Source organism: Miscanthus floridulus, chromosome 8 (assembly GCF_019320115.1).
Source record: "Miscanthus floridulus cultivar M001 chromosome 8, ASM1932011v1, whole genome shotgun sequence".
Classification (NCBI taxonomy): domain Eukaryota; kingdom Viridiplantae; phylum Streptophyta; class Magnoliopsida; order Poales; family Poaceae; genus Miscanthus; species Miscanthus floridulus.
The window spans coordinates 221,911,687-221,972,202 of NC_089587.1; the positions used below are offsets into that span (position 1 = coordinate 221,911,687).

Consider the following 60,516-nt stretch of genomic DNA (forward strand, 5'->3'; position numbering starts at 1 on the left):
ATGACCTTTAAGAAGAAGAAGGGTGGTTCATATGTGGTCACTTAGAATAGTGATGCTTCCTCTAGTGATGATGATGATAGTGATGATGATAAGACCACCAAGAAGAAGGCACTTGCAAGCATTGCTATCAATGAGAAGCCTTCTCTCTTCGACACTCCATCATGCTTCATGGCTAAGGCCACTAAGGTACAAATTTATGATGATGGAAGTGATGAAGAACATGATAATGAAAATGAAAATAATAGTGATAGTGATGATGATGAACCTACTAAGGATGAACTATTTGACATGCTAGAAAATGCTAAAGAATACTTTAACATTAAGAGAAGGGAATACAAAAGCTTGCGTAAGAAACTAAAAGCCCTTAAGTAAGCCTTTGATGAGCTCAATGTAACTCATAAGAGGCCAGAGGAAACCCATGAGAAGCTTGGCAAGGCTCATAAAAAGCTTGAAAAGGCTCATTCCTCTTTGCTTAATGAACATAATGAGAAGAAGCATGTTGAGACTTGTGATGTAGGCTTAACTTGTGATATAATTGATGAATCATTATCTATACCTATCATTGTTCCTCTAGCTAACCCTTCTTGTAGTACTTCTACTTCCACCTCATCTAGTAGTGATGGTCTCACTTGTGATGCCTCACTAATGGTTGAGAATGAGAACCTCAAGAAGGAGGTTAATAAGCTCACTCACACCTTGGCTAAGGCCTATGGTGATGAGGATCGCTTGCTTATGTATTTAGGTAGCCAAAGAGCTTCTCTCTATAAAGAGGAATTAGGCTATACCCCCAAGAAAGGCAAGGCGGCCTTTACTCCTCATAAGATTAGTTTTGTGAAGAACAATAGTTGGTTTTGCACTAGTTGCAAGCAAGTTGGTCATAAAGAGCATGAGTGCAAGAACAAGAGCAAAAATGTTAATGTATCCTCTATTAAGCTTGATTCTTTCTATGTGCTTACTAATGGTACAAATGGTGTGAAGGCTAAGTTCATTGGTAAATCATGGATGGGCTCAAAGAAGAAAGCCATTTGAGTGCCAAAGAGCTTGATCACTAACCTTTAAGGACCCAAGCAAGTTTGGGTACCTAGAAGGAATTGATCTTCTTTTGTAGGTCAATTACAAAGCCAGAGGAAGACATTGGGTTCTTGATAGTGGGTGCACTCAACACATGACCGGTGATATAAGAATGTTCAACTCAATCAACACCAATAGCAATGATAGTTATGATAGTATCATATTTGGTGACAATGGCAAAGATAAGGTCAAAGGGCTTGGTAAGATTACAATATCCAATGACATGAGCATTTCCAATATATTGCTAGTAGAGAGCTTGAATTTCAATTTACTATTCGTGGCTTAATTGTGTGATCTTGGATTCAAATGCATATTTGGGGTAGATGATGTAGAGATCATAAGTGTAGATGACTCTAATTTGATCTTCAAAGGCTTTAGATATGAGAATCTATACTTGGTTGATTTCTATGCTAGTGAAGCCAAATTATCTACATGCTTGTTCACTAAGTCAGCATGGGTTGGTTATGGCATAGAAGGCTTGGTCATATTGGAATGAAACAATTAAATAGATTGGTTAAGCATGACTTGGTTAGAAGCTTGAAAGATATTGTGTTTGAGAAAGATAAGCTTTGTAGCTCTTGTCAAGCCAAAAACAAGTTGGAAACACCCATCCTAAGAAAAGCATGATGAGCACTAGTAAAGCATTTGAGTTATTGCACATGGATTTGTTTGGGCCAACTCAATACACTAGCATTGGTGGTAACAAATATGGCTTTGTGATAGTGGATAATTACACTAGATACACTTATGTATTCTTTCTAGTGAACAAAAGTGATGCATTTGCAATATTCAAATCATTTATCAAGGGCATTCACAATGAGTTTGAAATAACTATCAAAAGAGTTAGAAGTGACAATGGTAGTGAGTTTAAAAACACTAGAATTGATGAGTTGTGTGATGAATTTAGAATTAGACATCAATTCTCGGCTAAGTACACTCTATAATCAAATGGCCTTATTGAGAGGAAGAATAGAACACTTATTGATATGACAAGGTCTATGCTTAGTGAGTATAATGTGAGTAATTTTTTTGGGCCAAAGCTATCAACACGGCTTGCTATTATAGCAACCGTCTTTATTATCATCCATTGAAAGAGAAGACACCATATGAGCTCTTGAATGGTAGAAAGCCCAATATTTCATATTTTTGGATCTTTGGTTGCAAATGCTATATCTCGAAGAAAGGCACTTGATTGGGCAAGTTTGACAAGAAATGTGATGAAGGATTTTTACTTGGTTACTCCACTACAAGCAAAGCATATAGAGTTTAGAATTTAGATAGTGGTACTCTTGAGGAAGTTCATGATGTTGAATTTGATGAAACCAAGGGTTCATAAGAAGAGAATGAGAACTTGGAAGATGTTAGAGGCATTCAACTTTTAAATGCCATGAATTGAGGCCTAGGCAAGTGAATGATGATGAAGATAATCAAGTGCAAGTGTTCTCTAACTCAAATGCGCAAGATGATACAAATCAAGCTAGCACAAGTGGATCTCATAATAATAAACAAGATCAAGTGGCTAGTACATCATCTCAACCTAATGATTAAGTAAGTGCAAGCAATCAAGTTTCAATGCTTCAACCAACAAATATTACAAGGGATTATCTATTGGACACTATAATTGGAGATATTTCTAGAGGTGTACAAACAAGATCAAGATTGGCTTTATTTTATGAGTACTTCTCATTTGTGTCATCTATTGAACCAAAGAAGATAGATAAAGCATTAAAGGATGTTGATTGGGTGAATGTTATGCATGAAGAACTGAATAACTTTACAAGAAATCAAGTGTGGAAATTAGTAGAGAGACCAAAGGGACACAATGTAATTGGAGCCAAATGGGTCTTTAGAAATAAGCAAGATTAAGATGGGATAGTAGTAAGGAACAAAGCAAGATTGGTAGCACAAGGCTATACACAAGTCGAAGATCTTGACTTTGGAGAAACATATGCCTTGGTTGCTAGATTGGAAGCAATTAGAATCTTGCTAGCTTATGCTTGTGCCCACAACATCAAACTCTATCAAATGGATGTTAAGAGTGCATTTCTCAATGTTTATATCAATGAAGAAGTATATGTTGAGCAACCTCCTGGTTTTGAAGATGACAAAAAGCCTGACCATGTGTACAAGTTGAAGAAGGCATTGTATGACTTGAAACAAGCACCTAGAGTATGGTATGAGAGATTAAGGGACTTGCTACTCTCTAAAGGGTTCATGATGGGCAAAGTTGACACCACTCTTTTCATCAAGAAGATTAAAAAAGATTTATTTGTGTTGCAAATCTATGTTGATGACATCATATTTGGATCAACCAATTAAGATTTTTGTGAAGAATTTGGAAAGATGATGGCTAATGAGTCTAAGATGTCCATGATTGGAGAGTTAAGTTACTTCCTTTGTCTTCAAATCAAGCAATTGAAGAATGATATATTTGTAAGTCAAAGCAAATATATCAAAGACATGATCAAGAAGTTTGGCATGAGTGATAGTAAAGCCATTAGCACATCAATAGAAACAAATGACAACTTGGATAGGGATGCAAGTGGCAACATGATAGATCAAAAATTATATCGGTCTATGATTGGAAGCCTACTCTATGTGACCGCATCAAGGCCGGATGTTATGTTTAGTGTATGCATGTGTGCAAGATTTCAAGCCTCACCAAGAGAAAGTCATTTGAAGGCTACAAAGATAATACTGAGGTACTTGAAGCATATACAAAATGTTGGTTTGTGGTATCCCAAAGAAGTAAAGTTTAAGCTAGTTGGTTACTCCGACTCAGATTATGCGGGATGCAAGGTTGAAAGAAAGAGCATCTTGGGCATATATCAATTATTGGGAAGATCACTTGTTTTATGGTCATCAAAGAAGCAAAATAGTGTTGCATTATCAACCGCCGAAGCCGAATACATATCCGTCAGTAGTTGTTGTGTATAAATACTTTGGATGAAGGCCACTTTGAATGATTTTGGAATAAAGTTCAAGAAACTACCATTGCTATGTGACAATGAGAGTGCAATCAAGTTGACCAACAATCCGGTTCAACATGCAAGAATAAAACACATTGATGTCCGCCACCATTTCATAAGAGATCACCAACAAAAAGAGGACATTTGCATTGAGAGTGTAGGCACCGAAGATTAACTTGCCGATATATTCACCAAGCCATTGGATGAGAAAAGGTTTTACAAGCTAAGAAATGAGTTGAACATATTGGATTTCTCAAATACGTGTTGATGCACCTCCACTTATATGACATGCCTCTCATTCAAGCAATCCAAGGTAAAAGTTGATTAGCGTGGCATACATCCTTGCTAAGGACATGTTTAGTGCATCTAGACATCTTTCACATTTAATAGACTCATTCATAAAAATCAAATAAATTTGATGATTATATGATACCACTATTACCTCTATGCTTATTTTGATCTAGTGGTAGCATATGATATGTTTATGGGCTTGTAAACCTAGTGTTTAATCTAGAAAATGAGCTTACAAGATAACCCTTATTCAGAGGTGTGAAGAAGCATGTCCTTGGATCAAACCGAGTTAAATATCTTTGGCAAATGATCTAGATTGGACTAAATTTAGAAAGTTGATCCTCACCCCATTGATTAACATTGATAATCTTAACCTATCTACATTTTGAACCTTTATGGTCATTGATGACAAAGGAGAAGAAAAACAAAGATATTAGTACATGGGGAGAAAAACAAAGATATTAGTGTACTAAGATAATAAAAAGACAACAAAGGGGAAGAACTTGACATAGGGGGAGAGATATGACAAAGGAAAGTGATAAATTAAAATTTTGAGCACATAAGTAGGGGGAACAAGCTTATGAACTTGTATGGTGAATTGGAATGTGCATTTCATATGTTTTCTTGTATGGCACAAATTTTAAATTTCAATATCCATGCTTGTGTGGTGTATGCTAGTTGTAGGTTTGAATGATGAAATGAAAATCTAGCATGCATAGGTTATCTAGTGATTTCATTTCCAAGTGGTATAGAACTAACCATGGTGCTAAGGATGGTATATTAGTGCACTCCGATTGATATCATGCTTCAAAGGTCCATCTTTTATACCTTAGCATCATTTGGTAGATATTGTCTCCTATATTTCCTATCTAAACATATGTGCAAGCTACAATCCAAACTCTTAGCACATATGTAGGGGGAGCAATTGCTACCATATGGAGTTTATGAAACTTGTCCATATCCTTTACACATAGTAAATATGCTTAGGCAAGCAACATGGATTCAATTGAATTTTAATTCATATCTTTGTGAAAGGGTTGTCATCAATTACCAAAAAGAGGGAGATTGAAAGCTCTAGTTTGGTTTTGATGAATTGATGAAACCCTAAGTGCTAATCTAGTTTATCAAGTGATCATGAAATATGTAGCACATTTCAAGTGGTGAAGCAAATAAAGATCATGACATGATGATGGCGATGCCATGGTGATGATCAAGTGCTTGGACTTAAAAAGAAGAAAGAGAAAAATAAAAGGCTCGAGGCGAAGATATAAATGGTAGGAGGCATTTTGTTTTGATGATCAAGACACTTAGTGAGTATGATCACATTTAGGTTCGATAGCCGTACTATTAAGAGGGGTGAAACTCGTATCGAAATGCGGTTATAAAAGTGCCACTAGATGCTCTAAGTCATTGCATATGCATGTAGGATCTAGTGGAGTGCTAACACCCTTGAAAATGTTTATGAAAATATGCTAACACATGTGCACAAGGTGATACACTTGGTGGTTGGCACATTTGAGCAAGGGTGAAGAAGATAGAGTTAAAAAAGAGTTAGTCACGCTGGTCACGCAGTGATCGGACGCTGGGGTCCTGCGTCTGGTCAGTGGAAGCAGTGAAGACGCTAGTGTCGATCTTCAATCGGACGCTGGGTCACTTAGTGACCGGACGTTGATGGGGTGCGTCCGGTCCTACTGATGTGGCAGCACACAGTGAAGAAGGTGACTGACCGGACGCTGGGTGAGTCTAGTCGGGCATGACTGAACGCGTTTGGTCGTGATTTTTCGCTTCTGGATGCTTACTGGAAATGACCGGACGCTGAGGTCCTACGTCCGATCACTTCGAAGCAGCGCGTCCGGTCACAACTTAAATGTACTGATGACCGTTGAGATCGGGCGATCAACGTTTGAAGCAGGGGCCACATGGCGTGCATCGTGTGACCGGACGCTGGGGTCCAGCGTCTGATCGATCTGACCGGCACGTCCGGTCGCCCCGTGTTCAGTGCAGTGAGGAGCCCAACGACTCTATTCATGGGGCTTTCTATTTAAGCCTCATGGCCAGCTCAAGCTCACTCTCTTTTTCATTTACATTGACATAGCAACCTTGTGAGCTTAGCCAAAGCCCTCTCACTCATCTTCATCATTGATTCATTATCTTTATGAGATTGAGAGTAAATTCAAGTGTATTGCTTGAGTGTTTACATCTAGAGGCACTTGGTGTTCGTATTTCACTGTGGGATTCACTTGTTATTCTTGGTGGTTGCCGCCATCTAGATGGCTTGGAGTAGAGAGGATCGTTGAGCGGAGGTTGGTGATTGTTTCTGGCTCCGATCGTGGTGATTGTGAGGGGTTCTTGACCTTTCCCCGACAGAGAGCTAAAAGGTACTTTAGTGAATTTCTCGTGGCTTGTGTGATCCTCATCTTGTGTTGGTTGTGGGGCACCCTATTGAGGGTTTGGCGTGTGATATCAATTAGCACGTGAACCTCTAAGTGAATGAATCATCACAACGAGGACTAGCTTGTCAGCAAGCAAGTGAACCTCGGTAAAAAATCATTGTGTCGTCATTTGTTTTTGAGGTGATTGGTCTTCATTGGTATTCATTCTTATGATTGATTGGTTCACTTCTTGACTCGGCGGTATAACCATCTTGCTCACTCTCTTTACATTACCGCAAACTAGTTGTCAAACTCTTTAGTATAGGTAGTTGTGAGAGCTTGTTAGTTTGGTTAGTGTGGCTCTTTAGTTAGCATTTGAGAGCGCATTAACTTAGTATAGTGACATAGCCATTGTGTGGATAAAAACTATATAAACTAGAATTGTGGTAGGTGACTTGTATTTTAGTAGGCTAGCGCAACACTTGCTTCGTCTCATAATTGTCTAACCGGTTTATTAAGTGTTGTTGTAGAAATTTTTAATAGGCTATTCACCCCCCTCTAGCCATTAGGACCTTTCAGATTTTTAAACACATTTAGACATCGATTAGAGTGTTTTGGAAAATTTCTAGATTGTTTGATTATTTTCTATTTTTATAAAGCTAAATTCATTTTTTGAAGCTTCTATATATATTTTTATGATCTTTAAATATTTTATCCGGATTCATCATGTCCCAATCTATCTATAAGTTTTTTTCTCAAATTTATTAAAAGCTTAGAGGTATTTTCATGTTGTAAAAACTTTTTAAGTGCTTACCATAATTTTCTGAAAATATTACAATCCCATGAGAACCAGTTCTTGCTGAAACAGGAGGTAACTTAAATGATTTTGAAAGATGAAAAAAAAACTTAGTTTTGGAGTTTGAAGAAGAAAACTAGACTACGACCATAGTCGAAGAAGATAAAAATTGACTTCTTCCGGCCCATAGTACAAGATATGTTCAGTGCAGGCCGAGGCGCAAGCCCATCAGCCCCGACATCTCCAAGCAGATCTGAGGTAATGGGCCGTCGCAAAACGTGCGCAAAGCCGAGCCAGCAGTGTCCTCTCAAAAAAAAAAAAAAAGCCGAGCCAGCAGTGGCGGGCCTCCATCTCCACGCGCGGCAAATCGGCGAGCTGATGCGGAGGCGGGCGAGGGCGCGAGGCGGCGTTTGGCGCCGTCCAGAATTAGTAGCACCACTGCATCGGCGACTTCTCCCCCCACCAGCGTGGCCGCGTGGAGGGTTCAGGTGAGGTGAGGCGCCGTTGCATAGGTTGGTTCGCTTGGGGAGGAGTGGAGGGCGGTTCGTGCGGTGCCCTTGTTCCGGGGTTCGAGATTCGGGAGTGATGCTGGTTCGAATCCCTGCTCGTGGCATGTCAGTTTATTCGGATTCAACCGTGTGTATGTGATTGTTCTATCGGGGATTGAAAGTTAGGTCGAATATGGTGCTGCTTTAGATTTCGCAGTAAGGCTGTTCAGGCAGTCGTTGAGTAGAAGCGGGAGTTTGCAGAAGTGTTAAGTCCCATTTTCTGACTGAAATGGCACTGATGGTGGAGCCAAGCTGACCCACTTATTAAAGGGGGACTAGTTGTATAGCATTTGTATAGCGGCTAGTGGCGGAGCCAGGATTTAAAACTTGAGTATTCCCATTTCCACATCACAAAAAAAGTCAAATCCATAGGTATGAAATATAATTTAGAGTAGTACGTTACCAATCATTAAAGTCACAAAATAGTCAAATAACAAATTGTTCAGCTAATCAATTCTAAGCACTAGCACCAATTTGAGAAGCCTGTACACAACTTCATGTCTTTCATATTTATTTGTTGCAACAAGCTTAATGGAAAGCTGAACAGATGGAATGGTATAATACCTAGCAAGCTTAACCAATTCTCTTTATCAGTTTCTTCTTCATTATGCAAACTCTAGGATCTACAAGAACTCAAGAAGGATGTCTGCGTCACTACTAACTAAAAAGTTGTACCAATCATATTACAAAATCCCAATTGTACTAATCATACTACAAATCCTAAATCAAGGCAATGGGACTTAGGAAAGATGTGCCTACCCCAGTCACCCATGCTAACTATGTGCGGCATTTGCGGCAGGCTGGCTACCCGTTGCAATTCTTGGCACCCATGCTTACTGTGCGGTGTGCGCTGCTGGCTGGCCGGCCGGTCATTTTCTCGGCGGATGGCCCTTGCTTCACGCCGCTGTGGAAGCTGTGAGGGTGGATGTCTGCAGTCTGCACACTGCATAGCAATGTCGTGGACTGACCTGTGAACGAGCGAAGCAGATGGGAGTAGCTTTGGACTGCGTTTTTGACTTGAAAAACAGAGAATCAAGTCCACTATAACCTATACATATGTGTATAATTGAGGCATAAGTGTTTTCTTAGCACAAAACCTGGGTATTCCTGGGAATACCCAGGCATCCACGTAGATCCGCCCATGATAGCAGCAGTTGATCATTCAAGTGCTTGGGTGTCTTTCTCTCTGTTGAGGCCCGTATTACTCACTTAGTCATGTTAATGAGCATTATCATGTCTCAAAGTGTACAAACTATGGAGCTTACCACTCATCAAGTACAAGTGTCCCACAACTGCCTTTTTGCTGGTTATAACTTATTCCTAACGCTAGTAACTTTGATGTCTTTCAGGCTGTCACGGGATTCAAGGGTATTAGTGCTATACAAAGTTTGCTTTATGGCAAGTCAGGCAATCACAAATTATCGGCAATGGCAGTGATGTAGAGTGGTGGTCTTTTAAAAGAAATTTGTGTTCCAGTGTAGCTATTTCCAGGTGAGTCCAAGCTATTGCATTATTATTAACTCTTGTCTCATGATCTGCGTTGCCAGTGATGGGTGAAGGGTGACTAAGATGCTTCTTTAAGTTTCAATATACAAGACTTCACTGACGAAATGGCAATAGTCCTCATTGTCTCTATTCTTGAAAAGAAAACAAGTACACATCCTCACATGCACTAGTTTGTTGGAATAGTAAAAGTCCCCTGGTCTCTATTATTGCCTATCTAGGCTGTTCCTGATGTCACATAACAATGTTCTAGAGGCTATATGCTAATGATTGCATGGGTACCCAGTAAGGCAGTAACCATAGTAGTAACTCCTAAAGTCCTTTTTCTTTTAAAGAAGGCGGACGTCCTAAAAATCTACAGTACGGTGTATTAAGTCGATAATTATAAATTTTATATAATCAACACTGCAGTATCTTTTATTGAATTAACCTACACTCACATAACACAGTCCATTTAGCAATTTTTGTTTGATGCGGCAGTGACACCCCCTTGACAGTCAAGATGCTCTTAGTTACTTTCCCCCCTCTGTGAAGGAAAAAGGTGTGGGGGAAAATGGTAACTAAACTAATGGCAGATAACTTTGTCCCGGTTGCTGTCCTCATACTTTAGTATCTTATTATCTGATTTATTGATTGGAAGAAAATTCCATTATCAGTTATTTTCTCAATTTTCTGGACAATGCCCATCTCGTCTTTCAGACTGATGAGTTAGACAATTTCATCGGATTCTCTCGTGAAACCTCTTCTCCTTTACTTGCCATTTCCTAATGTTATGGTCCCAGTTAAATTTCCATTTTTTGCAGGAGATGGTCCCAGTTACATTACATGGTTCTGTTGGACACAATGAAGCCGTCCAGATATGCTATTAAAATCCTGCTAGTTATTATGGCTTTAAATTGTACCATGTCTGTTCCATTTTAAGCTAGGCAGAGCATGAACTATCAAAGGATCATGTTATAGACCCCTCACATTTGAGAAAATTCTGTTCAGTGGTTCTTCAAGGGTAAAGTTTATCGCCTTATGCCCTCAATTGTCAGTCGTAGTGATTTTCAGAGCAACACTGTGTTTTTTAAAGGTTCAGCTTCTGCATTCCAGTAGCTATATCAACAACACATGCCAAAACCAGTCTCAGCCTTCTTTCCTGATTTATGATTTATGATGCCTCTCATCCTGTAACATTGATGACAGTGACTAGTGATACTAGTGATCGATCATGCTGGCGAATGCTAGACGTCATTATCATACAGCAGGCCAGCAGCCAGTAAGGTGATGTATGAATCATTTGTATCTACCACGTTTTACCTTTATACATGAGATACCCTGTCCCTTTTTGTGTACACCCAGGAGCTCCACTTTGGCAGTCTGCTACTCTGCTTCTTCCACTCCTGAAACTGAGCCTGCAGGTGCTGGCAACGCGTTGCCTGCTGGAGTCCTTAACGAATCAGTGAAGGCACTAAACTCGCAAAGCCGTTGGAATCTGCGAGCAAGGTCATGCACATCTTGTTGGATGAAGTTAATACAGCCTGCAAGATATGGAATCTGTGTAAGCAAGGGCATTCATACCTTGTTCTTGTTAGCTGTTAGCTTCCTTCCATACATGTAAGATGCGTATAAAAGCTGATGAAGCCACTGATGATTCTGCTGATCTAAACATTGTTTTTTTTTTGGGAGAAATGATCTAAACATTGTTGGCAACAGGAGTCGATCTCATAGACGATGACTGTGCACCTAACTGCTTACCCCATGGACTTGTTGCTTGTTTAGGCCCGGTTTACCACACCTAGAGCTGCAGCTGCTGCTCCTGCGGTCCTGCCCTGCTCGGTTGCCATCGTGGCAAGTTGATTGCTGGTGAGTTGCCACTGCTGTGCCTGCATCCGTCCATTACGGGCCACCGGCTCTCGTGGGGTTCATATAACTTTCCATTTGACATCTTTGCAGCTGCTCTTTTTAGCTGGCCTGAACTGTCCACCGTCCCAGTCCCCTCCGATCACAATTCACAACTGCTTCGCAGTCTGCCCACTGACAAGGTGCGTACAAGTCCCTCCTGCTTTCTCTTCTCCCTTTCACTTCATGTGCCTGGAAGAGCAAGCCCCCCGTTTGAGTAGAGACGCTGCTTCCTTTGCCCAGTCGCGGCAATGGCAAAGCATCCCGGTATGTGCAGCACCAGTGTTAGTGTAGCCTGGTGGTGACACTGCAACAGCTTGCGAAAACATTCACTTGCTAGGTTTGCAAGCAAGCAAGTCGCGCTTATGGACGCTAGTGACGATTTGGTGCTAGACCATAAAGGCTAAGGCTCTTGTGCAAACTTAATCGTGTAAGGTCGCTAGGTTCGGTGCGGTCATGATATTATCTGGCTATATCAAATAGATCGGGTAAGGTCGTTTATTTTGCTAGAGGAATTTAGAGCATGCTTTTGGTAATTCACAGAATCTTCTTTTATCAAGATTTATTATAGAGCCTTTATTATATTCAGCCACAAAATCGAGATTTGTCGACGATTTTGTGTATCCAAAACCCAAACTCTTGATAATACAGTACGGGTTGGCAAGCTTTAGTCAGCGTCACAGTGCAACCGGAAGGCAAGACCGCATTATTCAAGTAATGCAGTTTAGGCAGTCATAAATCTTCAGAGAGAATTCCTTATTTGACACTAGACAAATGATCCGTTCCTTTCTTGGTCCTCAAAAAATTTTCGTTCTCTATTTGACACCGAGTGCATCTTTCATTCCTTATACGACACTCCGTTCGATTTTCCATCTGTGAACCGTTAACTGCCATGCGAAAAGACGATTTTGTCCCTGTGGGCCTCACCACCCTTCACCCTCCTCTCCTCCCTTTCTCCCTCCTGTCCGCGTTGCCCCTGTGGGCAGCACGCCCCTTCCTTCCTCTTCCTCCCTGTCTCTCCTCTTCCTCCAGATCTAGCGGCGCAGCGGCCGGGCCCCCGCGACCGCCGCCCTCCGACCGACGCGGCCGGACCCCGCCGGTGTCGGCAACAGCAGGGCCACGACTGCTAAACCGCCTCCCCTCCCCCCTGTCGTGCGCGCATCTCTCTCTCTCTCTCCTCCCTCCCGACGTGGCCACCCACGTGGGAGGCGCGCCAGCGCAGGCATGGCCCCTCTCGGGCGCTGCACCGGCGCCGCAAGGGAAGCCGTCGACGCGGCCGACCTTCGGAGCGGCAACCCTAGCACGGGCGGCCCGAGCGCGTCGGGGCCCTGCGCAAGTGGCCGCAGCACGGTCGCCTACGCCGCCGCAGGTATGGTCACCGGGAGGAGTCGGTACCCGACTCACTACGCCTCCGCTGCTGGGCCCCTGCTCCTCTCTCACTGTGCCGTGTGCGCTGCTCACCGCCGTAGCCCCTTTGCCATGCGTGGTCACCTCTTCCTCTTCCCCGCCTGCGGCTCCGGTCCGTGGCTGGCCCTGTCGGCGGTGCGTCGCCTCTTCTTCTCCGTCGGCGGCGACGGCGACGCACCTCGACGGCCGGATCTGCCGGCAGCTCACCCTCTTCTCCTCCTCCTCGACGGAGGAGGAGGGTGGCGCGGCGCGTCGGAGGAGGGAGGGGGCTCTGGCCGCAGCAGCGGGGACGGCCGGCGGGGGCCGCGACGCGACAGGAGGGAGAAAGGGAGGAGAGGAGGGAGAAGGGTGGTGGGGGCCACAGGGGCAAACTCGTCTTTTCGCATTGCAGTTAACGGTTCACGGATGGAAAATTGAACGGAGTGTCGTATAAGGAATGAAAGATGAACTCGGTGTCAAATAGGGAACGGAATTTTTTTGAGGACTAAGAAAGGAACGGGTCATTTGTCTGATGTCAAATAAAGAATTCTCTCTAATCTTCAAGTGAAAAACCAAGCGAAGAACTCACTGGGGGGGGGGGGGGGGGAATAGAGTATGGGGAAAGAGAGAGCTTGTCGCTGACATTAGGCTCTCCTTTCTCCCCAACAGCAAAACAGCGTACAATTGCAGTGGTTGTGGGGTGGTCACAGCTTCTGCTGGGGCGCCCTGGCCGTGCCGTTGCTTCCACGGCGTTCGTCCGATCACTCATCACAAGTTCTTAATCCATCTCCACATATTAATTCATGTCTGCAAGCAGCGATTTCCCTTTTTTTCATTTTCGCTTCGCTGAAAAAAACGAACCGAAACACTGTTTCCGTTGATTTGTTGTGAGAGAAAAATACTATAACGGTTGATAAAACGAGCTGAAAAAGATGGATGATAAGAAAAACAAACATTGCCTTTGTTATGATACTCAACTTGTTCGCTTGTTGATTTCAACCAGGACTTATCAGCTATGATATAATATTTTTCTCTTACAGCAAATCAGCACCGGCCGGGAGCGAGCAGGCTGACTATAAAAATAAAGAAATGTACACCATGATTTCATTAGCCCATCCGGTGGACAAGGAGCAATAAGTCATCAAGAAAAGTATACTAAGGGAAAGGAGGGAGGAGGCGGAAAGTGAAAACCGTACGTACCTCTGTTTGGTTAGTTTCCGGCTTTTGTGTTTTTTAACCTCTGATTAATTAACTTTTGCATTTATTACTGTTTTGTTTATTACCCCTCCTCTCCTACGCGGAAACAAAAGCTCCTCCCCGTCGCTTTCTCAGGGAACCGGGAGCTCCGTCGTCACAAATTCTCTCCTCGTCTTTCCCACCTCCTCGTGCTCCCAGCCTCCCTCCCTTCCTCCGCAGCGCTTCTCCTCCAGTCTTTCCGGCCGGATCCCTGCCCCCGAAATCGGATTGGGGAGGGCTCGCTGCGTTCGGCGGTTCTCCGGCGCCGAGGTGGTCAGAGGTCAGGATCGCATCGTTTCTCTTTGAATTTTGGTCCCTGGACGGCGGCATTTGTCGCTGCCTTGCCGAATGGTTTCCAGAATCGAAGCTGCTTTTTGTTTCGATTGCTTGTCGGGACGGCTGGAATCGGCGAAAGCTCGCGCAGGATGCTGTGCCGTTTCCCTGGACTAGACGCTTGTCGTGCCCGGCGTCAGAGCTCGAGAACAAAACCGCCATTTTTTTTCTCCACTTCTCCCCCATCGATTTCAAATTCCAATAATATGGGGCGCACCAATTGTTGTTGCTTGCCCTTGGAATCTTCCAACCGCCGAATTCTTTTTTGCCCTGCCTTTATAGAGTTTCTGACTTTGGCATTAGAAAGAACCAGGGAGCAAAACGCTCGAACGCGGCTCTCTCCCTGCGTTGAAAAATTCGGAGAGCCGGAAAGAGAATTTTGCGCCAATTTTCTTTTCCTCTCTTTTTTGGCCATTTTGCTTCGCGGCGACGGCGAGGAGATGAGACGAGGCCCCGCCATCTGCCGCGCTCTGGCTAGCCGTTGGAGTCGCACCAACGGGCACATTCCCTCCTGGCCCAGGAGCGGCTTCAGCGGAGGTAATTATAAAAATAAACAAATAAAAATGTCATCTTTTACCTCGCCCATCCTTTCTACCGCAAAGAAAAGTTGGTTCCTCTCCCTCCCAGCTGCATTAGTTTATGCTCCACTACAGAAGCAGGCAGCCACAAGAGAGACGGTACTTTTAACGGGGACTTGCCTGTAATAATCATCATAATTAAGCCACTAGTTAGTCGACCTCGTCCCTAACCGCGGTGGCCTGGGCGACCGGGCAGCGGGCACCCCTCCTCCACCACCATTTAATTACTTGGCTTGCAGGAGCTGGCCGTGGAGTTCCCGTGAGGTGGAGACCAAGCCATGACTGGCTCGCCCCTACCCGCACCCGAAAGAGACGCTTCGATTCCTATGCATAACTAGGAAAAAGGAGAGGAGGAATTCGAGAAAAATCACCGCCTCTCTTCCTTTCTTCATCGCCCTGCCCTTTCTTTTTCTCCTCTTCACCTACCGAATCCCGTTGCCGGGGTCCTCGATCTGGTTCGCTTGCTGCGTGATTCCGAGCCTCTGAATTGTCTTGTGCCACATGGATTGTGTGTCCTGACATTGGATTGCTGTTCGTGTTGTTGCTGTGTTGGCAGGTCGGGACGGGCGGTAGATTGGTGGTGGCTTCGTGGCGCTATCAATGCGGGTGGATTTGAGCCGGGGCGGTGGGTGCGCGGATGGACGCCTGCGAAATCCGGGCGCCCGGGGCAGTGCTGCTCCGGAAATCTGACCTGCCGGCGGAGAAGAATTACACTAACGGCCATGCTGATGCCGCGGTGAAGCGCAAGGTAGCCGCGATGCCAGCAGCGGCACCTACTACTCCGAGGAGGCACCCGTCGCCGAATGCCGGCGGTCGGGCGTCGTCTCCGACGCCGGCTGGGTCACAGGCGAAGAGGTCCCAGTCCACCGAACGGCGGCCGGCGACTCCGTCGAGGGCGTCTTCCGGCGGCTCGCGGCCGACTACCCCATCCAGAATCTCTGCCCCGGCGTCGCCATCGTCTGCGCCTTCCAGCCCATCCTCCTCATCCTCCAGCTCGTCGACGCCGGTGCGTGATGCCGTTTCTGAAACGCAAAGCGCCCCGAGGAGGTTGTCGGCTGGCCGGGCTCCTGATGGGTTGTGGCCTTCAATGCGGAGTCTGTCTTCTTCTTTCCAGCCCGAATCAAAGGGGAAAAGGATTTCCAGTAGCTCTTCTACAGATCAGGCCAAGACGAGGGATGCAGCACCAGCTGATAGGAAGAGGAGCCCATTGAGAGGGAGAGCTACTCCTGAGCAATCGGAGAATCCACATGTCAAGGTTATTGATCATCATCGCTGGCCTGCTATGATGGGGGGCAAGGTGTCTGCAAGCACAATGTCCAAGAGCATGGATCTCACTGATAAGATCAGTAGGTCTACTCTTCCATCAGTTCCGTCACGTGGGGTTTCACCGAAGCGAACTACAATGTCCTCCGCTGCAAATACCTTGTCAAGAAGTATTGATCTTGCTGATAAAATTGACCGGCTGGTCTCTTCGTCAATGTCATCACAAGGGAGATCACCAAAAAAGTCACCTTCTTCTAATGGTGCAGATGATGTGTCCAGAAAGGTCGGTGTTCGTAAAGATCTCAAACTTTCATCCTTGGCAATTTCATCAAGAAGGGTGTCACCAATAACAACAGCTGCATCAGATGGCACTAGGACCCTATCAGAAAGCATGGATCTTACTGAAAAGGATAACAGTACACTCTCCTCGTCAGTTTCATCACCCAGCATTTCACCAAGTGCATCATTATCAAGTGTGTCTAATGCTGCATCGCAGACTACTACAAAATCATCTGAGAGATTAATTGGACCTGTTTCCAACCTGTCTTCATCGAGAGGACTTTCACCTAGAAGAACAACTTCTGGTGGCATTGCTGCTTTAATGAAAAATGTTGATTTTCAGCCTGGAAAAGATAGGAGACCATCTTCATCAAGAGGGGTTTCGCCAAGAAGGCGATTTGCCTCTGATGGTGTTAATGATATTGTGAAAAATATGGATTTTGCTGAAAAGGATAGCACAGTAGTCAGCCTGTCAATTCCATCTCGAGGGGTTTCTCCAAGGAGAAGACTTGCCTCTGATGGTGTTGATACTATATCAAGGAGCTCGGAGTTTTCTGGAAAGGATAACAGGCCATCCACCTCATCTTCCACATCACGTGGGAATGGGATGTCTCCACGAAGAAGGCTTGCTTCTGATGGCATAAGTGCTGTAACCAAAGGCATGGACTTTGGTGATAACGCTAACAGACCATCAACCTCTTCAGCAGTATCACGAGGGATTTCACCAAGACTTCAATTAGCCTCTGATGGTGTTAGCACTGTATCAAAAGGCACAGGTCTTGCTGATGGACTGGACAGGCCATCAACCTCATATGCAACACCACGAGGTATGTCACCACGATGCAGGGTTGCATCTGATGCTAGCAATGCCACTTCAGAAAGGATCAAGTTCACCGAAAAGGATTCTGGAACTGTGTCCTCTTCAGTTGCACCTAGAGGGGTCTCAACATTAAGACGACTTGCCTCTGATGATGTTGAAACTATATCAAAAAGTATGGATCTCGTTGAGAAAGATACTAGACCTACTACCTCATCAGCTGCATCACGAGGGCTTTCACCAAGAAGGCGACTTTCCTCAGATGGTGTCAATGTGATTCCAAAGAGCATGGATCTTGTTGAAAACAATAACAAACTTGTCACCATGTCAGCTGCAGCACGAGGGGTTTCACCAAGAAGACGGCTCGCCTCAGATGGTGTCAATGTGATATCAAAGAGCATTGATCTTGTTGAAAACAGTAACAAACCCTTAGCCATGTCAGCTGCAGCACGAGGGGCTTCACCAAGAAGACGGCTCTCCTCGGATGGTATAGAATCTATATCAAAGAGCACAAACATTACTGAAAAAGGTATCAGACCTTCAACATCGTCAATGTCATCACGAGGGATGTCACCAAGAAGACGGCTGGCCTCTGATGGTATCAATGCTGTATTGAACACAGAATTTGCTGACAAAAACTGTAGACCATCTTCCTCATCAGCTGCTTTACGAGGGGTTTCTCCCAGAAGCAGGTCTGCCTCTAATACCATATCAACAGGCATGACTTCTGCTGAAAAAGACAGCAGACCGTCCACAGCATCAAGTGCGTCATGTCAGACTCTGAAGAGCAGTAGGCTTGAATCTGATGGTGTTAATACCCTATCAAAAGATGTGGAGATCTCATCGACTGTATCTGGTTGCACTTCAGACAATAGACTTGATGGCACTGGTGCTCTAGTAAAAAGCATAGATGTCACTGAGAAACTTATTGTGTCAACGGATGATGGTGGTGATGGTGACGATCCAGGAAGAATGAATTCTAGTGACATAGTTACTAGTGCAGTCTCATCATCCCTTGCATCTCAAGAGGTATCACCAAGACCTGTTACTGATGACGTTAAGAATGCATCAGAGAATGTTGATGCAACTCAAAAAGGTAACAGAGCATTATCGGTGAAGGTTCCATCTCGAGGAGCTTCTCCAAGAAGGCGACTTGCATCCGATGGTATTGATACTATATCTAAAAGCATGGATTTTGCTGAGAAAGATAAGAAACCCATGACAGTGTCAGTTCCATCACGTGGATTGTCACCAAGAAGAACAGCGAGATCTGACAGTGCTAATATAATATCAAAAAGTATGGATTTTGCTGATAAATGTAATGGACCAATATCTTCAATGGTTCCTTCACGGGTGTTTTCTACAAGAAGAGTACTAGGACCGGATGGTGCTAATGCCATGTCAAGAAGCATGGATCTAACTGATAAAATTAGACAACAAATATCTTCAACTGTGCAATCATCCAGAGCTTCACCAAGGAAAATACCTCCTGCTTATAACAGAATAAAAGGCCCTGAAGTTTTATCAGGTGGTGTTGAGAGCCCTGGTTCTGCTGATGGAAATGAAAGTCAAGAGGAGAATGCCAGTTCAAGTGCAGATGCACCTTCAAATAATTCTGAAAAATCTACACCTCCAAAGCAGCTAGCTAGGAGATCACCTTCGCCATCACGTATTTTAATACGCCCTTCATCACCTTCATCGACACCATCATTTGCCTCTAGGAGATTACCAAGCCCATCAAGGACTAGACCCTCAACACCTGTCTCACCATGTAGTTCTGCCAGATCTGATTCAGCCTCTTCAATTCTTAGCTACATTGGTGATGCTACAAGAGGGAAGAAGAGCCCAGCTCACATGGAAGATGCCCATCAGTTGCGCCTCCTGCATAATAGAAACTTACAATGGCGTTTTACCAATTCTTATGTTGATGAAATGCTGTCAATTCAGAAAATAAATGCTGAGGTAAATTCCATATCCTTACTTCTTCCTGTTAAATTTCTGATAGTATGGTGCTGATTGCTGAACTCCCGTCCATCTTAGATCTAGATTTTACCATAACCTGTTAGGGAGCGGGAGAAAAAAATGCTTTATATATACCCAAGCTCTTTTTTTATTTTTTATTTTCATTCTGTTGTATCCTTGTTCATATATGTGTGTAGTATCAGCCATTTATCTTATATTATACTGAGGAAGTGGAAGAAAATAGCTGTTTATCTTATATCGAGGAAGTTGAAGAAAATGGAATAAATGTATTGTGCAAACCTAAAATCTTATGCTGGGTTACCTCATTCTAAGATACTTTTGTTCTTTATTTCCCTAATTCTAATATGTGGTCAATCCGTAAATACCATGAGTTTATTTCTTACTTTATTTATTCATTTGAAACAGACTATGTTGTACAGTATATGGGATGCTAACTCAAGGATGTGTGACTCTATGGTTATGAAAAGGAGCTATGTACAAAGACTAAGGCAAGAGGTCAAATTGGGAATAGTGTTGAAGGAGCAAGTAAGTTCTGTTGATTTTTTGCATATATAAATACATTGTTTCATGCCAGCTGGCAGAAATAGATCTATTTGATCATCATGATCATGCATGTACTTACTTGGATTTGATGGTTACATTAAGATATTCAAGCTGAATGTAGGATGCAGTTTTATGTTTAAATGATTACTTGAGTACTAATGTTCAAACATATGCATGTTCAATAGTCGCTACAGAGGCACAAGAAGATATTCTTATTTTTATCCAACCTCTTTGATAAATATAAGAGGACAAAAGCATTTTTTTCTTACCATGTTTTTTTTAGTTTAGATATTTTCGTCCCAAAGATGTTGTGATTTGTTTGTGGAGATACCTTCCTTATAAGTGAGCTACCAGCACCTTTTGGAATCCCTATGTGCTAATATGTTCAATAAATCTTCTTGAACCAATTTTCTTGAAAAATGCATGTACTAGTCTGTGTTATCTGTTACTGAACATTGATTGTTGCATCATGTAGATGGATTACCTTGATCACTGGGCAGCGCTGCAAACAGAGTATTCTTCTTCTTTATCCAGCGCAACTGAAGCTCTTAAAGCAAGCACATTGCGTCTTCCAGTTTCAGGAGGAGCTAAGGTATCCAAAATTCTCTTTTTTAAAAAAGATAAAAAATAGATCTAATGTAGTAGTCTTGAAATTAGGGTAAATACTTGGGAACCATGACTCCTGGGAAAATTACAAGTTATTACATGCTAAATAAGTTCTCAACATCTCATTGAGAACTCCTTTTTACTCTTTTAGCAAAAATGCGAAAGTCATGGTTATTCTGTTGTTATGTTCTCTCTTGCAGGCCGATGTACTTACTGTTAAGAATGCTGTCAGCTCAGCAGTTGACATTATGCAAGCAATGGGGTCATCCGTTTGCCATTTGCTATCAAAGGTTAGTTATGAAGGTCCTTATATTTCTATAACTATTGCTGCGTAACAGCTCTACCATCACCCTGGTAGTTTTGATTGTGATTTGTGCTTTGATAGTGTGTAGACTGGTTTATTAACTTTTAATACCTTCAACAGCCACAGCAAAGCCTTCTAGTCCTAAGCAAGTTGGGGTAGGATAGAGTTGAAACCCACCGTGAACCACCAACAAAGAGGGGAAAGAAAGAGAAAAAAAAAGAAATAAATTTATGAGTGAATATTTTTATAACACGCCAATAATAAGGATATTTTTTGGGGATCTAGAGCCTGTTCGTGGTAGTGGCACGCGAACGATGACCTATTTTAGTTATTAGACATTCACAGTTAGGAACAATGACCTTCAGGTCTAACCATTGACTTCTGTTCTGCAGTTACAGGCTTCACACTCTCTGGTTACAGAACTTTCAGCTGTTGCTGCTAAAGAAAGTACCTTACTCAATGAGTACAGAGAATTCTTAGCAACAGCAGCAGCACTACAGGTACAATCTTGGTTTTTTATTTGCTTTGTCGTTTTTATTTCTTTTGTTCTTGTAGACTTATCAAGGATACGGAAAAAAGACATGACATTTAAATTGAGATAAGTGTCTGTGGAGAAAGATTCTGTTATATGGCCACAAATGATTCCATGAGTACATTGGGCTAGAAACGATATCTTTCTGTTTAAAAAGAATAATATTGTGGCTGTGTGTTCCTGACAATATTTTCATCGGGTCACTGGGATCCACTAGAATGAATGTTACCCTATTTCTGGGCATCCTCTGTCTTTTTTGTAGCTAATACTAATATTTGTTGAGCAGATGATTACATCTGTCTACTGTTTCGCTACCATGTACAAAAATATCACAAATGGTTGTTTTTCTTCCATCTGGCTATAACTTGCATGTTAGCTTTTCTGTATGAACAATTCTGAAGCCACAGCCCTACTATAAAACGAGTTACTTCTGAGTTCCATGCGTCAAGCTGCAATCATAATAGATGTTTTGAGTATACAAAAAAGAAACAGCGTGGTTTGATGCTCGGTTTGAATTAATAGCCATCTTCCTCTGAACAGGTCCAAGAGTCCAGCCTAAGGACACAGCTCATACAACAAACAGAGTGAACAGGTTAAGGTCCTGTATTTCTAACTAGGAAGATAGAGGTAAACACCATTCATTAGTTTCAGTGACTGCGGTGCATATGTGTATCTTTGATGTCGTTTTGTTTTTCTTTTTCTCTTCCTTTTTTTTCCCCACTTATTAGCTAGCCCATATTTCTTTACATTTCTACTCCCCCATGTTCTTTTCTGTTCGAACAAGTTACATGGAAGAGAAGGCTAGCAACACGAAATCATGGATTTACTCCATGAACAAAGCTGTCAATGTGGTCTTTTATTGCATCCTCCACCAATGTGCCAAAAACTGAAAGCTTTGTTGTAATTTGTAAATCTTAGTGGTTATGTGTCCTTCAGTGTAATGCCTTTAGATGTGTATCTTTCTTAGATTGCCATCACCTTAGAATTAGAGACTCCAGTGCTGGTCCCAAATCCAAGCAAGGGACGACCAGAAACTTCTAACCGACACTACAGAGTGGATGACAGGTATCCAATACTGACTTCGTTGCTAGCACTTGTAAGTACTGTATGTCCTGTCAAGAGAATACCATGTTTTGTTCTTCTCCACTTACCCTGATGGGAACCATATTCCTTGTCATGCCGTGTTGTTGGCATACAGCAAGTTGTTTTCGCTATTGCTCTCATTTGCATGTGCTATGCTGCTGCACATGCAAGAGTGTAAGCTTTGTGGTCTCCTCCAGTGCATGGGTGAATCGTGGGTCGCATGCACAGCCTGATGTCGATAGCTAAACTGAATATAATTTGGTCCTTAGAGAATGGGACTGGTTTAGGCCTCACGGCATCATGGTGGATTGCATAGGCTGATGGCTAGCTCCTATTAATTTTCTGTCACCCTTTATTAGAATTTAGAGGCGTGGGGCGCATGATGAGATAGCAGCACATCTTCCTACTTTCTTTTATTTCTGCGAGGACGTTTTCATCTTTTGACTTTGGCTGTATAGTTTACTGTATTGATCATACCTTTGGTGCAGTCACCATTCTGTGCGGCTTTTTGTTGCATGTTGTGCCACGGCCGCTTTCTGTAAATTATGATCGGTACTAGGATCAGAGGTTCTAGTAATAGATATGTATCACTGTATTTACCTCACAAAGATGTGTGGTGCATGCACTTGTACCCTCTCCATCTCCCCATGCTATTCTCGCTTCTCGATGAGTCAATGAATTTAAAATTTTATTAAATATATACAAAATACTAATATATGATGTATAATAAATATCATTGGATGAACTTTAATGCTTTTAATATATCTAGTCATATTTTTAAAAAAGTGAATTTAATTGAAATCTAGAATGACATTCTTTTAGAGACGGAGATAACAGTGTAATAGACTAGCATCTTCAGCAACTCCCAAAACCCGTTGCCAGGACCAGTTTTTTCATTGATTAAACAGTCCCCAATACCGATCAGCTTTCTGAATCTGGTAGTTCGCGCCATAATCCATCGCGCGCGAGGTAGTTCGCGCCTTCCATCGTCCTCGCGGCTTTGCTCGCGGCACGCCCTGGTCTGCTGCTTCGCCTCTCGCCGCAGGCCGCGATCTGTTCGCAAAATCGTAGCCGGCTATCCGGGAGGCCGATGTTCTGAAACCTGAACAGTGGATCCTTTGAGCGGCGAGCCCCGAGCTCGGCCTTACCGGCGAGCGGCGAGCCCCGAGCTCGGCCTTTGCCTCTGGCACGGCGAGCGGTGGCAGCAGCAGGGGCAGGAGCACAGGCGGCGGCTTAAAGACGTCGGCGTCCTTGGGCTCACATGAGCAAGTGCAGGTGAAGGGGCGTTGGGCGCAGCAGCAACGGTGTGCTATTGTGCACAACTGCACACTTCCACTGCTAAAATGGTTTACTCGAGCACTGAATCAGTAGGAGAAAATGTTGCTGGATGGAGAACATCGGTTCAAGTGGTAAAAGAAACATCACTTCTTTACACAGAAAACTCTTCTAGAACACATTGGTAATGCTAGGCTCTTACAGGCGAAGGTCTAAAACTCGCAATAACATGTGTACTTGTCAGATAGATACATTTTAGCTTTCTTCTCTACAAGAACCAAAAAAAAAAAGATTTGAAATGAGGCAAAAAAAAAAAGGTGCCAAGTCCACCGTGCTGGACGATACCAGAAAAATGTCTGTCCTATCAATTACTTTATTATTGGTATCAGATCCAGCCTTTCTGTCTCAATCCATTTGTGCAAGGGTGGTGATTTCTAGTTGCCAGGTATCATCCTTCGATGCTGAGATGTTGGAGACTTGGAGGACACCATCAAGCCTTATTTGTCAGACGCCTTGGCGCCTAACAGATAGCTTGTGCAGATGAAGTTTAATAGGTAATAATTGTTGTACAAAAGCACCAGGGCTTGTATTTACGAGAACTGCAATTCTACAGCAACTGTACCTGCGTAATACTGGAAAGTACATATATACTCAGTAAACAAGAAACAAGGGATATGGAGTAAAGATAGTACTGTCTTCGAGTGTATGATACCTTGTTTCGATCTGAGCAAGCACCTTGGCCTTTACAGCTCAAATTAAACATTTGCAGAGACTTCTGCCTCAGGCTCCATACTTTCCTCCAGCAGTCCTGTCAGAGGTTCATCACTGTCTGATTGGTCTTTCTCTTCTGGTTCCTCACTGTCCGATTGGTCTTTCTCTTCTTTTGCAGTACCCTTTTTGTTCAATTCATCCTGTTCTTTCTGGATAGCTATCTTATTGGGAACAAGAACCAAATATATATTCCTCTCCGCGAAATTTTTACTTTCTTCTGTCGCTAGCTGAAGTATGACAACAAAACTTAAAGCTTGCAAAAGATGATTCTAACAACAGGGAAAATAGGTATGATAGCCAAATATTGCAAACAAAGACATTTGCACTGAAGATGAATTGATTGCAAAATGAAAACCTAACAGTCTAACACAGATTTAGGACCAAATTACCTCACCAACATCATTTTGGAATCTTCTAAGGATTTCGATAGCTTCCTTTTTATACAAGTTTTCACGTCCTTTCAAGTTCACAATTATCTTAACCTGAAAAAGGCAGTCTCAAACAATAAGTTATACTACAAAATACACGCAGTCACGTGCTTGTACAAACAGCATTCTCATCACCTTGTCGCCAGCTTTAAGAAACTTTTTTGCAGCTTTAAGCCTCACGCTGTAATCATGGATGTCAATGTTGTATCTGGCAGGCAAATACACACAGAATTCAACACCAACTTATTAAGTTATAAAGAGCTAAACACACATGTCTGTTGTAATTTAGGAGCCTTATGATGCCACAAACAAATCAATAATTTATTACACAATTACCAGAAATAGATCATGACAATACCAATCAATCTATCTATGATTTTTTGCATTTCCAATATGGCAAATAGCTCAAAACAGGTCGAGCCATGTCTGCCTCAAAAGTTTTCTTATCTCTTACATGTTAGAAGTTACATAGCTATGCAAGGTGGAAGCAAAATAAGACTTATCCTACTGGTCTAATAAAAAATTTCCAGAAAATGCAGCAATTTAGACGTAAGGGTCAATAATCGATGGAACTGAAATAAAAGTCAATTGAGATTATTCATACCCCATTTTCAACTCCTTCAAGCCCATGCGTTTTGCTGCAAGGAATAAACACAAATAAACATCAAACTCAATGCCTTTGAATCTTTATCAACAAAGGCGGCAGAAAAAGAAAGGTTCAATAAGCATACCGACAGATCTTTTCTGCTGAATCTTTTTCTTCTTCTGTTGTTCATACCTATGTTTTCTGTACAAAACCAACAAATATGCATTCATATGATCCTAACATGAAGAAGTCTGAATCAGATAAACCATGTGACTATACAATTTTTTTCTGAAAGCATTTAAACTCTAGGTTGGTGTGAACATACTTGTAATCTCTCTCCTCAAAGAGTCGAAGTACTGGGGGATCTCCATCCAATGATAATATTGCCTAAATTTAGAAAATATCAGCAATCCTAATTGGTGTACATTACTACTGCACTGATAACAAGTGTCATCTGATGAATATCTGGTTTAAGGTAAGCATATGTCCTGTTTATGAAGGTAGTTTGCAAAGCTAGTTCATGCACCTGCAGAGATTGCACAGAGCAAGGAATGAAAATCAATCATGTACACTTTGTTGAATCAGTAGCGGTGTTAGGGCCAGAGTTTTTAGCCATTGCACGACAACTCATGACTGCTACAGTCATCATTGCATTACCAAAGTATTTGTTTTCCTATTTCAGAACTTGGAAGCCCAGGTGGACTACTCTATTATTCAAATCTGGTAGTGAACAGTTCTCAGTTACTCTCTGTACAGCATTATGCTGAAGTGTATGCTTTTGGAGGAAAAGAAGTGTACCAGTATAAGATCATTATCGTCAGCAATTTGAACTGCCTCGCTTACAGATACTACACCAACCTATAGGAAAATAAAGGAGTGGAATGGCCAGATGAACAGATAATGGTCGAAAATGAGCGAAGCAGCATAATTAGAGACGAGTATTACCATTCGTTTCTGTTCATCCAAGAGCCTTACAGTTGATGACCTAACAAAGAGAAGCACCACGCAACGTGAAGCAGCAGGTATTATAGATTTGCAGCGACGGCTCCATAAAAAAAATCTAAGGCACGCGAGACGTACTCGATGCGTTCAATGTCAAGGGCGGGGTCGTAGTCGGGGTCGGGCCCGCGGTCCCTCCTCCCCCAGCCCCCGCCGCCTCCGAGGCCCTCATCCTCCTCCTCCTCCTCCTCGCTCTCGTACGAGGGAGAGTACCGCGCGACCACCACGAGCCTCGCCGGCGGCGCCCGCGCCCACGGCCTCGCCGGGAACCGCGCCGACGAGGAGGGGCCCGCGGCGTGGAAGACGGCGCCGGGACGGCAAGGCACGCGGGACACTGCCGGCGCGAGGGCGAAGCCTGCCGCGACGCCGACCATGGCCGGCAGTGGTCGGGCGCGGGCTCGGGCACGGCGGCCGGCCTTATCTGGTTCGGGGGTTTTGCCGCGGGAAGCCAAAGAAACGAGTGGAGTGGAGTGGAGAGGATGACCCTGGTGGGGGTTTGGCCGTTTGGGTGACGTGACGTGGGAAATGGGGGTGTGGGCCTTGGTGTTATGGGCCTGGGTGGTGAATCCATTTTGTTGGGCGGAATCTGAGCCTGAGGATAAGTTCACTTACGTTTTGGGCCAGCAAGGATTTCGTCTCAGCTTCGAATTCCATCAGTACCGGACTTTATATTGAGCTGTGCCTTCAGGAGTCAGGACACAATAATCCAATCACGATTTTCTCAAAAAAAAAAAAAAAATTCGAATCACGAGGTTCGACTGGATTTTCCGGCTCGAGATTTGTGACGTCGAATCTCCTCTGAAGTGCTAAAGACGGTAAAAGACAGTGTTTTCATCTTAATTCTGTGCTGGGCGAACCAGATCCAGAATGTCGCTTGCCGGGGCATCAGAAGCGACCATCGGCTCAATGTTCCTTAACTGCCTGCAGCAGCAGCAGCAAACGCCGCCGCCACCGCCTCCCGCCACCTACACCAACTGTCTCTGCTGGTGCGGGCACGGTGGCCGTGGCATCCTCCCCTTGGGCGTCAATGAACGAAGACTCGCTTCGTCTGATAGCTTGGCGCGTGCTGGCCGGCGACTTGCTGGACTACGTCCACTTCCGCGCGGTCTGCGCCCACTGGCGGTCGAGCACCGTCTGCCCGCGCGGCCACGGCGTCACCGACCCGCGCTTCCACCCGCGCCGCTGGATGATGCTGCCGGAGGGCCACGGCCTGTACCCCGCCCACTGCAAGCTCCACGGCTACATCCGCTTCTTCCACCTCGACACGGGGAGGTTCGCGCGCGCCAAGCTCCCGGTGTTTCAGGACCACTGCGTCCTCAACTCGGTCGACGGCCTCCTGGTCATGCACCGGGACCAGGACACAGCCATCCGCCTCCTCCATCCTTTAACCGGCGACGTCGTCGACCTGCCGCCGCTCGTGACCCTCATGCCGCATATCTTTAACCAAGACCTGCCCGGGGCTTCGCACCCGACGCATCGCTTCGTCTACCTCAGAGGAGTCTGCGCTTCGTTCAGTGTCAGTGCCGCTGGAGTCGTCACTGTCATGCTCGCACTTCATCGGATGAGCTCTGTAGCCTTTGCTACCACCCTGGATCAGCAATGGCACATTTCAACCTGGACATTACGGTGTGATAGACCCTTGTCGTTCCAAGGCAAACTATACATGGTGCGATTGAGTTTTATACCTGAAGAGAACTCGGATATATTCCAAGTTGATCCTCCACAGGAGGACGGGGACCATGTCGCAGGCTTAGGTTCTTCATTGCCAGAACCCAAGTTGATCGCCACAATTCCAAGTGACAAGCTTGCCAAACCAATCTTCCTAGTAGAATGCAACTCGCAGATCCTTGTGGGTGGCTACACTGATAGATCGCTTTCTCATATGGTGGTTCATAGACTTGCAGATCTTAAATTGAAAAAGCTGATTCCGCTAAGAAGCATTGGAGATAAGGCACTGTTCATTAACGATAGGTGTCTATCTGTTTCCTCTAACGGGGCATTGCCTACTGTTGTCAGCGACACCATTGTTCTGCCCAGCATGAAAGATGGGTCACTTGTTCAGTACCACCTTAATACTAACACTTGGTAACGGTCTATGGACGGTTGCATCCTAAGTGGACCGGTATTTGGCCCCTGTAGCCTTATCTATCATATCTACACCTGTTGCCGGCGTGAATTTTGGTAAGGGGATGAGTATCTCTCTCTGTTTTTTTTTTCATCTTTGTATTGTTTGTCTTTTGTTACAAGCTAGGCAATTCTCTGTTTCAGGAACAAAGGACAACTATACACGTGAAAAAAGCGTGCAAGTGGAGAGCGAAGGGAAAGTGGAAATGACGCCTTGGGGCATAGTATGCCTTGCTTAAATTTTTAAAGTTTGATTATTTTACTCTTTTGATGTGCTGGTGGTCTTAACACATTTGCTGCTAATCTACTTACGACAGTCCCAACACTAGAAACTACTATACCTATTAATTTTCACAGGCACTACATATAGAAACCATGGTTCAATAGATAGTTTCTACATAATATTTTTTTATCCAATCACATGCATTCTCTCTCCATTCTCTACCAATCACATCGCTTCATGTCTTGGTTCTCGTGTAGACATGGTTCTTAGACCTGGTTTCTATGATTTTTGTTCTCTCTCTTTAATAGCTACCTTGCCACATCAACAAAATGCTTAGGTGGCAGTATAATTAATTTCCATAGAAACTATGATGGTTTCTGCATTGAGAGTGCCCTTATTATTCATGCTTAGGCTCTGTTCGCTTCTCTTATAATCCGTATTTTTCAGCTAAAACAGTGTTTTTCTCTCACAACAAATCGATCAGAAAAGTGTTTCGGCTTGTTTTTTCAGCGAAGCGAACGGGGCCTTAGTTCTATTAACTGCCACCCACTTTTGTTCTTTGTATGTTGCTGGTACATTGACGTTGTTCTTGATGTCAAACCAACAAAGCTTTTTCATTATCACTATTTTTGTTAGATTTTAGGTCGCTAGTTAGGATGAGTTCGGTTGGTGTTAGGAGGTGGAATGGTGCCATCCTTCCTACTTCCTCTGTCCTAAAAAAAAAGACACTATGAGATGTATGTTGGTCAAACATTCTTAAGTTTGACTAGCTTTAAAAAAATATTAGCAACATTTGTATCACTAAATAAATTTATTATAAGAATATATTTAATGATTCATCTAATGATATTAATTATGCATTACAAATATTAATATTCTTCTATATATAATTGGTCAAAGTTAAAAAAAATTGATTTCTCGAAAAGCGATAATGTCATTCTTTACGGGACGGAGGGAACAATTTCTATATTTGGTCTATAGATATAGGAAATGGGGCCATATCCTCTAGTGCGAATATTCCTCTAAGATGTTGGACCATCTCGCTCTAAAAAATGGCCGCACTCTCACTCACTTAGACGGTGTGAGTGTCGTCTCCCTCTCATGCACGCACGCTCAGTTGGGACAAGTGGAGAGTCAACGTTACCGGGGACAAGTGAATCTAGTGTTGCTAGAGATGTGCCAGCATGGTCGAGGGCGGCAAAGTCATGGCGTGGGCGGGGTTGTGCGACTGGATCGCAGTGGGTGTGGAGGGGCGGCAGCGCATCGAGATGAAGGGATGTTGTGAGCGGACACAACGAGACCCAGTGAGGAGGAGCTAGTGCGGGGTGGGGGTGACCAGAGAGCAGCGTCGCAGCTCGCAGGGCCATGGACGAAGATGGCAAGAGAGGCGCTCGCGTAGGGCAGAGCTGCGAGCAAAGGTGGCTAGAGAGGCACCAGCGTGGATGGGCGAGAGAGGAGCAACACGGAGATAGAGAGAAGTAGGTGGAGATGGAGAGAATGTATGGTGGGGGAAGAAGATATGGATGTTTGAGTGTTAGGTGGGCTCCATGTGACAGTGGCTAGCGGAGCTGTCATCCTATTTGTCACCGTTCTTGCAACCAAATAAAAAAATAAACAGTCCCTCCAACCAAATATAATCTTGGAACTGTTTTATTTGTAAAATCTAGGATGGAGTAATGCCATCATCCCTTGGGCTCAGTACGCGAAGCAAAATTTAAGTTGCCTTAAGTGCCACTCGGATGAAATGTCTATTTAAAAATGTCTTGGTTCGTAGTGTCACTTGAAGAATGTATTTCCAGTACTATGTAATAATACATACATTGCCACGGAGGATGAGCAAAATGTGCTAAACACCCGGTATAACACATTCTCTAAATTTCATGGTGGATGATGCAGTAATTCAGAAAAATCTTGGAGAATACGAAAATACACCATTCATCTCGCCAACACTGGTACTGATATAATACTAATAAAAGGGAAAGTATGGAGATATAAAGCTCTAAATAAACCTGTATTGGATTGGTCAACAAGAATGTGAACTGCTCTTGGCGCTGGATGTGGTTTGAGATAACTTCGTGAGCACTGCGATCCCAATATCATGCAGTCATGCTCATGCACCGTGATGGCAGGGATGCCAGTGTCCATGTCCTTCCTGCTTGACGCCTCAGCGCTGTTAGTATTTAATCTTGTCATTAGAGCATTGCATGTTTACATTGTTAGTTGCACGTAGAAAATAAGTGTCGGTGGCTCATGGCTAAGATGTTGACATGCTGTGTGATGCAGGTGTTGCCGTGTGAAGCGGTGCTGCATGTGAATTGCTACGAAAAGCAGGTGGATTGTAGGCAGAGAAAGATCAAGAAAGCCCAGTGAATCGGTCAGGCGTGATGCATGGAAGGAGTGGCCTAAATCGGTCAAGCATGGATGGATGCATGCACGAGATGTGCTGCTAGGCCATTAGTGGCCGGTGAAGAGGTCAGAGGCTTGCATGGCGTGAGTTACGGCTAAGTAGAATTGCCCGGTTGTTATCCTTTGCATGTAGGTAGTTGTTAAGTCTATAAACGATGAATGGAAAACGACGGGAGTTGTCTGGCTTGCGTCAACAAAATTATCTCTATTTTATCGTTTATGTGTGTGTTCACCCATGAGAGAGTAGGCGAGTGTTTATGATAAACACTTGCGGAGTGAGGGAGAGATTCCCACCATTAGTGAGTGAGTGATTTCCAACAATTAGCATCGGAGTCAGGTTGTCCCTGAGAAGGTTTCCGTGGCTTTAAGTGATGATGAGCCAGCTCTCCTGTGAATGGAGATGCCAAGATTAGGGGGGTAATTGTTAGTATTTAATTTTATCATTAAAGCATTGCATGTTTACATTGTTAGTTGCACGTAGAAAATAAGTGTCAGTGGCTCATGGCCAAGATGTTGACGTGCCGTGTGATGCGGGTGTTGCCGTGTGAAGCAGTGCTGCATGTGAATTGCTACGAGAAGCAAGTGGATTGCAGGCTGAGAAAGGTTAAGAAAAGCCGAGTGAATCGGTCAGGCGTGATGCATGAAAGGAGTGACCTGAATCGGTCAAACATGGATGGATGCATGCACGAGATGTGCTGCTAGGCTGGAATTGACCGGTTGTTATCCTTTGCATGCACGTTGTTGTTAAGTCTATAAATAAATGGAAAACCATAGGAGTTGTGTGGCCTGCGTCAACAAAATTGTCTCTATTTTATTGTTCCTGTGTGTGTTCATCTACGAGAGAGTAGACGAGTGTTTATGATAAACACTTGCAGAGTGAGAGAGATTCCCACCACTAGTGAGTGAGTGATTTCCAACAAGCGCGACGGCGGCGTTACTGCCTTATTGGCGACTGGCGAAGCAAACCCTGTCGTGCCCCCTGCTCGTCGAACATGTACAGCGTGCGCACGGCGGCGTCCGGGTGAGCCTGAACAGTTAGGCCAGCCCTAGCGCACCATTGTTCGTATGTGATCATAGATTATAAACTAGAATAATTTTTTTTTCTCATACTAAACTTGTCCGTAGTAAATAATCTAGGATCGTTTACGACGAAACACACACGCTGAGGCTTCCATGTCTTCGCAGAGTCTGACGGAGACACCGGTGGTTTCACCTGACACAACTGCAAAGCACACAGTGAAGTACACGTTGTGAGGCAAATAGTAGATGCCCCAAAACAGGTTCGTGAGGGACCATCGCCATGTTCTTAGTAGCGGTATTTTTCAGCGACAAAACAATATTTTTCTCTCATAATAATTTAACATAAACAATAACATAAACCAAATTTCAGTGAAACAAACAGGATGTTGCAACTTGCAAGGGAGAGAGTGGGAAAGGGGAGAAGAGAGGAAAGAGAACATTGAAAGCGACATGCATATTACAGGAAAAAAACAAGCCTGTTTGGTTGGTAAACACCACGCGTAGTCTTCGGTAAACTGTGGCTGTCACATAAAGTGCGGCGAACAAAATCGAAGCCACACTTGTGGTAAGATTTGGCACGAAAATGAGTCTATAATATATGAGACACGGTGCTAAAAAAGTGTGGTGTGCTACAGCTACGACAGTGAACCAAACAGCTGCTGAAAAAACTGTAACATGCCGAATCTTTTTCGTGACACGTTTTGGTCACCAACCAAGTATCTTGCAATATGAGTCTTGTGTCTTTATCCCGTTGATGCATGCGTGGATCTCAACATTTTACTGAAGCTAACAGGTATGTGTGCGAGGGTTGAGCGTGCCCTTCAGCGCTCGTCCAGAACTTAAATTCAATGCCGAGGACATTCCGGTCTAGCGTTCGGAATAGTATATTCAAGTACCGGTAAATACAGGTGTACCGTTCCATATTTATACTATATGTTATGACTTTTTCTAATCTAAGATGTACAATAAAAGATGTACCAAAAGAACAAAAATAAGATAAGCAGGATATCATAATACTATACTGAAAACAGATGGAGTAACAAAAGCTATAAATCTAAAAAAAATCAAAACATATTATAATTTATAACGGATGGACTAGCATAGAAGGCTGACTCGTTCATTCTAGGACAAATTTTCAATCTAGAAATCTACTCTTTTAAAGACGGAGGAAGTATCATTAGATAGAACGTTGAATTTATTTTCATAGAAAATTTATTTGGATGTATAAATATTGCTAAGATTTTTATAGTAAATATATTTGACCAGCATGAATAATACTTGAAAAGGACAAAAAGAGTATGCTGGACTGAGACATTCCTGCCATTCCGGGCGATAAGGAATGGAATTTATAACTTTACATCATCACCCCCCGGGCTGCCGGGCGTAGGCGACCCCGTGCGGTCGTGCACGGTGCACTCGTGCCACTCTCGTCGCCCGCGATGGCGCAACAGATCCTGGCCACTGGCCAGGCTGGTGTTGCCCAGCGGCTAGCGCCTTGGCGTGCCGTGTTGCCGTGCGAGATGGCGGCGTACTGGAAGGGTGGAACGCCGTGTAAAATGGTGCCCCGGTACGGGCACTTCGTAGGCCAGCTGCATGCATCCGGCGTTGATGAGGTGGTGGACGACTGGACGGTCTGCTCCAGCCTCCACACTGCAGACGCCGACGGCCGACAAGGCCGCACAGGTAAGATTTTTTTTAATGCGAAAGAAGCATACAGTAGTATATGTTATAAGAAAGCACATATCAAAATGGTCCCGTTCGCTGGTCTGAAACTTGGCTGAAACTGGCTGAAAAACACTGTTCCGGTTGAATTGTTGTGAGAGAAAAACACTGTTCCGGCTGAAAAAAGAAGCCGAACAAGTCATTTTTAAGACAAGCGAACGGATTCTGATAGGATAGGTTTAGTCTTTCTTTGGAATAATTTTTTTCGGATTTTAGAAGGGATTAAAACGAATCGGATATGGACGATATTACATTTGTTTTCATATTTCTGTCCAGATTTGGATTCGAATGCGGATAGTGTCAACCATGCCGGATATGATACAATTGGATATTGACATCATAAATATGCGATTTGAATATTCGGATACGGATACGGTATCGGATGTTGAATATCCGTACTCGAATATGGACAAATTTGAACCCCTCTAAATAAATTCAGTCTCGAATATGGTTGAAAAAACGTACCGTTTTCATCCTGAGATGTTAGAGATTTAGGGCCCATTCGGCTAGCATTATCAGGTGTTGTGGCTGGCTGCAGCTAGCACAGTTTATAGTATTTTTACAGTAACACGTGAGAGATGCAACAACTAGCGGCAGCAGCTACGGCTAAAAAACACCACGGGAACTGGCCCTTAAAGATATGGTCGAGCTTGAAATGAGGGGGGAAATTATTATTCAATCGATTGGCATTTGTAAACATACTTATTCCTGGTTACAAAATAAAATGACATTTGGGTTGTAGACCTGGTTTTATCATTTATGTTTGTTATGTTTTACTCAAATAACGCATTTCTAGGATAAGTGCTGTTTTTATTAAAATACTATTTTATTAATAAATAATTGTAGATCTAGATGCTACTTTAATGAAATTGTGAAACTAGTAGCATGTTGGCAGAGCAGCTGCCGACCAATCCCAAGTCGCGTATCGGCTCTCCAATTGACGATAGGCTTACCTGGTAGCCGACTACGTGTTCAAACAAGGTTTAATTTAGCTTACTAGATTAATTAATAGGGTTGGAACCTAAGGTGCAAAGCATTTTTACGGTAAAGATAGCAACCACTTATCAAAATCTCAGTTGCAAAACTAGATAGATATCTTGCATACTTTTGATAACTAGGTTGTAAAGACCACTAATTCTAAGTTGCCTAATTCTCTCATGAGCAACGCGGTCCCTTCAATAAGTACAAAAGAAATGCTAGTAGAATTGCTAACCAAAAAAGCTAAGAATGACCATTTTGAGATGGAATGGTGTAATGTAGTTATTGGGTTCAACAGTAGTTAGTGGCTCTTTTAATTGTTCGGTCTTAGTGTAATATTATTATATTAAAGAACTGTTATATAAGTATTAGACTTAAGACGGAGAGAATGTTGAATTAGTCAAGGTCAAGAGACCGAATCTAAGCCCACTCACGCACCTTATTTAGAGCCTGTTTGGATCCACTCCAGCTAAAGTTTAGCTAGCTAATTGGTACTAAACTTTAGCTAGGGGTGTTTGGATCGACCAACTAATTCTTTTTTGTGAACATATCCACCAGCTAATTCAATACATTGGACCATGCTACCCCTCGTTAATGCCATGTGTTTTAACAAGAATTGACACATCTTCTCTTTCCTCTCCACTACGCTGATGATAACCCCTATCCTCATCGCTGGCGGTGGCCACGCCCACCACTGTTGGCATTTCTTAGCGTAATCACCAAGTGAGGAGGTTTTAAGTCCATCCCTGACAACGGCGCCAGAAATGCTTGTTAGCATTTCTTAGCGCAAATCGCCAAGTGTGGATGTTTTAAGTCCATCCTCGGCAACGGCACCAGAAATGTCTGTTGGTATTTCTTAGCACCATCACTAAAATTGAGTTAACCTTAGCGACGTCGCCAAGAAACACCAACAACGATAGTTCTTAACGATTATAGAAAATATCCACAAACGCACGGATCTATCGTTGTAGCATTTCACCCGGAAGTATTTAGGGTATCGTTATTTATATTTTTCTCAAATGAGGGCAAGGTATAAGAGTCTAGCATAGATATAAACATGATTACATACTTGCATAGTGGATGTTGACGGTAGTTAACAACCATTATAAACCATCAATAAAACATGTATAAGGACATAAATGTGATCACCAACAAAGGTCTAGGGGTATAAACTAACAAATTCTATGAGTTTTAATGAATCTGTGATTTCTACAGGGTTTATCCAGAAAACTGTCAAGGTGAACCTACATGTCAGATTTAATTGCGTTTATCCGCTGCGAAATGGATACCAGAAGGTTCCAGGGGACTCCAGAGGACAGCACACCGAAGTGGGAGGCGAGACGCCGCCTGGCCCCACCTGCAGGCCGCTCGGCCCCTGGGCCCACCTGTCAGCCTCTGCATCGCAATGTCGGTTCTCCACCGCCTCCTAGGTTGCATCTATGTTGTTCTTTAAGTTGGTTTGATCCAAGGGCTCATGTTGGACGCTTTAGGCTATATATACCAGCCCCTAGCACCCCCTTGAGGCAATAAGTCATTTTGAGAAGATAGAAACCCTAATCATCCTCAGAGCACCAACAATTCTAGGGCATAGCTAGTTAGGTTATGTCTAGAGGGAGGCAAGAAGGCTTTGCTTGGATTCCTGATCGTGTCAAGAGGATGGTTTGGTATAATCTTTGTACCCCCTCTCTTTTGTATCTCCATTATTTCTATATGCTTGCTACAATTGTTATGGCATTATTAGTATTCATCTCATTTATGTTCTATAATGTTCATCGTCTACTTTGATTATATACTTGGTATAGCTAGTTTATCATCATGTTCATGCATAAGTTCGTATAGAGCTCACCCTAAGGTACTGTGGGTAGGTGGTCGACATTGTGTAAGCGTGGTGCTTATACATTGTTTACCTATGGATACACTCTATATTCTGGGTCATGTGGTAGATCACGGACGTGACACTCTCATTGAGTCCTTTGTAGTCCACTCCCCAATATAGGTAGCATGTAAGATCTAGTTACGAAGGGAGACAAGCTTTGTTCTTAATCTCCCTGAGTAATATCCCTTATGTGTAGATATGAAGATGATCTTAGCAATGACTACTAGGTGTAATTGCACTAATCAATATATGTTTTGACTTGTAATTAAGAATAATATAGAAATTATTCCTTTAATATTCTACCTGACCATGCTAATGCCATAGAAAGGAGTACTCTGAGTGATTTATCATTATCATTGATCAATACTTATTATATATATATTTTATCCTATGACTTACCCCTGTTATGAGTAGAACATTGGTTATAGTTTACTTCTCCATCAATAGTATAAGTCATTAATACATGTCCATGCTAGACCTTCACTGTGGTAAAAATATAAATAACGATACCTGAAATACTCTTAGGTAATGTGCTACAATGGTATATTATCTGTACGCTTGCAGATTTTTTTGTTTATATATTCTTTCTAGTCACATGCAATATTAAATTACTTCTTAGTGTCATTTTAGAAGTGGCACTAGGTAGTACCAACAAGCATTTCTGGCACCATCACTAGGGATGACAACTTAGTAAAAGTGATGCTAAGAAATGTCAATAACATAGGGTGACTACCTAAACAAGTGACACGTTAATAAATACCAACAAGCATTTTTAGCGCCATTGTCGGAGAAGGTAGCTAGGCAAAGGAAGTATTGATAAACTTATATTTATTGATGTGATCGAAATAACAATTGACCTCTACTGAAATAGGCTTACCCTTGTTTTGTCTACTTGTGTATCTTATGCAGGGTAATGTATGACCGGTTTTGACCTTCCGACAAACTATGTTGACGATCCTGAAGCATTACTTAAGAGGACTAAGGCTAAACTCAAGAAAGTTTTAGCTTTAGAGTCAGAAGACAACCAGATAAGGCGAAGCTTAACACCAAAATTTGAAGACATGGCTGACAAGACTCTTCGTGAATTCTCTGCTTTAACTACCGCCAACATCCATACTAGACCAACAGCCAACATTGGAGACAATGGATTTGAACTCAAGCCAGCTCTCATTAACATGGTGCAAGCCAGCCAGTTTTGCGGAAAGGCAGATGAAGATGCGAGTGCACATCTTCAACACTTTTTAGAAATCTATAGCACTTTCACTATCAAAGGAGTGATCAGAGATGCCATACTACTTCGCCTTTTCCCCTTCTCACTCTTAGGGAAGGCGAAGCAGTGGTTCTACGCCAACAAAGATAGAAACACTACTTGGGATAACTGCTCCACTACCTTTCTCGCAAAGTTTTTTTTCCATAGGCAAGACCAATGCTCTGTGTGGGAGAACTTCAAGTTTTTTAGCAGCAACACGACGAATCTGTCCTTGAGGCATGGGACCGCTTTCAAGATTACATATCAAAATGTCCTCATCATGGGATAGAGAATTGGTTACTCATGCAGACTTTCTACCATGGGTTGACCAACAGTACCCATGAGACTATGGATGTTGCTGTTGGAGGTGCATTCTTGTCACTTATAGTTCCAGCTGCAACAACTCTTGTAGAGGAGATGGCCTTCAACCAAGATTGAAATGAAGAACGTGTTTGGACCCGCAAGAGAGGTGGAGGTATGCATCAACTCAAGGAGGTAGACATGCTGTCTGCCAAGATAGACTTGCCGATGAAGAAGCTCGAAGACCGAGCTAATGAGAAGCAAGAAGTCATGCACATTCATGATTTTTGCATGACATGTGAAGTATGTGGAAACACTGGGCATTCAGAGAATAGCTATCTTGAAACCCAAGAGGATGTGAACTTTGTCGACAACAACAACTACTATCGTCCTCAATAGAATCAAGGATGGAACCAACAACAGAGGCCAAACTTCCAAGGTAACTATCAAGGTAATATTTATAATAATTTCAATTAGCCACCCTTGAGAGAATTAATTACTGGCCAATCCAAACTTATGGAGAGTTTATCTAAGAAGGTAGCTACCAATGATAAAATATTAGAGAACATAAATAATAGAATGGATAGCTTTGCTTCTGCCATTAAAAACTAGCATAGCTTTAATAAAATGATATAATCACAATAGCTCAGCTAGCGGCTGCTGTTCCTCCATCCAACAAAGGCAAGATTCTCGGGTAGCCAAAAGATCTAGAAATTGCAAATCTTATTGATATTCATAATGCAACTTACTACTATATGCAATCATCGGAGGGAAGGTGGATAGATTACACCCTACCCAACAAGAAAGGTGATCTAGGGAGACCTATCATCCCCATTGCCATTGGACCCCACATCTTCCTGGAAGCTGCCTATGACTTTGGAGCAAGTGTCAACATCATGCCTAAGATAATTTATGAGAGGATTTTAGGAGATCTCTTGTTGTACACAAATATGTGTTTGCAGCTTGTAGATCAGTCACTCTGCTACCCAAGGGAGTTCTTGAAGATGCTATCATTCGAGTGGGACAGTCATATGTTCCTGTCCCCGTAGACTTTGTGGTTTTGGAAGCAGGTGGAGATGAAAGGGCACCCATCATCTTGGATTGACCTTTCCTAAGCATCGCAAAAGCCATCATCTACGCGAACAGTGCCAAGATCTATTTTACAATCAAGGACAAGAAGGAGAAGTTCTTGTTCAAGAACCGCATCTTGCAATCTCCTAGTCATCCACAAAAGGCATACCTGCCCGAAGAAATAACAGTGAGCAAGAAGAAGAACAATCGAAGGAGGAGAGAGAACAAGACTGGGCAACCACAAAAAGAAACAATCAACATGATCAACACACTCCGATCAGAGTACGACCACCTCCTCGCTTCACCATTCCTTGCTAAGAAGGATGATCCTGATGTACCAACGATCGAGTGTACCATTGGACAAAGAATTTTTCACAAGACCTTCTACGACATTAGATCGGGTATCAATATAATGTCAAAAGTAACATTTGAATACTTATTTGATAATGAACCTTTGTTCCCTACATACATTTAGTTGCAGATGGCTAACCAAAAAATATGATTTCTGGAGGGAATAGCAAGGGACATCATTGTCAAGATACAAGATCATTATGACCCTACTGACTTCATGGTTCTGGACATGGGAGAAGAAGAAGATGATACACCCATCATCCTTGGAAGACCATTCCTCAACACTACCAATGCGATCATCTACGTTGGATCTAGACAAGTCCACTTCTAATTCCCTAGAGAAAAGGTACGCTGTTATTTTAATAGTTATACCACTTATGAACATCCGAAGAAGAGCCGCTCTAGGAGGAGATGTCGATCGCCCTGATGTCAAAGGAACCAACCCCTATAGAATGAATAGGAGGAAAATGAAGAACCTAAAGCACCTGTGAAAGACGAACCTATTCTGTCTAAGTCAAACCCACAGTCCAAGCGGGTATGGAAAGAAAAGGTAAAAGCTCTAGTTTGGTTTTGGTGAATTGATGAAACCCTAAGTGCTAACCTAGTTTATCAAGTGATCATGACATAGGTAGCACATTCCAAGTGGTGAAGCAAATGAAGATCATGACATGATGATGGTGATGCCATGGTGATGATCAGGTGCTTGGACTTGAAAAGAAGAAAGAGAAAAACAAAAGGCTCAAGGTAAAGGTATAAATGATAGGAGCCATTTTGTTTTGGTGATCGAGACACTTAGTGAGTGTGATCACATTTAGGATCGATAGCCGTACTATTAAGAGGGGTGAAACTCATATCAAAATGCGGTTATCAAGTGTCACTAGATGCTCTAACTCATTGCATATGCATTTAGGATCTAGTGGAGTGATAACACCCTTGAAAATATTTGTGAAAATATGCTAACACATGTGCATAAGGTGATACACTTGGTGGTTGACACATTTGAGCAAGGGTAAGGAACTTCACCAGCACCCTAGATAGAAAAGACGCAGGTCATTGTAAGTGATCGGACGCTATTCTCGGTTGGACCGGCGCATCCGGTCAGTGGTAGCAGAGGGCGTGCGTTTTGGTCTCATGACCGGACGCTAGGTTGCTCAACGACCGAATGCTGGAAGGCTACGTCCGGTCATGCTAACATGGCAGCACAGAGGAAGACACCATGTGACTGGACATTGGCTGTGTCTGGTCAAGCATGATCAGACGCGTCCGGTTGGAAAAAATCATTTCTGGAAGCTTACTGGAAACGACCGGACGTTGGGGGTTTAGCATCCGGTCACTGTTAGCTACTGCATTCGATCATCTTCTTGACCGTTGAGATCGGGTGAACATTATTCAAAGAGAGGGGACACGTGGCACGCATCGCGTGATCGGACGCTGAGGTCCAGCGTCCGGTCAATATGACCGGAGCATCCGGTCACCCTGCGTTGTGCCTAGTGAAGGGGTACAACGGCTCTATTTTGTGGGGGCTTCTATTTAAGCCCCATGGCTGGCTCAAGCTCACTCTCTTGGCCATTTGCATTGACATAGCAACCTTGTGAGCTTAGCCAAAGCCCTCCCACTCATCTCTATCATTGATTCATCATTTTTGTGAGATTGGGAGAGAATCCAAGTGCATTGCTTGAGTGTTTGTATCTAGAGGCACTTGGTGTTCATGTTTTGCTACAGGATTCGCTTGTTACTCTTGGTGGTTGCCATCACCTAGATGGCTTGGAGCAGCGAGGATCATTGAGCGAAGGGTGGTGATTATCTCCGGCTCTGATCGAGGTGATTGTAAGGGGTTCTTGACCTTTCCCCAATGAAGAGTCAAAAGGTACTTTAGTGGATTGCTCATGGCTTATATGATCCTCATCTTGTGTTGGTTGTGCGGCAGCCTATTGAGGGTTTGGCGTGTGAAGCCAATTAGCGTGTAAACCTCCAAGTGAGTGAATCGCCACAACAAGGACTAGCTTGCTGACAAGCAAGTGAACCTCGATAAAAAATCATTGTGTTCATCATTGATTCTGAGGTAATTGGTCTTCATTGTTATTCATCCTTGTGATTGATTGGCTCTTTTATCTACACGGTGGTATAACTATCTTGCTTACTCTCTTTACCTTACCGCAAACTAGTTGTCAAGCTCTTTAGTGTAGCTAGTTGTGAGAGCTTATTTGCTTGGTTGGTGTGGCTCTTTAGTTAGCTTTTGAGAGCACACTAACTTAGGGTAGTGTCATCGCTATTGTGTGGATAGATATTATCTAAACTAGAATTATGGTAGGTGGTTTGCATTTTGAGTAGGCTAGCACAACACTTGCTTCGCCTTATAATTATCTAACCCTTTTGTTAAGTGTTGTTGTAGAAATTTTTATTAGGCTATTCACTCCCCTCTAGCCATTAGGACCTTTCAAGTGGTATCGGAGCCGAGGTTTGAGGCTTAACAACCTTCGGTGCAAAAATAGCTCAAATCAACAACACCAAGAAGCCACCCCAATTTGATGGCTCAATTTATCCCTATTAGAAGGCTAAGATGACAATATATATCAAGTCAATCAATAGGAAGATTTGGAAGGTGGTAGAAACAAAAATTGAGATTGAAGATGAAGATGCTCCCACCATCACCGAAGAAATACTTCTCCAAAACAATGACATTGCTCTTAGTGCCATCCATGATGCTTTGGACGAGAGAACCTTTGATCAAATCAAGAACATTGAGAGAGCCCATGAGGCTTGAAAGAAATAGGAGGAATCATTTGAGGGCACTCAAGCCATGAAGGGTGCAAAGGCATATATTCTCAAAGAGAAGTTTGCAAGCTTCAAGATGAAGGAGGATGAGAGTGTGCCGGACATGTTCCATCGGATGGAAGTGCTTGTCAATGATCTCAAAGCACTTGGTGAGAAGATAGAGGACAAGGACTTCTCTAATAAGTTCTTGAGATGTTTACCTGCAAGATTTGGCATGTTGGTCACCTTGCTAGTGAGGACTGGTTTGGACACAATGACACCAAACCGAATCTTGGGAGATATTATGACCGATGATGTTTGTAGAGATGATGATGAGAAGGAAGAAAAGGGGGAGAAAAAGGATGAGAAGAGGGATGACAAGAAGAAGAGCGTGACATTCAAGGCCACATCATCCAAGGGCAAGGCAAAGCAAGAAACATCAAGTGAAGATGATGGCTCATGGGATGATGATGATGATGATGAGAAGATGGCTCTCTTTGTCAAGAAATTTGGCAAGTTCATGATGAAGAAAGGGTACTGTGCTAGAAGAAAGAAGTCTTCATCCAAGAACAAAGAAGAGTCAAGAAGGTGATTCAAGTATGGAAGCAAAGATCATCTTATTGCTCAATGTCCATACAATAACGACAATGATGATGATAACAAGAAGAACAAGAAGAAGGACAAGAAGAAAAAGAAAGAGAAGAAGGACAAGATGACCTTCAAGAAGAAGAAGGGTGGTTCATATATGGTCACTTGGGATAGTGATGCTTCCTCAAGTGATGATGATGATAGTGATGATGACAAGACCACCAAGAAGAAGACATTTGCAAGCATTGTAATCAATGAGAAGCCTTCTCTCTTCAACATTCCATCATGCTTCATGGCTAAGGCCACTAAGGTACAAACTTATGATGATGAAATCGATGAAGAACATGATGATGAAAATGAACATGAAAATGAAAATGATAGTGATAGTGATGATGATGAACCTACTAAAGATGAATTATTTGACATGCTAGAAGATGCTAAAGAACATTTTGACATTAAGAGAAGGGAATGCAAGAGCTTGAATAAGGAGGTAAAAGCCCTTAAGCAAGCCCTTGATGAGCTCAAAGCAACTCATGAGAGGCTAGAGGAAGCCTATGAGAAGCTTGACAAGGCTCACAAAAAAGTTTGAAAAGGCTCATTCCTCTTTGCTTAATGAGCAAAATAAAAAGAAGCATGTTGAGACTTGTGATGTATGTTTAACTTGTGATTTAATTGATACATCACTATCTATGCCTATCATTGTTCCTCCCACTAACCCTTCTTGTAGTACTTCTACTTCCACCTCATCTAGTAGTGATGGTCTTCCTTATGATTCCTCGTTAATGGTTGAGAATGAGAATCTCAAGAAGGAGGTTAACAAGCTCACTCACACTTTGGCTAAGGCCTATGGTGGTGAGGACCGCTTACTTATGTGCTTGGGTAGCCAAAGAGCTTCTCTCTACAAAGAGGGATTGGGCTATACCCCCAAGAAAGGCAAGACGGCCTTTGCTCCTCACAAGACTAGTTTTGTGAAGAACAATGGTTAGTTTTGCACTAGCTGTAAGCAAGTTGGTCATGAAGAGCATGAGTGCAAGAACAAGAGCAAAAATGCTAATGTATCCTCAATTAAGATTAATTCTTTCTATGTGCTTACAAAGGGTGCAAATGCTATAAAGGCTAAGTTCATTGGTAAACCATGGATGGGCTCAAAGAAGAAAACCATTTGGAAAGCCTCAAAGCGTCACTAACATTGGCTCTAATCCTCGTCGCTCTTGAATAGGGAGAACCTCTCCTCCTCTACATCATGGCAAGCAACCACATGGTAAGCGCCGCCCTCATCGTTGAGAGGGAGGAGCTAGGACACCCCCTGAAGGTCCAATGACTAGTGTACTTCATCAGTGAGGTACTCACTGACACTAAGGTTCACTACCCCCTAGGTCTAGAAGCTTCTATACGCCATGTTGATGGTGACCCAAAAACTCCTATACTACTTCACCGATCACGAGGTCATAGTCATCACTTCGTACCCGCTGGGAGACATCGTCCGCAATCACAACATCGCAGGATGAATCTCCAAATGGGCACTCAAGCTCATAGTCCATGACATCAGGTATGTCCCCCGCACCGCTATTAAGTCTCAGTCTCTTACCGACTTCATCACCGAATGGATGGAAGTCCATCTCTTGACCCCGAACATCACCCATGCCATGAGTACTAGACGATGTACTTTGATGAGTCAGTCATGGCACCTGGCTTGGGAGCTAGAGTGGTTCTGATCTCCTCGGATAGGAGCAAGCTCTGCAATGAAATTCGTCTCCATTTTTTAGCCTCAAATAATGTCGTGGAGTACGAGGCCCTCATCAATGGGCTACAGATCACCATCAAGCTCTACGCAACACGACTGTATGTCTATGGCCACTCGGAGCTAGTCATCGACCAAGTTATGAAGGAATCCTCCTGCAAGAGCCCTCTCATGGTGGTGTACTGCCAAGAGGTGCACAAGCTTGAGGGCAAGTTCTAAGGGATTGAGCTACATCATGTCTCCCAAAAGTACTACAATGCCGCCGACTTCCTTATGAAATTGGCTGCCAGGCGGGTTCTGTCTCCAGATGGGGTCTTCATCAATGACCTTCTTGAGCCATCTGCCCATGTTCTGGAGGATCTAACTTCGTTGCGGCTCAACCTCAACCAAGCGCACAGGGGCTTCGCTGCTCCGACATGATTCAACCCCGACCAGGCGCTTGGGGGCTCAGGCCCTAACATTCCTATCACAACATTGATAGGCGACACTACCACGATGACACTCGATTCGGCCAACTAGAGAGCACCGTTGCTCACCTACATCCTCGAAGAAGTCCTCCCACTAGAAAAGACTGAAGCACAACGAGTCGCTCGACGTGCCAAGACGTTCGTCGCCATCGGTGAGGAACTTTACAAGCGAAGTCCATCGGGAGTACTCATGAAGTGCATCCCGACCGACTAGGGGAAACAGCTCCTCCTCGAGGTCCATGCTGGAATCTACGGACATCACACAACCCCAAGGTCACTAGTCGGGAAAGACTTTCACTAAGGTTTCTACTGGCCCACTGCACTCCGAGACGCAGAGAAGGTTGTCCATAGGTGTGAAGGATGCTAGCTCTATGCTCGGCAAACTCACTTGCCATCACAGGAGCTACAAACCATCCCCACCACCTGGCCATTCATGGTCTGGGGACTCTACATGTTTGGGCCCCTCAAAAAGGCCCTAGGTGGCTTCACTCACCTACTCGTGGCTGTGGACAAGTTCACCAAGTGGATCAAGGCGAAGCGCACCACCAACATCTGCTCAAAAGAGGTGGTCAAGTTCTTCCTCGACATCATCTATCGGTTTGGTATTCCTGACTGTATCATCATCGACTATGGAACCAACTTCATCGGTAAGAAATTCCTGGACATTTGTGATGGATATGGCATCAGGATCGATTGGGCCTCCATCGGACACCAGCGTACTAACGGTCAGGTCGAATGGGCCAATGGCATGGTCCTCCAAGGACTCAAGCCCTGCATTTTTGACCGACTCAAAAAGTATGCCGGGCGATGGGTTGCAGAGGTCCTAACAGTCCTCTTGAGCCTAAGAACGACTCCAAGCCGATCCACGGGGTTCACCCCTTTCTTCCTAGTGTACGGAGCTAAAGTTGTGTTGCCATCCGACCTTGATCACGATGCCCTAAGAGTGAGGGCTTTGACCAAGACCGAGCCGTGGAGGCTCAGTAGGACACAGTCGACTTGCTCAAGGAGGCTCGTGAGACGATCGTTATCCGCTCTGCTCGTTACCAGTAAACTCTCCGCAGGTACCACGAGAGAAAAATCTAGGGGAGGACCCTTGAGGTCGGTAATCTCGTACTCTAGAGGACCCAGTCAACCAAGGACAAGTACAATCTCTCTCTACCAGGGGAAGGACCATACATGGTGGCTGAGGTGATCTGACTGGGCGCTTATCGGCTGAAGGATGACAACAACAACGTTCTCACCAACACATGGAACATCAAACAGTCACGTCGTTTCTTTCCCTAAGCTTGGTTTTACCGCTCATTTCTATTTAAAGCTTGCTCCTATAGCACCCTAGCCAGAGCACTCTCGGTCTGGGTCGCTCAGGGGCTCCACGGGGGTGCGATACCACTCCCCCTTTACTGTCTGTTGACACCAAAATTTAGTAAGCTTACCCAGGAATGGAAGGAATCAGCCCATGGTGTCAAAAGCAAGAAAATCTCTATTGATCGAGGAACATTTGTGAGCCGACCTAGAAATATCATTTAATTTTGGAGAAATGTGATCACCAGACTTTTATGATTGGCTATTAGGGATGCTCATGCACGTGTGGCCAATTAGCATATTTGGCCTCGTATATTGGGTTTTGGTTATACATCCAAGATCTATGAAAAGGAGCAAAGAAAAGAATATTTTATTTTGGTTCTGATATTCTAAATCTAGTAATGTTCATAAATCGCCTGCATCGGCTATGAATCCAATAATTAAATCATGGCCATTTCAAGGTTGGGGAATTAATTTAATTGGCCAGATTTTTCCACCTTCAAGTAAAGGACATAAGTTTATATTGGTAGCAACAGATTACTTTACTAAGTGAGTTGAGGCAATTTCTTTGAAGACAGTAACCTCAAAGAATATGGTTGATTTTGTCAAGGAACATATTATGTATCGTTTTGGAATTCCTCAAATTATTACTAGTGATTAGGGGACAATGGTCACATTAAAAGAGTTCAGAGATTTTGCTGCCAGTATGGGAATTAAGTTATTAAATTCTTCTCCTTACTATACTCAGGCTAATGGCCAGGCAGAGGCGTCCAATGAAATTATAATTAAATTGATTAGTAAGAAAATTGAGGAGCAACCAAGGAAGTGGTACTTAACACTCAATGAGGCATTGTAGGCATACATGATGGCTTGCCATGGGTCAATTAAATCATCACCTATGAGTTAGTATATGGGCATAATGCAGTTCTTCCTTAGGAAATCCAGAGTGGATTAAGACGTGTTACATTACAGAATGATTTGATAGCCGAAGTTTACAAGAATCTAATGAAGGGTGATTTAGAGGACTTAAGTTGTCATCGACTGCGTGCTTTTGAGAATATTGAAGCCAATAAGTTAAGGGTTGCAAGGCATTATAACAAAAAGATCAAGAATAAGCAGTTTGGTGAAGGAGAATTAGTCTAGAAAGTAAAATTGCCGATTAAGTCTAAGGACAACAAGTTTGGTAAATGGTCACGGATTAGTCGTTGTGCGCTTGGCAATGCTTACATTTTGGAAACGCTAGAAGGGAGAGAAGAATTTGATAGAGTGATAAATGGAAAATATCTAAAGAAGTATTATCCTAGCACTGGGTTAACGCTTGATAGCCGATTTCTTAGTCGTCGGCTCTAATAGCCGGTACCAGAAAGGTATCGTCTTTAGTTCAAAAATTAACCTAGAGGGGTAAAAGCCGATACAATATATATTGCCTATAGAGCAAAAACAAGCACAAAGACAATCCTCATAACATTATGCCAGTCTCAAAGATGAGTTCATGAAGAAGGCAGGACTTTATTCATAGTTTGTTCCTAGTACAAATTACTCAAAAACTTTATTTATAACGTCCTGGGCTGAGGTGATGTCCACAATGGCCGATGCGGCGTCGTCGAAGTCCTCGATCAAGTCCTCATGCATGTCGGGATCATCGACCAATAGGAAGCCTGGCTCCATGGTGCGAAGGTCATGCCTGGTCTGGACTTGCGCTGTGGCCAGGGCCACCGCTGTGCCGTGGTGAACGTCGTGGAGGGTGATTTCCTAGACATGCGCCAGAATGTCATGTAGGCGGTTGTTGAGGAGAGGGCCCCGGGCATTGATGGGCACTGTAGCTGTGTTCATCGCTAGTTGGAGGTTATCCAACATCACCGTCAGGGCTGGCAATCATAGAAATAAAGGGGCTATCAAGACAAAGATAGCGGAAATTGAAATAAGGGTTTTCTTGAAGACCATCTTACCCACCACCATGGCGTCGGATTTGACCAACCATGCCCGAATGGCGTTGGCCTCTTCCTCGGTGGTGAGGAGGGTGGCTTGATAGGCCTCGAGGCAACTCTCAAGCTGGCCGTTCTCCCGAGTTACCTCAGAGTAACGGTCTTTGGCCGCCCTCCACTCCTAGAGGAAACGCTGGGCGCCATCGCCGTTGTAGGAGTCAGAGAAGTCTGATGATAAGTCTGGTGCGGTAGCTGTAGATGCGGTGACAGAAGGCTCGTCGGTCCTGGGAGGAAGTGGCCGAAGGCTATCATTTTAGACGAACCTATAAACAAGTTAGAAAAATTCATTGCCATGAGCAGAAGATGTCAATCTTACCTCATACGGCAAAGGCGCTGGCTCATTGGTAGGTTCTCCTTCGGGACCTCCTCCGCCGTGCGCTTGCCCTGGTTGTCCTCGCCAGCCATAGGGCTTGGTTAGATCTAAAAGAGGAGAAAAGGGAACCGCTACAGGTTTTGTGAAGATGGAAAGATTGCGAGAGAATAGAAGCAGTTGCAAGTGTAGATGTATTGGAGGTTGGAGCCTTTGGGTGGTATTTATAGCCACAAAGCAAGGTAGTAGATATCTCAGGACGTGCAAAAGGTAACCACCATTAATAGAAGGTAAAGCGCCATCTCACTAATGCCGAAGAGAATACGATGTTGATAACTGAGGATGGAAGATTGAGGAGTTTTCTTAGTGGAGGGCGTGTTTTCAGACTTAATTGGATTAAAGTCAGAGGTCTAGAATCGACTATTTTCAAATCGACTCTTTAGCCGAGATAAGAGATACAATAGATCAACAGAAATATGGTTATCATTGGTTCCACACAAAATATATGTTATAAATGTTGGTATACGGATTACAAGTTTAGAACATCCTGGATTACTTTCAATGCTTTTAGCCAGATAGCATCGACTTCTGTGATTTGTTGCTTATCTTCTTCGGCTGATCTAGGGATGTTCTTGAGGTTGCTGCGGATGGCTTTACCTTCTTTGACCTTGGTTAGCATTTTCTATTTCTTCTGTTTAATGGAATTAGGTATTTGAGTCAGATTGGACTTATGGCAATCGATGGCAACCTTCATGTTCTATAGTTCCTTCTTGAGTTCTACACGCTTGGCTTTTAGTTGGTTAAGCTCTCGTTCGATCCTAAGGGAGGAATTCTTCAAGTTATCAATTAGCTGTGCCAGCTCTTTGGCCTCTTATTTGTTGGAGTTCTTCTTGGCCAATAAAGCTTCATGATCAGCTAGGTTTCTCTGAGCCCTTTTCACTCTTGGAGCTTGATCCTCAATGTTGAACAAAGGTGTTAGAACCTTAGCAAGATTCGAAGGCAAGTTATCCTTAATGGCTAGGAAAGTTCTTCTGATCAGATCTGTATCCTGGACCAAATCGGCTATATTCTTTTTGAGCATTGACAACATGTCTTTTAGTTGATTTTTATCTCCTCTGACAAAGTTTCTTTGGAGGAGATGGCTGATGAGCTGATTTTATCTTCATCTATATACTCTTCAAAATTGAAAGAGTAGCTCAGAGCTGGAGAGTTAAGTGCCTGTAGGTAGGTAAGGAAGAATTTTGTTAAGAAATAACAAGTTGTTTGAAAATAAGAAGAATGAGGAGACACAATATCTTTTCTAGGGTAGTTTCTATCTGAGGAGAAGGAACAATTGATGATGCACCAATGGTATCTGGTTGAATTGGCTCTAAACTTTCAACACTGGTATCTACAAACATCAAGAAAAAAATTTCAATTCATGTTTGTTGCAGAAGGGTAAATAAATATATGATTTTCTTATCATCAATTATTTGCTGAACTGGGGAATTAATAGTCTGGGTGTCAACATCAATAGGGTCGTCTTTGACTGATGGACTGTCGATTTTCTGTTCTTGCGTGGATATTTCCTTAGTAGTGTCTAATGAGGTGAGATGGTTAGGGAGAGATGAAAATTGAATGAAAAATCAAGAATTTTGAGGAGATACCTTGGCAACATCAGGAGGTGAAGTGGAAGGATTATCATTTTTTACTATTTTGTAAGCATCGGTTGTTCCAATCGTAATCGGCTCCTTTGGGAGGTCAGTCGATGAAGGTCTAGTTGGTGCTGATCTAAACGCCTGGGACAACAGTTCAGCACCCAAAGCAGATTGGGATGCAATGGTTGATAACTATGAGGAAAGAATCGGAATTAGAAATTGAATATCATTTTGGGAAGGGGATGAATTGTTTTACCTGAGCAGTTGATGATTTCGTTCTGCGAAGTCTTTTGCCAGTAATGGTTTTCTGGGTTACCCCTTGGGCTGCTTTGTGTTTTGAAGATTAATATGTTACAATTATAGGAGCAACTTTGGTTTTCATCAGTTTCTTCAGTGTGGGTGTAGTTGATCCCATTCTTGAGATTGGACATGGTGGATAATATTCTATGGCATGCCCTTTTCTGTCTATATTTGGGGGATTGAATTCAGTATCCTGCAAGGGAGTTCTAGTAGATGAGTTGATAGAGGGACTTTAGTAGATGATCTTTGTAGAATAAAAGAGTTAATTAGTTACCTCACTGTCAGAAGCGAAATCTACATCCAGAGCTATGCAGTTAGGATGGACTGGCCTACAGAAGAGATGGGAGTGCCATTCTTGCCACCAGGAATCATATAAATTTAAAGTGAAGGTGGTTTTGGTCAATTCATGTAGATAAAGGGAAGGAAGATTTGATCTTAACTGGAAGACTCTGGAAGCTTCCATTGCCTCACTAATGTCTTCTCTTGGTTTTAGTATATCTTTAAAAAATAGCCGGGGGGTAGTTGACCAAGACCAAATTAATGAGCTACAAAAGAAGGGTTGTAAAACTCATAGGTTGGAAGGTTGTCTGGAAGAAAAGAACCTGTGGACATTTTGCCGCGGCCATGACGAAATTCGGCCGGTAGAACACAAAGTTTGATGAAAGAATTAAAGATTGCAGCTGTCGTTTTGTCTTAGCAGCCTGATTCAAATCAAAATTTGAATAGGAAGACCAACTCATTATCTTTATCTTCATCATAGGGTAGCCAGGTTAGAATATCTGCATTAAACCCTCTATAAAACTTTTTGAAGATGTGGCCCACATCGATAGCAATTGTTATGACTGATGCAGCTTCACCATAGTTCATACACTAGCGAGTTCTTCCTTCTTTGCCTTTGTATTCCTCATCAAAGTTGGAGGAGGAAAAACTCAAATTTTAGAGATTTGGCTTCACAATCCCGTGCATATACAAATTTAACCACATTTTTATTAACCACCAAGGGCCGCTGATGGTGTGCACTTCTTCATTCTTCAGCAGTTGGGCAGTTACCTGGTGCATCAAGTGATAAGCTGATCCTAACAAATATTTTCCAAGAGGATATTAGTGCCTACTGCTTGATGCTCTGCCAAGAGTTTGTGGTTGTAAGTCGGACCACAAGATGACCCACAGAATATGAATCTTTCTAGCCACATATTTAGAAAATCCATATGTTCTTTTTCGCTAACAGTCGATTCATTCCCAATGTGGTTCTGGATATAGCTTGCCCATCCTGTGCAGTTTGATATTTTGGTTAGCTTCTTCGACCCAGCACGTAAGAGTTCATATGGCTGCATTGGTCCTGTTATTCTAAGGCCAGTCAACATATGAACATCGGCTAAGGTAATAGTCATCGGACCGTGACCAAAGATGAAAGCATTCAAGGTGTTGGACCAGAAGTAAGAAGCAACAATTAGGAGTGAATCGTTCCTTTCCATCCCAAACAGTGAAAGTGTCAGGCATTGGCTTAAATCATAAACTTCCCAATCTCCGCCTTTTTTGTTTGACACTCTTCAGAACCAATCCCTCCATCCCTTGGACATTTTAGACCAATTCCTGAAGGAAATTTTGGTGTTCCAAGAAGATAAATCTACCAAGGACTGTCTGAAGGGAATTTGATTGATTTCCTAATTAATAAAATCCAAAGGATTAGTATCTCCTATGGGTCCAAGGTAATAAGCATTTGGAATGACAGACGAAGGAATCAAAATTTTATTTTCCATTTCCTAGAAAGTCAGATGAGATTAACTTAAAGAAAAGAAAATACAGAGCAACAATTAATAGTTGAGAAACGGAAATTTCGAGACATACCTCAGGGATGTAGTCGCTGGTCACCATTGTAGTTGGGATAGATCTGAATCTGAGAAAGGGTAGCAGAAGAGTGACTTGAAAAGCAGCCCGAGCAGAAGGGAGAAACTGCTAGAGTTGGAGCTCTGGCGATGGCGGCTTTGGTTGATAGGGTTTGTTCGAAGAAGAAGGGGGAAGTAAATCGGCCGGGTGGATTGAAGATGATATTGCTAGATGTTATAGAGTTCAGCCCGAAAAGTCAAGGAGTCACGCGTTTGTTTCGGAATAAGTGGTTGCAACACGGTGAACAAATAAATGCAATTTTGGAATAAAATTATTTTTATCCTAAAATTGGGGGCATGTGTTTACACCAAAATTTGAGAAGAAGAATATGGAAACTCAAAGCTTCTAGGATTGTGTCGTCAAGGAATCGATTGCGTAAAGTTCGATATTAGCTGATTCATGTGTGGTACTGAGATCGGCTCTTTTTTGGATGACATCAGCAGATAACCTCGGAGCATGCATGGCTGTCTTCTCACTTCTAGGCTGATCTTCATTATTCACTGTTCATTATTCGGTGTGGCTCTCACACCTTATTAGGGTCTGTTTGGTTCGTCTAGTAGCTACTAAATTTAGTAGTTTTTAGTCACTTTAGTAACTTTTTAACTAAATGGTATGACTAAAAACTACTAAAAGGACTTTAGTGCTCTCTAGTAATTCTGAAGTTACTAAAAATAACTAAAGTTTAGCAGCCAAACACCCCCTTAATAATGGATCATATTATTTTTCCGGCGCCAGATACTTTGAAACCGGACACCTATGTCGCTAGTGTAGTGTCCTCCTGGGGTCCTCACGTGGTCAGTCAGTCACTCTTACAGTCTTAGGCCCCGTTTAGATCCAAAAATTTTTGGATTTTGGCTTACATTAGCATTTCGTTTGTATTTAGTAATTAGTGTCTAATTATGGACTAATTAGGTTTAAAAGTTTCGTCTCGCGATTTCTCGACCAACTGTGTAATTAGTTTTTTTTCGTCTACATTTAGTACTCTATGCATGTGCCGCAAGATTCGATGTGATGGATACTACGCAAAATTTTTTGGATTCTAAACAGGCCCTTACCTAGATGTTTGATTGACCCATTCTGCTACAGTGCTACTCGTGAGCTTTGATGAACGTGGGCCACTCCTCTCTATTCGTCTAAGGCTGTGTTTAGTTTCAGGAAGTTGGAATTTGGGGCTACAGTAATATCTTCGTTTTTATTTGGCAAATAGTGTTCAAACATGGATTAATTAGGCTCAAAACGTTCGTCTCGTAATTTCCCGCTAAACTGTGCAATTAGTTTTTTTTCGTCTATATTTAATACTCCATGCATGGGCCGCAAACATTCGATGTGACAGGTACTATAGCACTTTTTGAGATATTGGGGTGGAACTAAACAAGGGCTAAGAACACTTGATCCAGTGTTTGTGAAGATGGTAACTTTGTTGCTTCAACAAAATTTTGAGTAACCATATGTACCTGCCAAAAAAGTAATATATTTTTCTATGTGGTTACTCCACCTGCATAGATTGAGTACAAACGCTCGTTAAGGTCCCATTCGGTTAGGCAGGAACGGGCCGTTCCACGCCCGCAACGGTTTCCGTGTAGTATAAATTGTCGAAGGACCTGGCTGACTGGAAATGAATCCTTACTAACCAAACGAGCTAGGCCAAGAGTGTTGTGCTAACTTGCGTCCCATGGACTTTCCTTATAATTTTCCTTGGTGCTCTTCTCTTTATTTAATACAATTAGCACTTATACCGAAAAATCCTAGCAAGGGGTGTTTGTTCAGCTAGGAGCTCCTAAATCTAGTCCTATTTAGTCACTTTTTACCCAAACACTATGACTAAATAGGGCTAAATAGACTTTAGTCCTCTCTAGTAACTCTAAAGTGACGAGACTAAACTATTTAGGAAAGACTAAAGTTTAGCAGCGCAAACCAAACCAAACACCCCTTAAAACTTAGTTGTGTGCGCTATAGAGGGCCGGAATTAGTGCCTGTTTAGTTCCCAAAATTTTACAAAATTTTTCAAGATTCCCCATCATATCGAATCTTTGAATGCATGCATGAAGCATTAAATATAAATAAAAAATAAAACTAATTACACAGTTTAGATGAAATTCACGAGACAAATCTTTTAAGCCTAATTAGATTATGATTGGACACTAATTGTCAAATAACAACGAAAGTGCTACAGTATCATTTCCAAAAAAAATCGCCAACCAAACAAGGCCTTATTCGCTTTCCTAAAAACTTGAGTCCCGTGTCGAACATATGGAAGTGCAGGAATTCCGAAGTCTTCAGTCACAAGGATGAGAAAAGCTTGCCATGAGTTCTCTGCTTCTGTATGCATATATGCCCTTGTGAAAAAAAGAAACAACGAGTGTTCACTACATATGGAAGTGTAGGAATTCCGAAGTCTTCAGTCACAAGGATGAGAAAAGCTTGCCATGATCATGTTGTTGACTGGTGAAAAAAGCTTGTTGTTCACTGCTGAAGAAAGCTGTTGAGGTGGACAGCGTAAACTGTAAAGTACTAGCAAGGAGGATGTTTGCCTCCCCATGGCGAAAGGAGATCTTGGTGTTGCTGGAACATTGCTTGCATCTTTTTGTGTCTTGTATTGTACACGATAAGGAGGACCCTACGATCAAGAGTGTTGTGCTAACTTGCGTCCCATGGACTTTGCTTATAATTTTCCTTCTACAATGTGCTCTTTCCCTTTACTTGATAATTAACAATTATGCTGAAAAAACTTTGTAAGAGTTCACCGGTGTATGCTATAGAGGCTGGGATTATTCGCTTTTCTAAATATACTTATTATGTCCCGTGGAACACATGGAAGCCTAGGAATTCTAAAGTCTTCAGTCACAAGGATGAGACTAATAATTCTTAAATATAGCATCGCTGTCATGATGCTCTTGTCCTCTGGACCTATAGATGCTACAATCAAAGAGCAAAAGATAGGCCCTGTTTGTTTTTTTTATTATAAACGGATTCTAGATCAACATCAGTGAGAATCTCACCCAAACGCATGATTATTTATCGATTGTTTGGACCGCAACGATGAAAAGAATCGGCATTTCAGTACACTCGCGTTTTCTTCCACCGCAGAGATTTTTCCTCCTCTTGCCGCCCCTCCGCACTCGCTTGCCCGCCCATCCTCTCTGTGCGCGGTCAGCCGGCCCTCCTTAGAGCCTGTTTAGATTTCAAAAATTTTCAACTCAAAGTATCACATCGAATCTTGCGACACATGCATAGAGTACTAAATATAGACAAAAAAACAAAATTAATTGCACAGTTAGGTGAGAAATCGCGAGACGAAACTTTTGAACCTAATTAGTCCATAATTAAATACTAATTACCAAATACAAACGAAAGTGCTACAGTAACCAAACAGTATCCAAACCCAAAAAATTTTTTGGGAACTAAACGCGCCCTTAGTGCTCTCTAAACTAGCGCAGGGGATCCGCCGAGCCAGGACCCGAAGCGCTAAGGCGGCGCCAGGGCCAGCAGCCGCTCGCCCGCCTGTCCTCTCCATGCTCGCCCTTGGCAGTGGTGGGGCATGGAAGGCAGTGCTGCAGTCGGGGCCTAGCAAACTGTTGCGGTGTCGATGGAGGAGCGGTGCTCTAAAGGGCATGACATAGGAGTCGAAAGAGTGGAGGAGACCCGATATTCGATTGACGCTTTTACATGTACGTAATTAAAAAAATTATAATTACATATAAGTCATTAAAAAAATTGATCGCACACGAGTGCTATCGTTCTGAACTTCTTTGCTCTCCAAGCCATTCCGTCGATGTTTTGTTTGTTTTTCACCGTTACATGTGGGTCTGGTCAGTATAAAGGTCCAAAATACCCTTCTCTCGTCCTATCCTCTTGCTTCTTTAGTCCACACCGCTCGCGCTCGCGTCCGAGGCCGGCGGCGCTCACGCTCACGCTCACGCTCGCGCTTACAGCCGGCAGAGCCGCGCTCGGCGGAGCTCGCGCCCGCGCTCGCGTCCGCGGCCGGCGGAGCTCGCGGCCGCCATCCCCTCCGTCAGTGGCGGCGGCGTCCACGCTCGGCCTCGCGCTCGCGCTCGCGGCTGCCTATCCCCTCTGGCAGCGGCCGCGTCGTCCACGCCCGGCCTCGCGCTCGCGGCCGCCATCCCCTCCGGCAGCGGCGTCCTCGTCCACGCCCGGCTTCCCCTCGCGCTTGCGGCCGGTAGAGCCCCGCTCGGCGGAGCTCGCGCTCGAGCTCGCGGCCGCCATCCCCTCCGTCAGCGCTCATGCTCGCGGCCATGGGCGTGCCCGCCGTGCTGTGCCGCCGTGCGCTCCGCGCCCGGGCGACGTGCAGGCGCGCCTCCCACGCCGCCGCAGCCAAGAAGAAGGAAATGACGGTGCTGCTGATGGTGGCCGCTCTGGCCGCAGCCATCCTCAAGATGGCCGCCGCCGTCGGCGTCGTCTCCGTGTTCGGGGAGCAGCCGCGCGGGGGGCAGCTCCACTCCGACCACAGCGCCATCTCATCCAGGCTAACGCGCGCGAGCTCGCGGCCGTGGTGACTGCCTTGGCACCGCTGCTCCATGCGGCCGCCAGCCTAGCCTCGGCCGTCGCGAGCGCGAGCGCGGGCGAGCTCCGCCCCCGGCCAGCCGCCGCGGGCGTGGGTGCGGGCGAGCTCCTTCCCGGCCATCGCGGGCATGCGCGGGCGAGCTCGGCCCTGGCCAGTCGTCGCGGGCACGGGCGAGCTCCACCCCGGCTGTCGCGGGCGCGCAGGGGCGAGCTCGGCCCCGGCCAGCCGCCGCGGGTGCGGGCACGAGCGAGCTCCGCCCCGCACGCATGAGAAGAGAGAGTTTGAGAGAGAGAGAGAGAGAGAGAGAGAGAGAGAGAGAGGATAGGGATGAGTGGGGTATTATGGACGTTTTGACTGACCTGGCCCACTTGTCAGGACTCTCAAACGGTGAAAAACGAACAGAACACCGACGAAATTGCTTGGAGAGCAAAGAAGTTCAGAACGATAGCACTCGTGTGCGGTCAATTTTTTTAATAACTTATGTGTAATTATAAACTTTTTTAATGACATACCTGTAAAAGCCACGCAACCCTGGTGGTGGAGGAAACGGCCTGTGGTTTGAGGAAGAAGAATGACATAAAGGTCTTTTTACACTTAGTGTTGTTATAATAATTGAAGGGACCGTGACGCCTAAGAGGGGGGGGGGGTGAATTAGGCAACTTAAAAATCTAACTTCTAAAACTATGGCCTCTTTTGCTAACCCTAGCAAAACCTATGCAATAGATAAACTATCTAGATGTGCAACTATGGTTTTTCTAGTGTGTTGCTATCTCTACCGCAAACGTAGTAAAGTAATCAATGTAAATGCGGAAGCTTAAAGAGCAAGGTAGAGATATGCAAACTCCCGTCGACGACTCCGGTATTTTTACCGAGGTATCGAGAAGCGCGCAAGCTTCTCCCTAGTCCTCGTTGGAGCCCCTCGCAAGGAATCCCTTGCAAGGGCTAAGCTCCCGGTCGGGTAACTCCGTGGATAGCCTCGGGCCTTCCCCACGCGCAAGTGGGTCTCCGATGTGCCTCTCGGCAAGCCTCTCCTAGATGCTCCCCGCCGTCTTCACTATCAAGCTTTCGGACGAAACGCCGCGGGCCTTGTTCCCTCCGGTACACGGTGGCGGCCACACCACAAACGCAGTTGGTGTGATCTCACAAGACTTCAAGCCCGTCCAATGTACAACACATGTGCTCGCAAGCACGAGGTGGCAAGAGGTATGCAAACCTCACTAAACACTAGGCAAACATCTAGAGCAAGCGCATAAGCGGTGGTCTAATCAACCTAAACACTTCGCAAAGCACTTATGCTAATCACCTAATAAAACACTAAGCACTATGCATGTAGAGATCACTAAAATGGTGTATCAACACCCTTGGTATGTTTCCTCAGCTCCCCACTACTCAAATGGCCGGTTGGGGGGTCTATTTATAAGCCCCACTAAGAAAATAGCCGTTGGGGATGAAATCCTGCTTTTCTGCTACTGATCAGACTCTAACCAGCGTCCTGTCAGTACTGACCGGACACGTCCGGTCACGAAAACAGCTCTCTGGAACCTTACTGATGTTGACCGGACTCTGGCACTCAGCGTCCTGTGCAGCGTCCTGTGCATCGGAGCGTCCGGTGCAGCGTCCTGTGCAACGTTCGGTAGCTACTGTTGACTATGCTGTTGCTTGATCGGAGCATCCTGTGCAGCGTCCGGTGTAGCGTCCTGTGCATCGGAGCATCCTGTGCAGCGTCCTGTGCCTTCTGTGAGCTCGTTTCTTCACGATCTTGCATCCGGCTTAGTTCCTATCTTCGTGCTTGGACTTTGCTTGATATCTTGTGTCTTTTCTTGTGCTCCTAAGGTCTTGCTTATGGTGTTGATCATCGGATCATCACGTCTCCTTCGTCCAAGTCACGTCTTGCACCCTATTGCACTATAAAACAGACACTTGTAAATTTATTAGTCCAATTTGGTTGTGTTGGTCATCAAACACCAAAATCCAAAGTAAATGGGCCAAGTGTCCATTTTCCTTACAATCTCCCCCTTTTTGGTGATTGATACCAACACGACCAAAGCAAGCAAATAATAAGAATTTGGAAGTTAAAAACTACCTACTTGCTAGAATGCAATACAAAGGGCAAGGTTATATGATACTAATTGATAGATACTAATTGAAACTTTACTTAAAAGCTTGTCTTGCCCTTGCAAATGTCCCCATGTGATATTATGGATTAAAGCCTAGCTTTCTAAAAAAATCTCCCATTACTTAGACTAACCCATAATTTACTTTCCTCCCTTTCTTGGACCATTACTTCTTGTAACTAAATGCTTGTCTTTGGTCCTTCAAATTCTCCCCCTTTGGCATCAAACACCGAAAAGGAAGACATTAGTAGCACAAGGGAGGGTCAAATTTCATGATCCTTTGTGTATAGAGTGAAATGGATCACAAAATTTGACTCTCACATTATATAGACTAAGCTCCCCCTAAATATATGTATACATATGGTAGAAAGCAAAGCATATGCATAATTAGCAATTTATTGTACAAGAGAGTTTAATCTATATAATGCATGGAGAAAGCATATAAATATGAAATGAAATCAACATGATGATGCCAATTGAAGAATGATGCTTAACTCCGAGGACTCCAATTTCCTTACAATGAGACTACTACACATGTGATAGGTTTGAAAAAATTGATACCATTTGAACAAGTGTTAGTCTAAAAGCATCCAAGTTGTAGATAAAGCTCCCCCTAAATTTGTGCACACAAGTGTTGAATACTTGTCAAATTTGTGCATATTGATTTAAGTATCAAAATACCACTTGAAAGATGATATTTGGGAGAGATTATCTACAATTTGGACTTTGGCACATATTAGATAATTAATTGTAAAACAAGCTATGTGCCGTGCTCCTAAACAATTTTAAACCATGTAGGTTTGCTCCAAGGGTTGATAATGAAACCGAGCAAGCCTACCATATGATATACCTATTGAATGCATGACAAAATATTTAAGCATGTAAATGCAAACATTAGGCATGAAAGATAACTAGATACTTTAAGAGTATATCTATTGAGAAACAAAACCAATTGAAATGAATACTAATTGAAAGTAATGACATCTAGTTACCTAACATGGAAAGGAGAATTTGGGTCCATAGTATTCACTAACCTACTTGGCAATGACTTTGTCCATCATGATGCACCCCATGAAATGCACCCAAACTTTGCCAAGTCTCCAAATTCCCCGATTTCCGACGGACTTCTTACTTCCCTTTTGGAATCCAAACC

At 43.5% G+C, this 60,516-nt stretch overlaps 3 protein-coding genes, 2 long non-coding RNA genes and 1 pseudogene across 6 annotated transcripts; 4 read left to right on the forward strand and 2 right to left on the reverse strand.

Moving 5' to 3' along the window:
* The first annotated feature begins 9,407 nt into the window (after positions 1-9,407).
* LOC136478264 (uncharacterized) lies at positions 9,408-13,987 on the forward strand. Its single transcript, XR_010764225.1, has 5 exons — positions 9,408-9,538; positions 10,354-11,093; positions 11,315-11,398; positions 11,489-11,577; positions 13,861-13,987. It is a non-coding gene; the product is annotated as an uncharacterized lncRNA (long non-coding RNA).
* Positions 13,988-14,154: 167 nt separating this feature from the next.
* LOC136478263 (uncharacterized) lies at positions 14,155-22,459 on the forward strand. Of its 2 annotated transcripts, none has more exons than XM_066476630.1 (7): positions 14,155-14,336; positions 15,524-19,288; positions 19,715-19,834; positions 20,328-20,444; positions 20,659-20,748; positions 21,155-21,262; positions 21,835-22,459. In XM_066476630.1, the coding sequence occupies exons 2-7, from the start codon at positions 15,605-15,607 to the stop codon at positions 21,880-21,882; spliced, it is 4,167 nt and encodes a 1,388-aa protein (XP_066332727.1). In that variant the 5' UTR covers positions 14,155-14,336; positions 15,524-15,604; the 3' UTR covers positions 21,883-22,459. The 2 variants fall into 2 exon arrangements, with proteins under 2 accessions (XP_066332727.1, XP_066332726.1); XM_066476629.1 differs by lacking the exon at positions 14,155-14,336 and adding an exon at positions 15,102-15,422.
* Positions 22,460-23,784: 1,325 nt separating this feature from the next.
* LOC136475083 (translation initiation factor IF3-4, chloroplastic-like) lies at positions 23,785-26,904 on the reverse strand. The gene is made up of 10 exons (XM_066472637.1): positions 26,518-26,904; positions 26,383-26,422; positions 26,236-26,295; positions 25,763-25,824; positions 25,583-25,638; positions 25,456-25,489; positions 24,987-25,059; positions 24,813-24,905; positions 24,365-24,650; positions 23,785-24,284 (listed from the first exon to the last, which is right to left on the reverse strand). Exons 1-9 carry the CDS (start codon positions 26,808-26,810, stop codon positions 24,408-24,410), a joined length of 954 nt encoding a protein of 317 aa, XP_066328734.1. The 5' UTR covers positions 26,811-26,904; the 3' UTR covers positions 23,785-24,284; positions 24,365-24,407.
* Positions 26,809-28,525, forward strand: LOC136470688 (uncharacterized). The gene is made up of 2 exons (XM_066468442.1): positions 26,809-26,821; positions 27,297-28,525. The coding sequence occupies exons 1-2, from the start codon at positions 26,809-26,811 to the stop codon at positions 28,523-28,525; spliced, it is 1,242 nt and encodes a 413-aa protein (XP_066324539.1).
* Positions 28,526-31,365: 2,840 nt separating this feature from the next.
* On the forward strand, positions 31,366-31,965 carry LOC136475084 (uncharacterized). The gene is made up of 2 exons (XR_010763089.1): positions 31,366-31,606; positions 31,743-31,965. It is a non-coding gene; the product is annotated as an uncharacterized lncRNA (long non-coding RNA).
* A 6,262-nt stretch (positions 31,966-38,227) lies between these two features.
* On the reverse strand, positions 38,228-38,321 carry LOC136478721 (small nucleolar RNA R71; annotated as a pseudogene).
* Positions 38,322-60,516: the final 22,195 nt, after the last annotated feature.

Coding starts and splice junctions, on each gene's coding strand:
- LOC136475083 (XM_066472637.1), bottom strand. CDS start 26,810: ATGGTCGGCGTCGCGGCAGGCTTCGCCCTCGCGCCGGCAGTGTCCCGC. Junction 26,296..26,382: donor TGGATGAACAGAAACGAATG/GTAATACTCGTC, acceptor ATTTTCCTATAG/GTTGGTGTAGTATCTGTAAG. Junction 24,906..24,986: donor TTCTTAAAGCTGGCGACAAG/GTGATGAGAATG, acceptor TGCCTTTTTCAG/GTTAAGATAATTGTGAACTT.
- LOC136478263 (XM_066476630.1), top strand. CDS start 15,605: ATGGACGCCTGCGAAATCCGGGCGCCCGGGGCAGTGCTGCTCCGGAAA. Junction 19,289..19,714: donor TTCAGAAAATAAATGCTGAG/GTAAATTCCATA, acceptor CATTTGAAACAG/ACTATGTTGTACAGTATATG. Junction 20,749..21,154: donor TTTGCCATTTGCTATCAAAG/GTTAGTTATGAA, acceptor TCTGTTCTGCAG/TTACAGGCTTCACACTCTCT.